Below are 72,089 nucleotides of genomic sequence, written 5' to 3'. Positions count from 1 at the left end.
GAACGACACGCTTCAGTTATATTTTCGTAAATTTGTCCTTCTCCTTAGATATTATTCTGTTATTCTCTGAACAGAGAGAATTATACCTACTATAATTATTTACATGACATGTATCTGAACTCATATTTCTTATACCATGTCCACTGATATTCTATCTTATGTAAACAACTTATTAAAAATTTGTCCATTTAAGTACCCATAACTTAATAAAAACCAACAACATAAATCAATACATTACTCTCCGACGTCACCAAACATGTAAACAGGCCCACACGTTGAATTAATTATGCATTTATCACATAAATCATTTACAAATGTTACATAACTAATATTTTCTCTGGCTGCAAAGAAAGTAGATCTACTACGGAATTTAATATACCTACTCACAATTGAATTATTTGATACGACCCACGCGCTATTGTTATTATGTAAAGTCACTATTATATTCATTCATAAGTTGAAGTAGTAAGTTTACTATACATAGATATGTAGGTACTTGGAAATGCAGCAAATGATTGATGGTACAGTCCGCGCTGATTTGGAGAGAAAATTCGAAATTTAACCGTCGACATCGTTGTGTCAATGACCTCCGAGTTGCCTATGTTGTAAAAATATTATTGGTTATTTTTATGACAGAGCGTAAAATAATTTATTATGATGAATGAGGGACATTTCTAACACTTTATAGGAAAACAAAATTATTAAATTGATATTGGTTTGTAACTTTGAAACTAGAAAACATTCTCGTATTTTAAAATCTCCATTCCTAGTTCTATTTGTATCTTCTCATCTAATATTTAATTCAACACCTTAAAATTTTAGTGGTGGCACATCCGTTCTCAGTCCCATCCAGCTTTCCTAGAAGCAATGTTCAGCCACTGTCTGGTACAACACAATAATATTCCGTGAATTCATCCAGGTGTCGCTTTGATTTATATGAATACCAGGTTGTAAAAGTAATCTTAAATATCACGGTCTCAACGTGACCTTTTATTTGTAAAAGAATTTACATTTACACTTTTATGTTCCTTTGTTACGTCCCCAACATATCTACAAATCAAGACGTTATGTTTACTGTACGTACGTATGTTTTTACTGAAAAAGGCGTACAGTTATTTGCAAGAAATCGGATTCCTTTAGCAAAATGAAGTATTTAAAGTTTGCTGTTAATCATTCTGAGCTGCAGATGTTAAACTTGGCTTCTTCCATTAATTACGTTTAAGGGGCACGCCAGACAAAGAAAATGTCAGGTGGTACACAACCTTTGTGTACACAGGTTTTTACTAAAAGAATTTTTATTGCTGTAAGACAAAGGCCCTTAAGCGCCACGACTGCCACAGAGAAGCTGCAGATTGCATTCGATTAGATGGAAATTTATTGAAAACACGAATTCATTAGTTGCACTAATTGCAGTCTCCGTTCCCATGAACTGCAAGATGACCCCGCAGTTCATGTAACTTAATATTCATTCATACAGGAAAGAGTTTGCTTATAATTTTTCTTAAACCAGAAAGAAAGTAGCATTCAAAGCAATATGTCAAAGGAGCTAAGCTAAAACCGTGGGTGTAACGTGGGAGGCAATCGGAGGTATGGGTATCAAGTAGCATCATTTAAATCATACGTAATCTTTTTATGATGTTCAAATATTTCTGTTTGCGTAACATAGTAATGGTCAGTGAGTCAGTTTATAGCACCATTACATTTTGCCCCAGTTACTCGTGCTTTGGTCACAGTACGTTTTGTTTCGGGGATTATCCGACGGCGCCTGTACTGTGGCCTGAATAGTATATTTGTTCCGTAAACACTGATTAGTTTTTGAAGGTGACTTTAGCTACAAGGTTTCATATCTCCTGCATTAGTCAGCGAACGATACTAAACAAGGGCCTCCCCAGTGTATGTTTGAGCAATTCTTGGCAACTATTGGTATATGACTATGCGAATGTTGTGATGAAGCATTTACTACATACCTAATTATAATGAATACATCATGACAATTTGTTTAGTCAGCTTGATGATTGCAGTTTTTACTTCTGGAAAAATGCAACATATGTTGAAACTCGTTGAATTTCCTACTGATAGCATATTTTCCTTTCTAAAATTGTATTGCTATTTATTTATTTGTCCAATTCAAATAAAACTCAGTTTACGAAAAACAACAGGAGGTCTGCAACAGCTGTAATAAAATGCAATGTTTCAAGTACCAATTAGGTAATAGTATTAGTTTTGCTATGGCGAAATTTTTGCGAAGTTTATTTAGAACGGGGTCGTCATGGTGTGCAAAGTGCTGCAAACTTCCGGAGGTAGGCACCATAAAATATTGGAAGGTGGCGAACAAGACTAAAATGAAACTAAACGTGAGTTTCCACTACACTATTGACAAAACCATTCAAAAATGATGTAAATTGGATGCTCGTGGTTTTAAATTATAATTTTTGTTTGTACCTTTAGTCTTGACGAATAGACTTACAGACAATCCTATTTTAAGGTTTTGAAAGTACCTATGTTGAAGTCTTTTAGTTCTTATAGTTTCCTAACAGCTCAGCCTTAGTAAGTATATGTATAAGTATGTTCCGAATTTCTATAAACTATTGAAGTTCAACCAAATCTGATTAACTAACATCGAAACTAATGCATTTGAGTTATCTGCACGGTTTGAGTCGTCTATCAAAATCATGAGTCAAGGATGACGCATCCATAAGGACTCCGAATTCCAGATGTGCACTACAATAATTAATCATAATTATTATGGTTTCATTATTATCGTGTCAGCCGCAAGGCACTCACTTCTGAAAGGTCTTCTCCAATGACTTCCAGATTGGAGGGTCGAAAACAACCTTTTTTTGCGGGGGTAAAGTCATCCAATGACTTCTCCCGCCTTGGGTGAGGCGAGAGGGAGTGTCAGACTCTTACTGACTAAAAACCACTCCGTTCCTTCTCCTGCTTTGAGCCGGAGCCCCGGTAACCTGTAACGTTGACCGCAACTCCGGATGTCGAAAACAACCTACATCCATAATTCGAGCCTTCACCATTTACAATAATCAAAGACTTAAAAAATATTTTTATTATATTTTCTATTTTATCTTCAGCAGCCAAAAGGGGCCAAAGGGGCGAGCCGGACTCTTGCCAGCTAAAACCATCGCGGTGATCTTCCACTGCCTGTGACCGTAACCCGGGTTACCCATGCGGAATCACCACACCCAGCAGGCTTCGACCTATAGCTATGTTTGCAGCAGGTCCCGCCACGTTAGCGGCCGTGGGAGGCTGCTTCCTTCCTCGAGCAGCGCGCGTGGAACACTACGCTAACGCCTATACAAAATGTATTCTACTCTACTGCATCATACGGCGTCTATTTTAACACTAATTACAAAACAAGAGTGTAGCAACTTCTGTATGAGTCGGTGTACCAGAATGTAATGTAATTGCAAGTAAGAACTGTAAATTGCGGATCTCCGGAATAGTGACGGGACATTTTTTAGTGATGTAACACTGACGCAGGCGCTACTATCTGACGCATTCGATTTTTTTTTTACTTATTAAACACAAGCAAATGAAGATCACATTCCGTGGAGTGAGTCAGTACTTTCTCTCAATTGGTATCGATGATTAATTGATGTTTTATTGTTGAGCTGTTTGTTATTTAACCCTTGAATTCTTATTAATTAGTTATTTGCGGCTGGTGTTATAAATTTGCGATCGTGTTCCAAGTTTATTGCATTTTAATATAAGGGGATGTCATATAAACTAGTTTTTTTTATATTTGTACTTTGTAGTAGAATATGTACCCGGTCAATTAGATAATAATTAGAATTTGTACAAAATGTTCTCTTTTATTTTTTTAAGACTAAAAATATTTGGACAATTATATTATTATCAATTAATTATACAACGTGCATAAGAAGATAAATAAATTACAAAAGTCCAAATAATCAATTCCACTTTTTTTGCGTAAAAACACGTTCAAAAGTTGGCAGTAACTTTAAGAAAATTGACGTGGTCATAAGTGCCCCTAAACGGTAAGTCCCCTCTTTGAAGCTTGAGAGACAGGACGGGAAAAGACATTGGATGACTTTCCTACCTCAAAGGAAAAATAGAAAAATAGGGGGCGCCCAAACAATTTATTATACACTACGCCACTGGTTTATCGACCTCTATAAAACTATTAACCTTATAAATAGTACTCATAAACCTCTGCCTCTGTCTATACACTCTAAGAATAACACGTATGATGTAAGTTACATTAGAAGTGCGAAAAAAAACGAACTTCCTTAAATGTTTGCCTACATTGATTGATAGATGTTTGCCGTTGACCGCTTTACTACTAATTGAAAAATAAGGATCAAGATTAGCTAAACTGTTAATGATATAACTTGCAAATTGACTGTTGACAGGTCTACACCTAGTGATGTATGATGCCAAAATGACCGATGACCCCCTACTGATACACCTAGATAAGATATATAAATACATACGATATTACCCATATGATATAACCAAGCTATTGCCACTAATAACCTAACTAATAACGAATTAAAACAGACTTACTTAAGAGTTATGCAAAAATTGTAGGTCAATCAATAAAGGAATGCAAAACAAAATAATGGTTGTTTAATGGTTTTTAATGTATACTGTGTTTATAGAAGACGTAAAATTTTTTTTTGAGAACGTTTCCTCTTCTTTTATACTATAACAATGAATTTCTGGTCGTTAGTCTCGCTAAAACTTGAAATTTCTTGAAGTCCAGAGAACCTTCCTGGACTTCAATTTAATTTATTGTTTTGCTCATCTTTTAAGCCTTTAAAAGATGAGAAACATATCGATACCAAGTTTGCCAGCTCAGCTTGTAGGGAATAAAAGCATCAAATTATTTATCAATAGAAACACAGAAATGCGTATTAAAGTAACAATTAGTAGAGAAGAACGTAAAAAATAAGCTAATCTTTTTAGGAATTGGTTACAACAGCAATCTGCACCTCCATAATAAAGAACTAAAATAAAAAGAGTATTAAAATAAGTAATTAAAGTAGAAATAGCTGCAGATAATCAGATACAAGTAAATGCTCATAAAGTACCGTACCCCACTATGCAGTAAGTAATTGATCGTGAGATAAGATCGATATCTTCCGATGATCGATAGTGCAGATCGGAAGAGACCTAGAAAGTGGGATAAATCGTGATTTTACTAATTATTCGAGTTACGTTAGCTATTGCGACAAACGTTTGTCTCCTTATTGCAAATACGAGAAGATTTATAGGTATTAATCAGGCTATAGCGGTTACCGTGTTTGTTTTATTACGTGATCGAATGGATAATATTGTGTTTATCTTAAGAAATTTGTTTCGTAATGACCTTTTAAGTGTTTTATATTATTAGCCAATGCTAATGTTTACCATGACAGTGGCGCAACTGTGGCGCTACACTGCATTCCAGTACTTAATTAATCCCATATTTGCAAGTCATATATCTCTGTAGTTTACTGTGCATGTTGAGTGCGGACTGGACGTAAAAAAATAGGTTTAACCATAAAAGGGTCGTTATAGTCATACCGAGAACTGACGGCAGAAACATCAGTAACTCAAAGGGACATGGGAATGAGTTGTAAATTTTCTAACATAAAATTTTTCAAGCAAGTCGTGGACTATAAAATTTGAAATAAGTCCAGCACTAAAACTCTCAGCTCACAAATTAGTCAAGTTGACATGCTTATGTACACTCACCACGGACTATTTCGCATTAATTTAATGGTGTAAGCCGTTGTTTAAAATATTGAACAAGCATCGCATCGTCGTAAATAGTTTTATGGACATGAATAAAATTCATTTGTTTTTATTTTACAGTTTTTACCCCGCAATGTTTCTTTTAGAGAATTATTTTATATAGCAGTGTTTAGTTGAAACGTTTCTAGCTTTTTTTTACGACTTTAAGCTATGTTGAAGATAGAATGACGTCCTTTTGTGTCTTTTGTCTTTTAAGCTCTCTATCCACACATTTTAGTGCTAAGAGTATAATTTGTTTTAGAAATTGAAAAAAAAAATCCATATATCTCTTTTCTACCCGGACAAAGTTATGGGCATACCTATACATATCTATAGGTATAATACAATAGATGCAAGACGTAAACATTATTTCTATTGTACGCAAGGTCCCAAAGCAAATTGATTTCGATGAACTTTCATACATAGACATGTGTACCTATCTAAATATTATCAAGCAAACTCAATCAGTAGCGGAAGCTTATAAAATCCTCTCATGACTTTTACTATTACGTGCATACAGCATTCAAATAACATATCTACGGAACTTATCAACATCAATATGATATTTCAAAAGATCATATTGTGTATTATGAAAAGCGCTAAGTCATACTAGTGTCGTATTTCCGCCAACCCTCCGATGCGATGGTGCGTATGATTCGCTCATTGTACACTATCAATGGAGACAGTTCCATAGAAATCATTTAGAAACGATCTGCACTTGAAGTACCTAATCACAAAGAAATGTTTAATATGAAATATTTCTTTAAATATTTTTAATACTTAACTACGACCAAGTTTCAGCTCTTTTTTTCTTAAAAATAGTCGATCTTAGAATAAAATAAATCACCAACTTAGTACTGACTATAACTCAGCGAATTTTTATATTTCTATTTTCATATAAAAAAATATTTTATTCATTGGTATTCTTATTGATTATATTATGGTCTTACCAATCCTAGGGTAGTTTCCTAACTAGTCAGTATCTCCTTTTAAAGATATGCTTTTTCAAAGAGAGCTTGACCAAACAGTCTTTAATAAAAATGGAGAGGTCACTTACGGAGATCACAGAAACAACATAGAGTGAACTGAAATTAGATAGGAACTATATGTATATGCAATGTCACGCCGTTTATACTCAAAGGGTACGCAGAGGTGCACATTACACTTTTCACTAATTGTTTTATAAGTCAAGTCAAGTGTAATAGGAGGTGAGCCTATTGTAGTACTTTGTCCGACAGTAATACTTTGTCCGACACAGAAATCGAACCCGAGACCCCTTGCCCGGCAGTCGCAATTGCGACCACTCGACCAACGAGGCAGAAGAGATAGGAACGACTATCAATATTATAAATACAAGTAAATTATTAAAGAAGAAGATCTACTAATTATTAATGCAATGTATTTGAGTACCGTGACTTCCTTAACGCGCACCAGTATTCATTACACGCCCCATTGAAGAGCTGATCTTTGGCTTTGATATATTATCCATTTAAGTGCTAAAAGGACGGACATTATTAAATTACATGGGCAGTAACTTAGATGATAGATACCTACATTGACTAACGTATGATTAACAGGCTTCATCGCATCTATCTATTCCCTGTATTCTTGTATAAAGTAAAGCCTCGTCTCCAGTAGGAACATTTGTCAAGCGACATGTGTGGGGACACAGAGACATCAGGCGATGTCGGGCGGACATCGCCGCAACATTGTTGACTTTTCCTTGTCGCATAGTCAACGATGTTGCGGCGATGTCGCCCGATGTCGCCCGGGACACATGTCGCTCAACAAATGTTCCTAGTGCGGACTAGGCCTTGATGTTCCTTGATGCAAAGTACAATGTTGAAACTGTTCCTTGTCGCATAGTCAACAATGTCGCGGCGATGTCGCCCGATGTTTCCGGGGACTCATATCGCTCAACAAATGTTCCTAGTAGGGACGAGGCTTTAGTGTTCCTTGATGCGAAGTACTTGATTCCAACTGGTATCAATCTTGTACACAAATAGAAGTAGTTTCTTGGCCCGTGCAAGACTAGTTCTTTACGAAGCGAGTCATTAAACAAATAAATATGTTCATCGATTACTCAGTATTTATATGCGTAACGTGCGAAGATTTGTTTATGGCTGTTTTCTAGTAATTCTAACGAAGTTGTACCATTCTGATGTTGCTTTCTTAGTATATTGATATTGGTTCCACTTATAGCATAAATTACTACAGATTTAAGAGATGTATTTGTTTTTTCTATTTCCAATTGTTTTGCATCACTGTTTACAGCTTCATTTAGGTCATTTTCTATTGATTGATTACGAGTGTTTACTTTATCAATAAATACGTAAATTTGGACCGTATATTGTCCGACATAACGCATCATTTACAAAATAAAACAAACTGTACTGTCTTCATTTGTACTATTCATTTTTTCCCGTAATCACACAAGTCTTGATGATATCGATGCCAAGTATCCACTTGTAAAGTCGGTCACTGTTTTATTTATTGTTGAATTTGTGGATTTCTTTTTCTAGGAATTAGGTATATTTGCATATTCTTACTTACTATTCACTGTCTTTCTTCATTTTTTTAAGTTAAAAACTTTCTTTCAAATTAAGAGCAGCAATACATTCTGAGATTCATATCTCAAGATGAGTTAAAGTAAATTCAAGTTTAAGTTTTTTTTTCTCATAAAACGTACGAAATCTCGTCCACATGCTATATTTAGCGATAGCAAACAGTTCTGTTAACCGACTGGCGGTGGCCGCGGCGGCGCCGGCGCCGGATTGACATTTACACAGGGACCTTGTGCGGAACAATTTGCGAACAATGAGAGACCTGTCATATGTTCCCGGAACCCGTCGCGAGGGGGTGACCTCAGCCACCGACCTCTACACTGGCAAACGTGCCGAGTTACACAAAAGATTCATGTAAGACGGAAAATATTGAGCAGACGATGCATAGAAGTTGGTCAACTGTCTTGTGTACGATTGTCATTGATTTTTATAAAGGTACTTAAGAAGAAGGCGTTGAAAGAAATAAAGAAAGATAATCAGTTCAAGTAATCACATTACGTGACAAAACAGTGAACACAAAAAGAGAAAAATAAACAACTAGAGTACAACACTAATAAACAACTACACCCAATTAGAAGTACATCTTTCTGTAATAGGATGACAATTTAGCTGAAATTTTGATGATGTTTGTTGACGGCTAAGACTACACCCTTGATAGACTTTAAGACAGATTTCATGATCAAGTGACATTATAATGTTGACGTGATTTCATTGTGAGGTCATACTTAGGCACACAAATGCAATTGTAAGTAATATATGCTGTTATGTAGGTGAGACAGTCTTCCTGATAGTTTGATGGTTGATCTAACATCAGAAGAAACGAATGGAGTTTCTTGCTCGTTCTTCTCCATTCGAAGCTACACTTTGGAACGAGCACCTAGCTTCACTGACGGAAAGACTGACAGACTATTATTTGTTTTTTTTTTTATTTGTTGACATTTCAAAAGTACCAAATTATTTATGGTTTAATTGGAATAAATGATTTGAATTTTGCATTTGAGTTTGACTTCAGTCCTTGGTTTTACATAGTAATAAGCCCAAGCTCAAAGAAGTAGGTAGTTGTAAACATAATCGATCCTTGATCCCATAGACCTTTATTTCTGTTGTAAAGTTTGTACCTTTTAGAAGCTATTGTTCGAAATGCGTAAAACTATAACATTGTGTACGTACAATCGCTTAAACAACTCGTCATACGATACATTCAATCACAAAAATAAACACTTCCTGAATGAAAAATCTTGGTTGAAACATAGACTTTAGTTCTCTATAAAGTATTTAGTACCATCATCACCATCTGAAGTCTTTTTCAACCAACTTGGTGTAGGCTTCCTTTATTTCTTTCCAATTATCATTTATACCAATAGGCGAAAATCCACAGAATATTTTTAAAAGGCCGGCAACGCACCTTTGACTCCTCTGGTGTTGCGGGTGTCCATGGGCGGCGCTGATCGCTTACCATCAGGTAACTCGTTTGCTAGTTTGCCACCTATTCCATAAAAAAATCCACATTCAGATTTAAATATCGTTTCACAGAAACGAATTTAGTCATCAACGTCTGTTTACTGTCTTCCTAATAAATGATTTTATGTACTCGTACTCGTTTTTGACTGGATATTGTCTAACAAATCTGAGTCATTTGGAACATTCAGGGATAACGTTTTCCAGATTCTGGATATAATCAACAATCCTATGTAATTTTCCCTCCCGCTCTCGGGCTATATCTTCCCCTTGCATCGTTACTCAGCTCTTCATAGCAATCTGCTTATATATAGGGAAGCTAAGACAATTCTAGAATAAGATTCATTTTAACTTGAATATAAATTACTAAGGAAATAAATTATTGAATTTGTAGGCAGCTCGAGTGAGTCCTCGATTAGCTAGAAACCAAACTTTATCCTCAAAAGTTACGAAACAGCGACCATGCAGGCAATGTCGCGATCTAAGATTAGTGTGAAACAAATTGCTTAACCCGAAGTTCCCACAAGTGCGTCAGTACCCGATTAGGTAACGATCAGCCGGATCTACAGGCTCATTAAAAGAAAAAAGATCATATCGCAGACAATAGAGCACTCGGCGACCGAAAGTGATAGTCTAATAGATATTATAGTGAAGCGATGACGATAGTGACCAGTAAACTGGCCAGTCATTACTCATTACGGAATACTCGCGGTTTTCCTAACAACTAATTGGTTTCTTTGTGTAGGCACTAACAATCTGTTGCCATTAATAAGATCAATACCAAGTCCTTCTACTCTACTGCACATATTTATAGCACTAATGATAGCTATTCTGCAGATATAACATGATATAATAAAGCATTCCTACTGCTTCAGGGCAGAGCAGGGTGTTTAAATTTCAATAAACAAACTGCAAGCAATACGATCCAAGCTTTCTCTTTGAGTAAATTATCAAAATTACAGTTTATTACTTAGGAAGGCGGGGTGATACAACAAATCCATTCGGATACACCTGAGCGGCAGTTAAACAACAGATCATTCGTCATTTACAGTGAAATTATAGGGAAACGTAGAACGGTGGCAGTTTATGTTGTTTTGAATAGCAAACGGAACGCGAACTTCAAAATTACCGCCATTTGTAATACATCAAGCTGCGCCGGCGGCTGCGCGTTGCTCCCTGGCTTGCGGTTGTTTGACAAATGAAGTCGTTGTTCTTCCTGCACGGCGCCACCACATCTTACGACCCGGAATGTCGCGTGTAGATACCTCACACTGTGGCACGTTCACACCTGACTCTGACCTGAGCAGAGAGTGGCGACACTGCAGACAAATAACTCAGCTCAATTGACTTGCGGTTCTCACTAACGACGTTGATTGACACTTTATTAAGAAACATTTTGATGTCAATAAGTATCATAGTCAGTACATTTGTAGCCTAGATATCAGAAGTGGGTAAGGCAATACCTAAGTATCCAATATCAGCATTGTCACTTTTGTTTAAGTAGGTCAATAGCTAACGGTTCTCGCTTTGATTAGTCATTATTTCCATATAGGGTTTTCTTTAACATTGGAGCGGTCGTATTATATAGGTACTGCTAAGCAGCGGAACAGTGGCGAGTGGCACCAGGCGGCAGCATTATACATAATTGGCGTCACTGACCTACGGTAAACATTGCGTCTCCATTCAAGGTCAACAGCCTTGACGGTTTATCGTTTCCAATAAGATGTCAGTATACGTAACATATTACAGTTTGAACAAGCTTTATGGCGTCTCATGTTTATATTAAAGTAAAGGAGAAAGAAGTTAGGTTGGAGACAATTTTAAAGCAAACTATAGTAGTCGTGATTGTTTTAATAAGCAAGCACCTATACTTCACTATTGCTGAAATAAATAAAGTCATGAATAAGAATAAATTCAAGACTAAAAACACCGATGTGAAATATTTAACACCAAACAATATGAAGTCATTACAAATTCCTTCACACAATCGAGGAGAAAATGCAAAAAAAGTAAGAACAAATATTTGTAACCTTGCCGGTACCTTGAACGGCAGACGAAAATGCAGACGAAATGAAACAAAGGGTGAGATAAGAACAGCTCAGGTCATTTAATACAGAAGGCCAGAGGCGAACTTACATTCTTTAGTATTTTTAGCTAAAGATTTAGGACCACGTAAATACAAACATAATAATATAATTGTTACATAATATAATATTATCTGTGCTGTTAGGCTGGCCATTTATAAAAGTGGAAACTATTTATGATTTTCTTTTGTTTTTATAAAATATATTCAGTGTGCTTCTGACTATTTGTTTAATTCACATGTTAAATTATTTCGGCTATATGTATTTAAAATATATAACCATAATGTACCTAAAGGGTGTGTGGCATGAAAGTATTAATTTATTCTATCTATATGTATATAGAATAAAAATACAGTGCTATACACTTTATAATGGTTTATAAACCAATGTTGTAGATGAACCTAAGTGAGCCATTTCAAATTTTTGATCATGTTAGGTCCTTGGATTGAAATAATATAAAGTTCCACGGAATTCGAAATAAATGATCTGCAATCCGTCCCAGTATAAAACAATATTTAAACACACGGTTAATGATGTACTGAACTGATTGTATGAATAGAGGTACTTACTGTGTATTTAAAAACTACTTATTTATAATGGAAGTCTAAATGTTTGTGTCCACTCCCACATATCTGGCTTCAACATGTCTTATAAAGCTTGTTGATTTTGTTTCTTTTTTTATTATTCTGTCTTGATAAAAGTTCTAAGCGCACAGAGCACGTGGGTTTCGTTGGATTATCTTAGGTTGGTTGCGGTTTGCTTATGTTTTTGTTCTATACTTTTTCTTTTTTTTATTCCCTTTTCTTCTTTATTGTAACTGCATGTATATTGATTTAGTACGTATTATGTTAAGTCTTAAATCTATATTGTGTGAAATGGCCTCAAAATCAAGATTTAATATTGTAACTTCTGCATTTTATTTTAAAATAAGCATGCAGCTAATGGTAGATATACTGAACTTAGTACCTATAAATAAATAAAAATCGTTTATTTTCAGACAAAACAGTCCATATTAATTTCGATGTCTCAACCTATATATGTATCTAACACTTGTATTAATTTAACACATTTGAGCAAACAAAAGAGTATTATAAAGATATTTTAATTTTCTCCTCGTACGAGAGTTAAGAAACCATATACACGGGCTGGAGCAGACTGTGAACCTTGAGGTAAAAACATTAAATTAACATGACATAAATATTACTTTAAAAAAACAAACATCTCAAAACCAAACTTAAATTGCTTCTTTTTGCGGTCAGATTTTCATAAACCGCAACGTCTAGATTTTAGGCAGGCACTAAACAAAATCTATCAACTATTTTCAAAAGTAAATTACGAATAGAAATGACAATGTTAGACCACAGTGCGGTCGCACCTGACGTTACTCGTTCGTAGATACACATTGTTTACGAGGTCGCTCCATTCGACCTAATTTGTTTTGTCTCGTTCAATATTATTAAATCACCATCGGAAATAGCAGACGATACGACCTATACCTGATTCTGACTAAGCTTACAGTCTACGAAACTGATCAATATCTGAACTGTAGTATCAAAGTATGAGCCTTATAATTTAAAATTCAATCTATATATTAAATTCTTGACCGTTATTTGAAGCTTACTATTTGAGATAGGCCCTACCTGATTTCCGGCTACATATGTCCTTCTCCTTCACTCTTATACGTCTGTCTCGCTCGCACTATCCCCACCAGGCAGGTCCGAGCTCGGTTCGAGGGTCGAGGACGTTTTCAAATCATTGGCGTCTTGTTTTCCGGCGAGTACTTCACCGTAAAAAGAAGTATCACCTACGCGTGAGTCAATAAAAAAAAAAAAAATTAACGGTGTTACCGTTCGTGTTTAAATTCGAATTTATATAACGTTTATATTATACTTTGTTCAAATTATTACGCAGGTATGTAACGTATTTTAGCGTTATTTTTCCTTGCTTCTCTTTATTTTAGAAACATTTACCTATTGTCCTTTCTCCTAGTCTCAGTATAAAGTGTCATAATTATACTGTGTCTTAGTTGTGAATCTTTTGTGTTTTACAGATACCTAAACTTTAAAAAAAAAAAAAAAAGTGTTTTACTTTTAGGATGAACGAATCAAATAACAATAGTGAATGTGCCAACGCAAGTGTTGAGGAGCCACGACATGACTGTGCACAGGATCGTGTATCCAAAGCGGTTCTGTCCAATTCACGGAAACGTACACGGTCAGTGAGTAGGAGTTCATCATCTAGTAGCAGCCCTTCTTCGTCAGATTCCACGGATTCCGCGAGCTCCTCCGACCGGAAGAAGAAACGTGGCCGTCACCACAAAAGAAGGGGGGGCAAACACAGTCGCAAATCACGGAAAGACAATCGGCAGATGCAAAAGTTATTCCGAGAGGTGAGTGCGTTACGAAATCAAATTACTTTATCATCATCAGTGCCATGTGGTAGTGCGGAGCCCGCTTCAGTGGTAGACAATGACGCGTTGATTGATGACAATGTGAGCGGAATCTTGTACAATGATAGTATTGACGCGTACGCAGGTGAGCCTACTCGGGTTCAACTGCCGTTCAATTTCGATATTGAAACAAAACTGAAAGAACCTGCGGTTCCCAAGGCACCCGATAATTTATTGAAAGCCCTTCAGGATGTACAATATTTTAATAAAAGTGAATGGAGTGAGGTCAGGTATTCTGAAGTACAAAAATCATATTGCCATACGCCTGGTTTTGTTGACCTGGAGGCTAACGAGGAAATTCGTGCATATGATCAGTTGCGCCATTTGGCCTACGCTGACAAAGCCTACGCCGCTCTCACTTTTTGTGCGCTGAAACAGAGGCAGGCCTTATCATCTACCTTGACAGAACTACTATCCTGGGCTCATGCAGAACAGGATTTAAATTTTAATAGCTTGCAGGATAAGATCACGGAGGTTTTCTCTAATGGTGATTTCCAAAAAGTGTCTTCAGATTTGTTGCAGCTTATCTGTGGACACAGGGCTGAAATTTTACAAATGCGCCGAGATGGAATAACTAATCACGTCCGTGATCCTTTAATAAAGGCAACGTTACGCAAGATCCCACCATCTGATCGCCATTTATTTGAGAATGAGTCGTTTACCGCTGCCCTTGAAAAAATGGGTGGAGTTAAGAAGGCATTCGTTCCTTTAACCAAACCTACAAGTGGCTCTGCTTCTCAAGCAGGACCGAATAAAGCTGCTCGCCACCCCCCGCAGGGGTCGGCTCTTTATCATGGACCCTCGCAGGGTACCAGCCATGGATGCTGCACCTTTGTGCCTCATCCACATTATCAATATCGCCAGTCCTCGCAGGACTGCTATCATGATCGTCCTCAGCGACAGAATAATCAGAGTGACCGTCGCACGGCACCTACAAGTAACAATAGAGGTTCCTTTCGCTCACGAGGTAGCCACCAAAACTACAAACAGCAGAATCAAGGCAAAGGAAACCGTAAACGCCCCGGAGTCTCCTCTGACTACAACTCTGGGAACAAAAACCGTAAGTACTGACTCGATACAATTCAGGGCGGGTCAACTGGCACTATTTTACGACCGATGGGAGGAAATGGGAGCTCCAAACTTTCTGTTGCGCATAATAACAGGGTACCGCATACCCTTTCTTCTAAAACCACCTCTAATGCTGCCAAATTTGAGGAAAGGACCTTACATCACAAAGGAGTCCAAATCGATGTCTGCACTCATCAGTCAGATGAAAGATCAGGGGGTATTAGAAGCAGTGCCGCGTTCCCCGAGCTTCCTGTCAACAATGTTTCTGGTGCCAAAGAGCGTTGGATCCGATCGCCCAATTTTCAACTTAAGAGCTTTAAACGACTATGTAATAACGGAACCCTTCAGCCTAATAAATGTATTTCGTGTACCAGACTTTCTCCAGCCAGGCGACTGGCTTTGCAAAGTAGACCTATCGCAGGCCTACTTCCATTTACCGATATATCCGGCACACAGAAGATTTTTGCGCCTCATTTATCAAGGGGAACTTTTAGAAATGACCTGCCTACCCTTCGGCCTCAGTACAGCACCAAAAGTGTTTGCTTCCCTAAGCAACTGGGTAGCTCAGACATTGCGAGAGCAGAATCTGCGCATAATTGTATATTTAGACGACTTCCTGGTAGCTCACCAGGACAAGGACACTCTGCAATCTCATGTTCACATACTTCTGAACCGTCTAGAATATCTAGGGTGGCAGGTAAACCTAAAGAAATCCGTTGTATCCCCGCAAAAGAGTCTTGTGTACCTGGGAATTCACTGGAATCCCTGGGACAACGAAAAATCTCTTCCGCAAGACAAGACCAAAGATCTTATCCACAAGGTCTCTGCAATGCTGAACTTGGGCAAGGCCTGTCTGCAAGAATTACAAAGCCTAGTGGGCCTTCTAAACTTTGCGAGTTTTGCTGTGCCACAGGGCAGACTACATCACCGCTCTCTGCTCAGCCTCCTAAATGCATCTCTAAAGATTCCAGTCAGGAAGGCGATCCGCTTACCAGACGATGTTCTAGAAGAGCTTCGGTGGTGGCTTCACAACTGTCACCAGGCATCTGCAATCCATCTCCCACCACCAACACATTTCGTGACCACAGACGCTTCCGATCTAGCCTGGGGAGCCCAGGTGGACGGTTACGCAGTGTCAGGTTTGTGGACTGCTCAAGAGCAGCATCTACATTGCAATATCAAAGAGATGTTGGCGATCTTAAAGGTGTTCGAAACCCACGGTCCTCTACTGTGCATGTCCACTGTTCTGTTCCAGTGCGACAATCGAACAGTTGTGGCCTACTTGCGGAACGAAGGCGGCACAAGATCGCCTCCTCTGATGGATGTAACGCGGAGAGTGTTCAGCCTACTAGTCCTTCATCAGATAAACCTGACAGTCAATTATATACCCGGCATTTACAATGGACATGCGGATCACCTGTCCAGACACAAACGAGTACCAGAATGGCATCTTCTACCTGCTTGCACGGCGAAGATATTTCACAAGTTTGGCACTCCGGTAATAGATCTATTTGCGTCCAGTCGGGCCAACGTGGTAGCCAACTACGTGTCGCTGGATTTGACAGACACCCAAGCGATATTCCACAATGCCTTTTCCCGGCAGTGGAACTATCACCTTGCGTGGGTGTTTCCACCACCATATATGATACCCAAGGTGCTGGCCCATCTCAACTCGGCGACCGGGCTGTACCTGTTAATCGTCCCCCGGTGGAGTCGAGTTTTCTGGCGGGCCGATCTCAAAGCCCGAGCAGTAGCATCTCCGTGGTCGATCATCAATCTCAAGGAGTATCTAATAGACACCACGACCGGCCTGCCACCCCCCAAGGTCCAAGAGATGGCGCTCGAGGTCTGGAAGTGTGGGGGTGGGCGGAAAGTCTAACGGGTTGGAATGAGGATCAAATACGATTACTCAGATCTTCGTGGCGTACTTCGACCCTAAAAACCTACAAGGTCGCATGGGATCGATGGGTATCTTGGTCAAAAAAGTATAATTTGGACCCCTTTCACCCTACAGGGCCCATGGTTGCTCGATATCTAGCAGACCTATATCTTATCAACAAGTTGTCTTATAACACTATTTTGCTTCACAAATCAGTGGTAGCTACTCTGTGCAATGCCGAAGATGCTGGACAAATTAGTTCACATACATTGGTGAAACACGTCTTAAAGTCAATAGCTTTAAAGAAACCGGTCACCCATAAGCCTCCAGTCTGGAATATAGATACCCTGACCTCCTTCTTAAGCTCAAACACTGTAGATGAAAATAACACTTTCGCTGCTTCTCGTCATACAGCAACACTCCTCCTCCTGTGCTCAGGCAGACGAGTTCATGACCTGACATTGCTGCTAGTGGACTCAGATCATTGTGTCGATGACGGCAGTAACATTATTTTAAAACCAATGTTTGGCTCTAAAACCGATAGTGACACTCATAGGCAATCCGGTTGGAGGTTACTACCTAATACTACTTGTAAAAATCTGGATCCAGTATTTTGGGTCAGAAAATTAATTGATCTCCTTAAAGACAGACGAGATTCAGTTAACTGTCCCAACTTATTTATCAATATCAGAGGAAAAGCAAAGGCGGCCTCTCGCACTGTGATTGCGGGATGGGTTAAAACCGTGCTAACAGAGGCTGGCATACCTGTTACACCGGGAAGTTTACGTTCAGCTGTATCCTCAAAAAATTGGTCTGATAACTTTCCTCTGGATGAGATTTTGTCCAGAGGAAATTGGAAGTCTAAAGATACCTTTACACGTTTCTACAGACGAGAGATAGTGCCAGCCTCTGCTAGCAATAGCATTACCAGAATGTTTAATCCAGCTGATTAAAGTCTATTATTATACCAATTATTTTCATTGATTATTGATTGATTATTTGTAACAGAGGAATGTTGTTAGTAAAGATTTGTTAGTGATTGTTTGTAAAGAAAATAAAGTATGATCCCATAATATAAAGTGTTATTTATTTCTTACACATACTAAAGCTGTTTTTTATGTAATATCACACTATCTTTCAAATGGCTTTTATTTCACATTGGCGTCCCCACCACCAGGCGATAACAAACACGTCTCAAATAGTAAGCTTCAAATAACGGTCAAGAATTTAATAACAGCGTTTTACCTAAAATAAAACGCTTATTAAATACTTACCTTATTTGAAGCTTACAAATAATTTCTGCCTGGTATTTTCGACTCAATGATTTGAGAACGTCCTCCACCCTCCAACCGAGCTCGGACCTGCCTGGTGGGGATAGTTTGAGCGAGACAGACGTATAAGAGTGAAGGAGAAGGACATATGTAGCCGGAAATCAGGTAGGGCCTATCTCAAATAGTAAGCTTCAAATAAGGTAAGTATTTAATAAGCGTTTTATTTTAGGTAAAACGCTGTTATTATGATAACTATTATTATTTACTACATGCATTGAATAGGGTAGATGACTAATTTTTATTTTAATGTCGATCGTGTAGATTATTTTAAAATTAAACACGTATTTTTTATTTTCTTATGGAGACAAATACTTTCGGAGATATTAAATTGATTTGAAATATCACGTGACATCACTTCTAGGTCCGATTTTTACGTAGAAATGACGCTTTTGCTTCCACTTCTAAATCTTAATTCGTTTTGTCTAAGTATTGTTATTTTATAATATGACTAAATTAAAAAAAATACGTGTCTAATATTTTTTCATTACCTAATTGACGGACTAAATAGATTTTAATGTTCATACTCCGTCATCATCCCAATTTGTACGCCTTCCTCTAATATCAGACTAACAAAATATCTGTGATAAAAAATAACGTTGCGCATACCTACAGCGTCTTTTGTATACTTACTACTAAGCCACGTTTATTACAATGTCAGTGACCGGTGCAAGGAAACCCCGGGTGAACAAGCCCGTGCTAGTAGTTATACTTACTTGTTGCAAGGAGACAACGGGCGACCCCGCACATGCGCACTTACCCTCATTGATTTTTCTCACTTTGACAGTTCCTACCTATGTTTTGAGCCATCGCTCGCGTACCAACAACAAAGTAAACAAAAAATGGCTTTAGATTTTTCTGCAACATATAAATTACTAGTTTTAGGCGATTCTAATGTTGGCAAAACGTGTATTGTGCACAGGTATTGTGATGAGAGATATTACGATATATACATATCTACTATAGGTGAGTAAATGTTTTTATTTTTAGTTTTACGAGCCTTTGTCAGACAGGTGATGCTGTATTTTAGTGGCTTTTTGTAACTTAACGAATCTGTGATTACTGATTATGTTTGATGTAAAGTGAGAACAATGGAACGTGTGACGTGAAATAGCCTTTAAATATTTATACAGGCTGGACTTCCTTCCAGACATTTTACAGTTAAAAGTTAGTGCTCGACCAACGTTAGTAAGCAATGTAGTTAAAGTCAAATACAGCTCGTTTCTTCGAAATGTATTTCGTATGTTTTTTGCTACGACTTACAACCAACCAGAATGCTAACATTTATGTAGTATCTTTGACATCTTACTAACAGCTTTTGTGTGCAGTGCATTGTACTTCTCTATAAGCTAAGAAATTCTATCTGTGTTCATGACAAAATAAAGACAGCATGTATAGTACCTAACTACGTAATTATCATTCAGCTGTCTAGTTCTATTCAATGTATTACCTATTTACAATTATTTATTTAAGTATGAACATCTTTCATTGCAATGACACCACAAATAAACAGTCTTATTCAAAATGAAAATCAATATGGCTCTGATATTACGCATTTAAAACCAAATCATCTGATTCTGTGAATATTATAACGTACCAAAATCAGTTTTATATGTTGAAATCATTCTTTGTTACGCTCTAGTGATTCTATGTAAGGATAAATTATTATTCATAATTAGCCTTTTATATTTGCAGTTCCGCTCTACTGCACTGCCTAACTGTTTTACGCAATCATTTGCTTATTTTGATATTTTACTAAATAATAGATTACCTACCACTTATACCAAAAAACACCCTACTAGGCCTACCTAGTAGGGTGATTACTTATACACACTTTATTACAAAAAAAAAACGTATAAAACCTACTATAGTATGTTACATATGCAACGTACAATAACAAAATAAACTAAGCAATTTTGCGACATTTACGATGTGGTTAAAATCCTATGATTTGACCACATGTGGGCGTAGGTATGCCACCATGAAATATAGCCATTGAATGCTGTAGATACCAGAACAAAGAATCTTTGAAAAGGTTCATCTTAAAGAGATTTCAAAACAATTGGTTACCTAGGTACTGCTGGTCATTTATACCAACTAGTGGTCGCCTAGTGGTCGAAATTCGACCATATACGATTCAATTTACGATACCACTTAACATACGTTCAAGGATATTTTTTATTTAACTCAAACTCAAACAAACTCTTTTATAAAACTCTTTTCATATGAGACGTGAGAATATCATCGCAATGTCTATAGATTTTGACGTTTTGTCAAATACGATCAGATACTATGCATGTGTGTGTAATGTTTTATTTATTGATTTAATGTACTTTATAAGCATTATTTTTGAAAAATATTAGCGTCCTGCACTTCTCCTACACATAAACTATAAGTGTACCAAATTTTATGCTCCTACGTCCGCGCAATTTTCGTAAAAAGCGGTCCAAAGTTTTTGCATCACGTATTAATATACAGGGTGTCCCTGAAATCGACGTCCAACGGGCACCAGATGATCGGCAAGGTTCCAACTGTTATCAGAAAAATATAAAAAAAAATCTAAGTCTTACAGTTTTTAAATTACAGTGACTTATGTGTTATCCACGAAAAAGTACACCCTGTGCCAGTCTTTTGACTCTTGTTGCTACAAATCTTTATTTTTTCGTCTGCAGTCTTCCTTACATTATCCTGAATAGTGCTCCAGTAATATGGAATCATAAATTCTTAGCCAACTGCTTTAGATTGGAAAACATTGTTAGTTTTAGAGGAACCAAATACTCTGAATAAAATTTTCACCATACTTTAAGTGACTGTACTGAATAAATTATGTATGGCGCTAGTAGTGGCAAATTTCACCAAAGTTGGCGCATTTAATAAGGATTCTAAAATGGTATAGCACTTTGCACATTATTTCTTAAATTCGACACAAAAAAAGATTTTTCAACGAAACTCCGTTTCGATGAATTTATTTGAACTTACTAAAATTTCTTCTAGTGTGCTCAAATCATACGTTATAACCTCGTATGCACTAGACAACACTTTGCACGCGATTTGATATCATCATGTTGAAAATCAGCGAGGATCTCTTGTCAAACAACATTGTCTCATGATTTCGCTTGCAGCATTCGTCGGCAATATTACTAGTTACTAGAGGAACTGATGTTGTGTATCATGTTTCACTAAATAATATTGAATGATTGCAATATGATGTTCATAGTGCATCAAACACATTATCAAATGTGTAGTAAAATCAAAAGGAATGGACGCGGCAGATTCATGTACACGCGTGCATGCATATCGACGCGGTAGTGGTATGGTGTACATGAGCCCTTACGCACAATTACTCGTCATATCCCCATCAAAAAAAAAAAAAAATGGTTGAATCCTCCGATTAATGCCTTGTTATCAAATGCGGGATGTAGCATCAAATATTCTTCAGTTTGTCGAGAAAGAGTTATTTGCACCGCTACAAGGAATTGCAGGTAAAGCTAAAAATAAATAAATAATCAACACGGCGCAAAAAGGCCAGTGCTCAGCTAAAATGCCGAAGCCCGGGTACGATGGCTCCAGATGCACAACACCAGTGCAATGACGAATGCAATGCAAAGCGAAATCACGGGTAAACAGACAATGTTGTTTGACAAGAGATCCTCGCTGATTTTCAACATGATGATAAAAAATAGCGTGCAAAGTGCTGTCTAGTGCATACGAGGTTGTAACGTATGATTTCAGTACACTAGAAGAATTTTTAGTAAGTTCAAACAAATTCATCGAAACGGAGTTTCGTTGAAAAATATTTTTTTGTGTCGAATTTAAGAAATAATGTGCAAAGTGCTATGCTATTTTATAATCCTTATTAGAAGCGCCAACTTTGGTGAAATTTGCCACTACTAGCGCCATACATAATTTATTCAGTACAGTCACGTAAAGTAAGGTGAAAAATTTATTCAGAATATTTAGTTCCTCTAAAACTAACAATGTTTTCCAATCTAAAGCAGTTAGCTAAGAATTTATGATTCCATATTACTGGAGCACTATTCAGGATAATGTAAGGAAGACTGCAGACGAAAAAATAAAGATTTGTAGCAACAAGAGTCAAAAGACTGGCACAGGGTGTACTTTTTCGTGGATAACACATAAGTCATTGTAATTTAAAAACTGTAGGACTTAGAATTTTTTTTATATTTTTCTGATAACATTTGGAACCTTGCCGATCATCTGGTGCCTGTTGGACGTCGACTTCAGGGACACCCTGTATAGATTAAACCAAAAATTCTTAGGTACTTTTAAAACGATTACTATCAAGTTAATTACGAAACCTAACTAAAGGTAGTAAGCGCTAACTGCCATACCTATGTTGTATTTCGTAGTCAAATCAAAATTACCACACAATAGCTTCAGTACCATTAACCACAATTACATAACAATTCCAGGCATAGACTTCAAACAGAAGATAATAAATTTAGACGGCGTGCCAATCAAACTCCAAATATGGGATACGGCCGGACAGGAGAGATTTCGAACACTGACCACTGCGTACTATCGCGGCGCTATGGGCATTATACTGATGTACGACATCACTAATCTCGAGTCATTCAATCATCTCTCTTATTGGCTGAGAAACATCCAAGAGGTAAGATAAAACTGTCGATATTTCTGAAATTAATAACTAGAAGATTATTTTTGTGTCAAGAAAAGCTATGGCTAGATTTATTTTTCAATGATACGAAATGAAGAATTCGAATTGATAGTTATAGTAAGATATACCTAATATTTAGGTAAGGAGATAACGGTCCATTGTCGGTACCTATACAAGGCATATCTGACAACCATAGGTTCCATTAAGGCGCTGTGCATAGTCAAAATAGGATTGATTCAACAGATTTTTTTGCCCAATGTTTACATGTTAGAGCAACAAAAAAAATATATGTTAATCTTGATCATTTTTATGAATGGACCACCTTCTTCAAAACACGATTTCTATAAATTTTCTCGAGAGAAAAAAATCATAAACTAACCATTTAAATTGAAATTCTAGCCATTGTAACTATATTATTTATGAACATATCTTAATAAAATTAATAACAGTGACGTAATTTAAAATAATAAAGGGAACTGCCTTATTTATTTGTCGATTGAAATGAGATATTTGTAAGGATTAATATAATTCATGATAAATAACTCAGAACGAATCGAACAAAACGTCGTCCGATCATGACATCTATTCGTTTCTCTTTCATTCCTACGCGGACCGGCAGTGACCGCTGAGGCGCGCTGCTTGGTGGACCTATGTCAGTTTGTGTCAATCGCCGCTCAGAAAATAATCATTCACTAACATATCTTTTTGCTGTTTGTAATATTTTATTTTGTAATTAGCTTTTTCTAAGTTGGGTTGTCAGTATATTTTTTTGTACGAAATCGATTTGAATTATAATTGTGTAAATACAATTATTTTTTTCATATTATACTATTACCGCGTAGCATGGTGCAGATGACACATTCAGTAACGTTCCGTACCATTCTTGAAAGGAGAAGGGGACTTTTGGGCCCAGCAGTTAACTAGTTGAAATGTATATTAAAAAAACCGTCACATTTTTTTAAGGGAAATCACAAAATATGGTACCTTGTTTCTATCTAGGAAGCGAGATAACTTAAATTAAGTTGTGTAATAATGTATGTAAAATAATGTATGTATAACGTACTCTGTGATTTAAACTTCTTAAAACACTTCTGTCAGTCACCGATTGACAGATGACACTTTCCCTATACTTATTATACTCTTTGGATGACACTCGTTCGTTGTGTTTCGTTCTGAGTGCGCACGTATTTTCCATGTTTTATTGTTTAACCCCACGACCTCGGCTTTATAAAGGACTTTTGACGGATCTTGAATCTATAAATTACCTGACTCTCTATTTTGGACAACTGCAACAAGCCAATCAATCGAATATTGACGACATAGATCGCTGTGTAAATTGTACGATTGCGACTGGTCGCTATAACTCTATTGGCAGAAGAGTCTAGGAAGATGAGGCGACTTTATCAGTTATTCGTCAGTGGCGTGCATCTCAGCCTGTATAATATGGTATCTCAGTTGGGAAAGATACCAAGAAAATATACGTACCCCGACCCCCTACACAATTTTTAGATGACATTCTCCTAATTATTGAAGATGAATAATACATATTTTATACTAATATTGGTGTTTTATTTATATATCCTCCTGTCCCTTTTTTAGTTTTTAAAAGATTAGCCTATTGCTTCTAAGGGCCTACGCACACCACGTTTTTTAAACGCGGCGTCAACGCGTGTGTAGCGATACAGACACGCGTGTGTAGCGATGCGGCAGCGATGCAAACGCGCGTGTTATCGATACACACGTGCTGGTGCCGCGCGTTTGTATCGATACAAACGACAACAGACTGCACTGTAGGAGAAAAACGCCGGCCGTTTATAAAACGTGGTGTGCATAGGCCCTAAGTGAAGAATATTGAATGTAAAAACTTGTCTTCGACTGTACTTGACTGTAGCGACTGTTCGGGGCGCTGGAGAGCCAAACGTGTCATATCTTCGACACGTCACACACGCTCCTTGCTTAAAACCATAATACAACCAAAACTATTCAAAAGTATTTCGTAAAAAACACAAAAAACTGCAATGTTGTAATATAACCTCACTTTTACTACATTAGGTACAAATAACTTGATTCCTGGATAGCCAAATTTCACCAAATTTTCAGTGAGGCCTTGTTATTATATCCTCTTACAAATAAGGCTAGTTTGATTCAGTTAACACCTGGGCCCAGAAATGTATGGAGAAGTCCCCTTCTCCTTTGCTGCGATTTAAAAATTATGCCTTAGCATTTTAGGTGTACCACATTCATATTATGTTAAATCATTCGTAAATATAGTAAATTAAATTAAAACCAACCAGAATGTTCTAGTCTGTGATGGATATGGATAGGAAGTCGATGATTTTTTGGAATAGAAAACAAATATTGTGCGTAGTTCAAATTTTATTTTTAAAAAACCCTTAATTATGTTGATGAAACAACGGAACATTATAAGATGGGTTAAAAAGTTGCTAAGAAAAATTATTTACTTTTTATTCGTCCAAACTCATATTATTATCTGAGTCAGGATCATCTGAATCTGTATCTGTATATTGACATTATATACACGCAGATACACTGCACAACTAAACAACACACTTTAATAACAAAATTAAAGAGAATTCAATGTATGCTGCGAGTATCGATAGCGATAAAAAAAGATCTTTCTAATGTCCATCCCTAATCATGTGGTACTGAGAGACGTCAACGTCATACAGGCAACTGTCACTAGCGCAAAAACTATAGTAGTAGTAAGTTTGTGTAAATTATTGTTCGATTTCGGTTTTAGTCATAAAAAAAAACTAATAAAAAAATAAAATAAAATAAAATAAAATAAAATAAAAATGTATACAACATAATATTGAAAAAATAAGAAAACAAAAACTAATACGAGTAATGAGATTCGATCTTAAGGATCACGGAACGCGAATCTAGACAGCAACGCACTGGGCCAATCGTCCATGAAACTATGGAAGCGAAATTACGCTCCTAAATAAAATGGAATACGCGTATCAATGACATTTGCACGGTGCACCCCTCAGTACACGAGACCCACTTCACCTGCTTCACCCCCTCAAATACATAAAAGTTGTCTATTCACCGCGCCTTAAACATCTCAAAATATATTGCCCTTTACGTAAAATAATATATGGTAAAGACTTAAAGATTAAAAATGTCGACGACGCATTTCACAAAGAATAAGTATATGTAGGTAATGAAAATGATGGCAGTTTGAAATCTTCTCGAAACAGTCACCATGTGTAATGTGGTAAAGTCCAAAAACAGAGTGTAGGAATATTAAATAGCCCTGATACAAGCTCAGCTCTGAACAGACAAGGACCTACCTAATATTACTGTAATCAAGGACTGTAACTAACTAATATCTAATACTTTGTTTACGTTTACAGTATGCATCCCCCGATGTCATCAAGGTGTTAGTTGGTAATAAGTGTGATGTGCACGAGAATCACAGAGCAGTTCCCAAGGAGAGAGGCCAAAAGGTAATTTTCAATATCAAGTAAGCTAAATACATGTCCGATAAACGAGCAGATGGATCACCTGATGGTAAGCAATCGCCGTCGCCCATAGACACCTGAAACACCAGAGGCGTTACAAGTGCATTGCCGGCCTTTAGGGGTTAGAAATTTAAGGGTTGATGGGGAATCGGGAATTAGGATATTCGGAAGAGGGAGGAAGGTAATTGGGCATCCGATAACCTCACTTACACAACGCAAGCGTTATAGCGAGGTCGTGGTATCACTCTGGTCGAGCCGGCCCATACGTGCCGAAGCATGGTTCTTCCATACATAAATACTTTCCGACACTTAAAAATCTATTCCCAATTTGATATACTGTTAACCTTGTAAACAATTAACGCTTTAACTACTTAATTCACAGTTATACACAGTAGTGTAGGGCTACAACAGCAAAATAGTCACGATTTTTATCAATAACGCTGCAATAATAATTAGTTGCTCCGATACCAGTTTATCCTCAATTTGAAATGCGTACGAAGGTTGATTGTTAATTTAATTGCTTAATTAAGACCTAATCCAAAGTTTTGTTAACGAAAATATCAATTGAGGCTTCAGTTGAATTCATTCAAAAAACGCAACGCGGGCAGAGGTGCACATTACGGCACGTAATGCAAAAAAGGGCATAGATGAATAAACAAACATAGTAGGAAATCCTACCGATTTTTTACCACTATTATGAATGAGTGGCTACCCTATCAATTAACCATAGGATGATAACGGGAACAGAAGGGCTTAAATAAACTTGTCAAACTTTCTTAAAAAAAAGCAAAGAATGTACAGAGTATTGTAATTTTCCACATAATACGAAAGTACTAACATAATCATCTACTAAACAGTTCACAATGACTTTGACTTTACAGATAGCAGATGACTTCGACATGCCGTTCTTCGAGGTATCGTGTAAAAGCAACATAAACATCGAAGAAGCATTTCTGACGCTAGCCAGGAAAATCAGAGAATACCGGGAGACCAAGGTATTGTTCTTTCAATATTTTCATCCAATTTGGACTCTCGACTAGTTTTTGAATGGCTTGTGAAATGAATAATCAACACAAATGTCAGTTACCACGGGTTTGAATTCAAAGGACACACTACTTAGTTGCATTTCATAACGTAGGCTATTCTCATATGGGGACATGGTGGCGGTATGCATGGGCTGAGCACAGCTGTGCCTAGTGATTTGATCGGCGATGATGACCTCTCGCGTCCCTCTCTGGTTCAGCCTATGGTGCTATATGTAAACGTCCGTAACAACAATCTGCTCTAAAATGAGAATAACAATCTAATTCATAATGCTCTATTACTGTTTATTAAATAATCATTTTTTTCTTTGCAGGCGGACGCTTTCGAGCTGAAGGAAAGAGACAACGTAATAAAGCCTTCTGAATCTGAGACAGACGTGTCAAAATGTAGCTGTTAGCCTAATGTACCTACTTGTAGCATCCCCGCGTTCACGTAGACCGCAATTGTTTGAACCATATGATGTGGGCTATATTTCCACCTGAGATACGGGTTTGTCTTATTTATTAGGTACTTATTTGAGGTTTTGATGGCAAGAATATAGCCGGTATGACTGTAGATACAATAGACCTCGCCCTCATGATTAGGACATAAGAAGAGATTTCTTTTTTAATCCTACTTAAATCAAAATAAAGTAAATAAAGAAACAAGTAGATCTTACTTGGAATTCCCAGAAGTCAGTTAGAATCCAAAGAATAACAGAAGAAACAGACTTATATCTCAGATGTAAATATTGGCGAGCGCCCAAACCGTGCGTCAGGACGATCAAAGAAAATTCGTTTTCTCATTGGCCAACGATTCCTAAGTTCGCTGACTAATCAGAAAACGGCTTCTCTAGTCTTGGATTGAAGCCCTCTTACCGCTAAAAATAACATTTAGATTTTAGTTCAATTTGTCTTCTTATAATAACGTTTTAAAAATGTAGTTCACCGGTAAGGGGGTAGGAGTGATCGCTTTATGCATTCTGTGTGCTATCTTAGCGGCCCAGTGCGCACTGTCGTTAATTTCAGGTACAGAATTTGAGGTTTGCCACAGGGGTGCGTCCTGGGTCCACGGCATATAAGACCCGCTCTAAAGCGCGATTTTAAGTGCACCCATAAATTAAATGAATTATTTACGAAAATTCTCATTTCATACGTTATTTTATTTGAAGTGCAACTTGAGATACTCTATAAGACAACAGAAGGTAAATAGATCCAGCTTTAAAGCTTATTAGTGAAATTTGGTACAATACTAGATAGATATAAATAGATGTAGATTTCATTACTTATTAAGCCTACTATACCTATACCTACATATTCATTAAAATGTTTGAATTTCATGTAGTTAATCAATATTGTCTGTCAATTTTAATAAGGAAAAGCTATCAACTTTCACTAATAAAGATGGTTAACCACATATCTCTAATACGACTCGGATGGTTTCTGGATTGAGTGGATGGTAGATATTTGCCAAATGAGTAGATACGTTTGTACCTACCCAATTGAACAACGATAAAAAGTTGGTTCTATTCACCTTCTTTACACCTTTACCTAGCGCTGTAGTTAGGTTTGAAAATAAAAACGTATTAAAAATGAAGCCTACGAACTATCAGACTTGCTCAGCAAATATTATAGAATCATGCACATTATTATATCTAACGAATTTAAAAAAAATATATAGGAAATCGTTTTGTATTAGATGCGTTTGTTAATAACTGCATTTTCATTCGGCGAAAGGCGTTACAACTAATGCGATTGTATTGGAGAAAATATTCTAAGCTTTAGATGTTAGTAAGTTATTAGTCAAAAAGTTGATACCGTTTAAGAAATAAAGTAATCATAGTATGTATTAAAATATCAGAGGTTTTCATAATCAACTCTTTATACCTAAGTATCATCGACATCTTACCCTACTAGGTACGGTGGAGGACAGACCCGCCTGATCATTTTAAAATTTTATTGCTTGAACCCAGCAAAAATAAAGCCATACCCCAAACAAATATCTCATCGAATGGAAAAGCGATAACGTCGCAGCCTAGTGGCGCAACACGTGTATCCCCTTTGTCAGTGGTGCGTTTGATGTTGTTCAGCTACCTGTATTGGTGGCGCCACCGCTGCGTTTCATTCCTCAATTCAAGGCAAGGCTAGAAAGCGGATATTGAAAAATACATGTTGATGCAGAGAATCATCAAAGGGCTGGTCCCGAGACTGCTGGACAGTATAAAAAGAAATGTCGCCGGAAATTTCATTCTTGTATACCTACCAACATATGAGAATAAAATTATGTCACTCAATTTTATTATTTTTGCAAGTTATAATTATTTCTAAATAATTAATTGTATCATTCAAATAACTTTGACATGACCGTTTTAATGTTGCATGAAAAAAAGTTTTGAACAACGAATTAATTAAATTATGAATATTGTCCACATTATTTATTATTGATTGTTATACCTAATAATAAGAACCCGTTTCAAAGTCTGATTCAATTACTGTTAGTCTAATTGAGGACTGTACGACAATTTGACAAATATGTATATAAAATATAAGTCAGTTCTTAAACTTAATCTGACTTTGTGAAACAGGCCCCAATTATTCCTATAATAACCAATAAAACTCGTAGAATAAAATGGCGTTCTCATTAGATCACTTCATGATAGATTAGTCATAATCTGAGTGCCCAGGGCGAGTTTATTTTACGCTAACGTAATCGATGTTAATGTCGTTCGACGCTCTGATTGGTTGCTCATATTTCACCAACCAATCAGTACCCTTAGTAAGAGTTTACTTTGCGTTTAAAGTAATCGAAACGAGAGCAACTCGGCCCTCTGATTGGTTGGTTTATTCGCTCTAATTGATTGCTTAAACGTAAATCAACCAACTAATCAGAAGCCTAAACATGGTAACGTTTCAATCACGTTAACGTAAAAATATCTCGCACTCAGTACAGTGTTGTATTATTAAGCTTACTCATTGTTTTGTTGTTTAATAATATATTGTTAGTTGCATCTCCAATAAAACGCACTAGCTGTAACATTACTACACTAGCACAACTAATCTAATATTAGATTTTAACAGTTCAATGTATAATAAAAGTTTTAATATAAAATCAATCGTTTATTTCATTTTTATTTCAGTATAATGGTCCTATATATACAGTATACAGTTGTTCTATAGGAAACTTACTGAACTAACAGATATTTTATAGGCAAAGGCCTAATTACGTTTGACATTATTATAATTCTAAAAAGTACAGATATGATATTCATTTTTATATTTAAAATGCTAAAGACTATAGAAAACAGTATCACGATAAATAATTTCATAAAACTAAATAAAAAGAACTACAAAACACTAACACAGAATCTGTTTTTCTCCATCATCTATTTATGCAAATCATTATGAAAATAAAAATAAACTTACTTTTTTCGTAAACTTAAAAATAAAAACTAAATATAAAATATTACATCACATCAAATGTCCTGAATACAAAACACTTTACAGCCTAAATAAATCTAATTTATATATTAATTTTATTAAAATAAATATAAAAATAACATTAAATACTGTTTAATGACTACAATTATTGTGGAAAGTACAGCAATTCTATTACACGACATTTATTTTGAAACATTGAAAACTATAAGATATTATTAAATATCTTGTGATCACTACTAAACACTGAAAACATCTGAATTTAATTATATGTAAGTATATTGTTTATATGTATACGGTACTAAGATTATTAGGTAATCCATTTCCATAGAAAACACATGTAAAAGAAAAACATTTAACAATACTACAATACACCTCTCTATCATACAAAAGTGGCCATACACACACATATACATTTTGTCATCCCAGTTTTTTCCTCATTTATACATAAACACAGTAAAATGTGCATTCATAAATACCGACGGTATAATTTCATTCAACTTATCCTTCATCACAGACCTAATTAATTCATCATCATGAGCAAACACCTTCTAACCAAAAAAGTAATGGAACCATTTTTTTTTTCTTTTCTTTTTTTATCGCAGTTCCAAATAAAATGATGAAGATAAAAAAATAAAATAAAATCAACATCATCAAAAATCTCATTTAAAGGTGCAATGCTGAAATACTGCAATTTTCTATAGAAACGGACTTCATGTGTGCAATCATTGTAAAATAAGCTTTATTGTAAAATAAATAGTGAATAAAAATCTTTGGTGAGTTACTTATCAGAGGTTGAACTTTGTTCTTTTCCGTGGCACATGGGGCCGCAGACTCTCCCTCCTTAATTCCGGTTGGTAGCTAACAGAAGCAGTGATAGACACGCTTGTCTCATCATCTTCAGACTTTATTCCGTTCTTCCTATATGGGACTGGATCAATGGGTACCGTAGTGTCTGGCTCGATTATATCAGGTTCCTGTTTAACAGGGGCCTGTGGCTCCGGTCGTACATTTACTTCAGGTCTTACATTTGCCTCACGCTCAACATTTTCCTCGGGTCTTACATTTCTCTCAGGCCTAACATTTCCCTCAGGTCGAACATTTCTTTCAGACCTAACATTTACCTCAGGTCTTACATTTCTCTCAGGCCTAACATTTCCCTCAGGTCGAGCATTTCTCTCAGGTCTTACATTTCCCTCAGGTCTTACATTTCTCTCAGGCCTAACATTTACCTCAGGCCTAACATTTCTCTCAGGCCTAACATTACCCTCAGGCCTTACATTTCTCTCAGGCCTAACATTTCCCTCAGGCCTTACATTTCTCTCAGGTCTAACATTACCCTCAGGTCTAACATTTACCTGAGGTCTTACATTTGGCACCGGCTCTTGTATTACTGCTTGGTTTTCATTTCGATTTTGCATTTGCCTCCTGGAAATTTAGAAATGTAATTTAATTTATATACCTATTTTTAAAACTATATTGTATGAATTGTCTGGACTATGTATGTATAGTCCAACTAGATTCATATGTGAAAATTAGTCTAGGGCAAAAGCTTAGATAGTTATCAAAGCCATTAAGAACTGTCCAATCTTATTTTCATTAATTAATATTGTCAATTCAATGGAAAATGATATTGTAATCCATGAGTGTGGAAGAACTATGCTTGACCGGCATTAAACCACGACTTCACAGAAAACCGGCGTGAAACAACCACAGCGTTGTGAACCGCCATGTGAGTAAGATTACCGGGGGGATTACCCTTCTCTAACTCCCGAATCTTCAAATCCCCAAAAGGCCGACAATGCTCTTGTTACATCTCTGATATTGCGGGTGTTCATGGGCGACGCCGATTTCTTACCATCAGATGACCCATTTAATTGGTTATGGATAATCCTATTAAAAAAAAAATTCAGATTACTTACCCAACAGTATTATCCAGATGTTTGACATTTTCAGTAATGGTTTTTGGAGACAGGCTAAAGTTTTCATCATAAACTTTATGCTTGAACATGTGCTCAGCATCATTGAATGGCACTGTCTGCAGGTACCCTGTAAAGAGATAAGTATGTGTTTAGTATGAAATAAATACAAAACAGACAGGAAAATTTAACCAGAACCAACAGCTATATTTAAAAAAAACAGCGATTGTAAAATTAAAATATTACATTAAGAAATTAGACACTACTATTTTGATTATTATGTTATCGGCTTACTCACGTTTTTGTTTGACGAGGAACTCGACTAGTTTCAAGCCATGCTACTATTTTGTCAAAATAGTTAAAAGACAAAATTATAAACCTCTCTTGAAAACTTAACTAAAAAACTATAGTAGACTAGTTTCTTGTTTTACTTACGGTCAACTACTCCGGAACTAGCCTTATACTCCTCTATCTCCATGTCCTTCTTTATCAGCAAGCGACGCAGCTCACTCTGGCTCTCACGTAAATCAGAAATAGACTTCAGCAATGGCCGAGTGACTTTTTGGTAAAACTGAAATGTGCAAAATAATTTGTTTCTATAAAATGAAACCTGATATTTGAAATTAAGTAATCTACAAAAAATTTTAGTGATAAAATTGAAATTAATCAGTTCAAAAACATACTTGACTATATGAGGTTGAAGTGAATAGTAGTAGCAAAATTTAACACCTAAAAATATAATACAGAAATAATGAAAATATACTTACTAGTTCCTGTGAACCCTTTGATAGTTTACATTTAAGGTAAAAAGGGAATCTAAATGACATAGTCAGTGAAATAAACAGAGTTAACCCATTATCTAATTTTAATATTTCAAACTTTGTCAAGTAATCAATATTGGACACCAGATGCATGCCTCTCCGAAGATATTCATTATCATCTGCCAATTCAAGGCCATCATTACTTGTCTGAAAACAAATATATTAATAGTTTAGCTAAAGCAAAAGGTAAAACATATCACAGTGATGATTATCACTGATTTGTGACAGAAAGTAGAGTATCTGCATTATAATATTAAATATTCTGATGAAAACATGAATTCAAAATGGCAGAATGAAGTACATGTTCATACATGACATTTAATGATTGATGGTGGCTATTGAACATTTATTAAGAGCATAGGCAATTGTTACTTAAGGACAAAACAATACAACCAATGAAATATCATCAAATGCAGACAATTTTCAATATTACAACCAATTACTATCGACCTCATACTTATATTAATAGTCTAGCGCTATAGGGGCGTCGGGCGGGCGACGGCGTCTATCGCTATAGGTACATTGAAAGGTCTAGACTTCATATAAGTACTAAATTATTCAAAACTGAAATACCATAATTTTAAGGTCTATAATCGAATCGGCTACAGAAATTTAAGCTCAGCAGTAGTTTATAAGACTAAAGGATTAAGAAAAATGTATAAAATTATATGAACATACCTTTATTTCATCTAGAAATTCAGTTTGGGAATACAAGATGGTCCATACGTTAATGTTGTCCGTGATGCATATTTCATATCCATGCTCAGTTGAAAAAAACAAAAAGTAATGGGTTTCTTTAATTCGTTTCCACATTATCACTACAAACACGACAATCAGATGATTTTTATATTCATACAACACAAACAATTTACGTATATTTTCCCGTGAGAAATGACGGAATGATAATGAAGATTATTGACAGATTTTTAGTGTTGCCAACCGAATAATAGAAAAAGTGTTGCCAATATTTAGATAAATTGTAAGATTAATGGTTTATCGATTTTCGTAGGCGAGTAGAGAAAATGAATGACTGTGCAGAATAGAAGGCTGCATTCAATTTAATTTTTTTGATGGTACAGTATAGAATAAAGGAATTGAGAGTGTAATAATCAATTAATGTTTCTTAAAATAGGTCAAGTTTATAATAATGATTGTATTTTAAAATAGATATTAATATGTATTTAAAAATTATAGTACCTAATTACAATTGAAATGGAGAACAGAAATGGAAAGGCTTGATCCTTATCATACCTAATAGATGGCACTACTATAATGACGGTTGCAAGAGAAAACCGTTGTTAAGGTTGGAATTAACACTTTTATAACACACGAATCGAATGATAAAAATAAGACGTGTTTAATAATGAAAGAAAGTATTTCCCTTTAATGTAATATACCTTGCGCCTAGTTACCTAGCTTGTCACCAATTTATTGTCGTGTTAACAGTAGGTGGGTCAATCTACAAAACGAGCGTATTCGCGCGATCGCTCTGGCGCTTTTCAGATATAAATATTTAATTGTAATTATGTATCTCATTGAAAATAATGATAGGTATTTAAATAGTAAGTATATTTTTGTTATTTGAACCAGGTATAAAATAACAGATATGTTAAATGTGAATGTGAACCACGAACTATATTTTTATAATTTATCTATAATCATGTTCGAGACACGTTTATAATAATATTATCTGTTGTAGTTTTGTTTTTTATTTTGGCTCTGTAGATAAAAGTTGAGCAATTTACTGAGAGTTTTAACATAGGTTGTCTAGATAGGGCGCTTGGGGCGTTTTGTCATACGGAGATTTTGATATCAAGCGATATATATTATCCCTCTATGATATGGATATCAAGTGTGATTGCCGAGCAAGGCTTCTTTTCGGAACGGAAAAAATGTTAAACACTGGATCATTTCGGTTCGGTTCGATCATTCCTATTGTGTCTGCTTTATGGAAATAGGAGAACCTCCTTATATTATAAACTGATAGATAATATGGTACGTAGGTATTCATACTAAAAAAACATGAGGTGGACATATTTACAGTAAACTAAACTGAATTAATGGTAGGGACATGCATATGCTAAGGTAGGTAGGTATGTGCAATCTTCCATTTGGCAAGAAAAATATTCTACGCTTCTAGATACGTAAATAAATTGTACCGTGCTTGTCGCGTAGGTATCACGTTCGTCGATTTTTAAATCGTGTAGTTTCAAACATGTGGCGATATTGGCAATGCGCTAAGAACCCTCGAAACGAAACATTCTCTGAAATACGTATTTTATGGCTTGTACGTGAATAAATAAACGTAAGAAAACTGGAAACATGTAATAATTGGTTTCTGGCGTTCATTTTTAACTAAGAACTTATTTAATCAGGTACTTTGCACAGCCAGTGGTTTTTAATAAGTGGTTTCGAATAAAAATTAATGGGATTATCAAACATTTTGAGCATCACAAAATAATCATGTGGGTGTAGGCCTAAGTAGGGCTAGTGACCCGGTTGTGGCCATCGACCCCTTTGTGGCCATTTGGGCCTTCAAATATTTATAACTAAAGCATGGACAAATAAATTACTCTGTGATGTACAGTATTTAAAATATTGAATATTAGAGACACTGATACCGTTGGCAGCTTTGATGTGTCAAACTTCACTTCGATGCAACAAGTCATTCTTTTTAGTTGAGGGTGAAATTGTTAAGATCTTAACAAAAAGGCTAAGGCGAGCGGGTGAGGATTTGGTTTTTATTTTTTAAATCTTTGCTTATTGTTTGGATGTTTATGTTAATACTACATGAAGAATATATTGTCTAAGTGGAACTAAAGTTATTTTGTCGCCATATGTTCTGAAGTGAGATTATTAGAAGGTGGCCACTAATGGAGACAAAATTATGAATTTCTCCATCTTTGGCCACATGGCTGGCCAAAACTTTTGTACATAGACGCCCCACTTCTAGTCATTTATCGTAATTTATTTATTATTTTTCCTTGGCTTTACATATCAACAAATACATATTTTTAATTTTCAGAGATGCAATAAATTGCCTTCACACAAAGGGAAGGTCAGTTTACTTTGCAAGTTTTACCAACATCATATAAATGTTAAATGTTTATTTGTAAGTTAAATTCAAGTGTAGTAATAATATTTCATATTTTCCAAACTAAATGAAAACCATTGTTTCTAAAATGTCAAATTTAATTAATAAATTTTGATTACTTTTATTGTATTTTTTGATGGCCAGAACTGGCACACGACAGTGGCCAGAAATGGCACGAATCTGGCCAAAAATGGCACAAACTCCCTTTTTTTTTCTTTTTTATACAGTTATTTTTCTATTGGACGTTCTTTAAAAAAAGGGTTTTCTTAGGCAAGGTTAATACATGTTAAATGACTTTTTACAAGAAATATGTTCGTGATAACAAAAACTATAAGTTAAGAAAGCCTCAAAGTCGACAAAATTCTTAAAGTGGCCACAACCGGGTCACTTACGATACCTCTTCTTTCATATTAGTTCTTTTAGGTAGGTATTATTATTTTCACTGCCACAAGATTCGAATTTTGTATGCCGCTGGAGTGATACCACGGCCCCGCAGAAAACTGACGTGAAACAACGCTTGTGTTTGTTTTCGTTGTGTAGGTAAGTAAGGTTACCGGGGGCCCAATTACCCCCTCTTCTCAATCTTTCCAATCCCCGATTCCCCAACAATTTTTAAATTCATAACCCCCTAAAGGCCGGCAACGCACATGTATGTGTGGGAGAGCCATGCTTCGGCACGAATGGGCCGGCTCGACCGGAGTGATACCACGGCCTCACAGAAAACCGACGTGAAACAACGCTTGCGTTGTGTTTCGTTGTGTGAGTGAGGTTACCGGAGGCCCAATTCCCCCTTCCCAATCTTCCCCATCCCCGATTCCCGAACATAAATTCCTAACTCCCAAAAAGCCGGCAACGCACTTGTAACGCCTTTGGTGTTTCAAGTGTCCATGGGCGGCGGCGATTGCTTACCATCAGGTAATACGTCTGCTCGATTGCCGGCTTGTTCCATAAAAAAAAAAAAAATGTAGGGCTTTTGGTGTTTCGGGTGTCTTCATGGGCGATTACTTACCATCAGGTGATCCGTCTGCTCGTTTACCGGTTTACATGATCATAAAATGGGTACATTTTCTAGTCTCTATTTCCAACTAATTTGATTGCTCGTATTCCATCATGAAACTATTTACACAAAATTAACTACCAATAATATCTACTTACACAAACACGTTCGGATAACATTTACAGTATGATTATCCGATATCGGCTCGTTTCGAAACACTGGATTGGTACTAATATATCACGTGCAGACACAACTGGCAACCAGGACCATAGAAGGGTATACAGGGTGGAATAAATGATGTCATTTATCAACTCCTATGTCGTATCGCAGGCAGGAATGACACCGACGTATGTGTTGTTCGCATACCTACAGTAACATACGGCATGTTTGAAAAAAATGTAGAGGAATTTGTAACAGGTGTTGTTAGCAACATTTATTCATGACAATGCAATGAATGTGTTCCACTAAATAAATCTGCATATAGCATATATCTACGGTATTTTACAACTGGTTAAATTGAATACTTTTATTGTTATGGGAAAAAACTATTCATTTTTATTAGTTTTGTATAAAATACTCGGATTGAGTATCCTAATGCTTTTGCGTCTAATGACATACTTAGGCAGATTTTCAAATTCAGATACGTCTGATTAACGAAAGTTTGACTTTTGGACCATTTTCTTGTATAGAAAAGTCGACATCATTTCGTATTAAATGAAGTTCTCCTCATTGTAGGTACTTACTTAGCTAGTTTAAGTTTAAGAGCATTAACATTTCCTATATGCACAAAGCAAGATAAACTTTAACGACTTCGACGTCTTATTCATTCATAGAAGCTAGGTATTGCATTAGAGAATTATTCCATCTTCGTGCATATCGGGACGCGTATGCTAAGCAGTATTATAGCAGAAGTTCGTCGAGACACGACAAACGGTTCCGCAACTTATAATTAACTCATACTCCTCCGTCGAATCCTCTGCAAAGCTGTGAAAATACACGCTGTATGTACGTCGCGTTGCTTCGCCAAACTACATGCTGAAATAAACAACATTAAGATGTCTGTATCTAAAAACAAATTGTAGAACTAGAAAGATAATCTTCCAAAGCTATTTATTTGTATTTGTAAATCAAATCAGAATGAATTTAAATATCTTAAAGATCTGGAATAATAATAATGAAAGGGAGTGTTTAAGTTAATTTCGGTAATCCTCGCAATAGCTTAACGAAGTTTTTTATTGCTTTCCTCGCTGCTATATAAATTCGTTAAATAGCGACTGTTAAATTTAAGATCGCGGTGCGGTTCGTGGTGTTTGTGGGAGGTCATAAAGAGGTCGAACAATGTGTACGATTTAATGGTTGGATCGTTTATTTATCTGGCCCCGTGTAATGTGCCATTGAAAAACGCTTAGGTGTTAAAGGGAATTACAGGGGCACATCGTATTGTTCTCCCTTTAAATTGATGTCGGGTACAATTTGAACACTCCGGACTACCTGATAACGTTGTAATTGCTTTAATGTATGAAGATAGTGTGTAAATGGTTTCACTTGACCTGAAAATTGTAGGTGGAATAAATATTTTATTATTTGCTTGAATACATATTCTGAGAATTGTAGGTGGAATATATATTTTATTATTACTTTATGTGACATTTTGTGATGTTTTTAAAATCTGGCGACATATTGACAAATACATTTAATAACAGAAGCAGCAAAAAAAAAAAATTATATTCGTTTACAAACTGTTAAAAATTAAAATAAAGAGAGAGGGAACGAATATTTTGTAGGAAACAAAATACATTTATAAAAAAAATATATAAATTAATTTACTCAAATTCATTGTAAAATAAATTGTGTAATTTTGTATCATTTAAAATAAGAACGATTCTTGGAACTCAGTTTTCGTATTCGCGAGAAAACGTACACATGCATTTAAAATTAATTATTTTTGTATAAGAAACAATTTTAAATGTAAGTAACAATATTTTAATCAGGTATGTAGTTAAAATAGTATGTTGTTAATTAATTTATCTCCAACCATAAACGCAGGGATCGCTACGCATATGCTACGTGGCTACGCCGCTACGCGCCAATATTGCTACGGCGTAGCTAATAACATTAAATGCGATTTTACGCTCATTAAAATTGCTGCTAGTATATTTATCCTGATGATATGTTTATTTATTGGCATGTTTGAATGTTTCACTTATTCTTTTAGGGAAAGAGAGTTATAATTTTAATAAACTGAAAGTGACTGCATTTGGCGCCGTGCCTGGGCCGGCTGGCTCGTGTGTGTCGCGGCAAGTTCGATTCTCGCACAGAGCAATTTTTTGTGTGATCCACAAATTGTTGTTTTAGTTCTAGGTGTCGTGTATATGTAAAATTTGTATGTTCGTAAACGCATCTGGTACAGGAGAAAATTCTAATGTGAGCATTGCATTTTTTTTAAAGAAAGTCTTTTCTTTATTGCCTCTTCATATTAGTGGTAAACTATAGAGTATACGGTAACGGTATAAGAGTCAAAATCTCATACTCAAATTCTAACCAGAAAGGGTCAGAACAATATCACAGAACATTTAGGTCTCTGCTTGGCCGAATTTAATTGGGTCTTGGCCCAACTTCGTGATGTATAGCCATTACCGACTATCTGGAGCAGACTTAGTTCAATGGATGGATGGACATGGTTAATGTTTTGGATGTACGGCAGGTTAAGGTATGTTATGGCTTCTAGTTACCTTTGTTACGTTTTATTTGGATTTTTACTAGTAACACTTTTTTTTTGTTGGTCGTATGTTAGTTGGTGTTGGTATTACCTGTTCGCGATAAGTTGAGACCTAAATTTTATACATAATTGATTAATATTACTAATAATGTCAGTAATAAATATACATAAACAACTGAATATTACATGCATATCGACTAACTACCTAGTATTTTTTTTCCTAGTGGTAGTTTTAGATTTTTTACCAACTATGCCTATGACTTACTAGAATGTAGGTACGATATGATTAAATAACAAACTAGTAAGACTAACACATAACACCCGAATAGTATGAACCACAGAAAAGAGAAGAAGAAATTCTCAGTTCTGTGATATGAACCATAACTCCTTAGAATTTGATAGCATAACATAAATATGAAGTTTGTAACTTGTCTTTCCATTTATCAGTATGACACACAGAAAGCGTCGCCGTCGTACTGTGGACAATACTGCGTTGCTGAACACCGTTGCACTGACACTATCGCTGTCACTTCCCCTTCCTGCATGCTTCTACGAGTAACTAAATAAAAGAAAGACAACACAATAATAACTTGACACAAACAATAATAAAGAGTTTATTAGTTGTCTTTTTAACAAACTTTTAAAAAATGAGAGTGTGGTTCTTAATTTGACGTGTATGTATGTATGTTTGTCCGCTATTATCTAGTGATTGGATCAAACGATTTTGATGCATTTGTCAGAAAAGTGTTTGTTCTATTTAAGAGCAAATTTCAATATTATTGACGACTTAAAAAAATTGAGGTTGAAGTTTTTTTTACGTTTCTTGTTCGAATTTGGTTTTTAAAGTTCGAAGTGTGATTTCGGCTTAATAAGTAAAAGTTAATACATTATTAGTTTTCGAATGTAGTATGTATTGAATTTTGTATCCTATAATGGGGATGACGTTTTTCTCAAAGGAAAAAAGGCCTACTTATAAAACAAAGGTAAAAAAAATATACACTAATTAAAAGTACTTTATAATTATTATATTTAAGATGCTCCTCTGATTCTCACTCCCGTTGATCCAGTGTCGTGTTTGTATCTGTAGAGGTCTCTTTATTTCGTGGGTGTTTTTTAATTTTATTTTCTAATAAAATGTAGCCCCGAGACTAGAATTTTCTCCTGTGTCGTGGGTGCCTTTACAAACATACAAGTTCACATTCAAATGACACCCAGACTCGAAACAATTTGTGCGTCAATAAAAGATTCTATTTAGTGTCCATTTTACTTACCTACCAGTGTGTTGTTACATAACTTGTTATGTTCCTAAATTAAATGATACATTTTGATGAAAACATCGAACCTGTCTAGATAAATTCTGTTTTTGATTGGTACTCAAAACTCGTAGAACAATTGTTATTAATTATTGAGGCTCAAAGGTCAAATGTCCAAATGCTACGGCCGGCATAAAATCTGTCATAGCCAACATGAAACTGAAATAATAAGACAAATGAAACGTTGTGTCGTAGAGCTGACGTTACTCGTACCCTAATAAAATATCAGTTATGAAATAATACTGAGTGTAAGATCTCCTCTTGAGAGGTACGGTGTCCTGTGAAAGCTGCTAGTAAAAAATATTTATTGGCAATAAATGTGGTCGCTGTATCGTTACGGCGATCTGGTGGGCTTGCGGCAGTAAATTTAATTTGGTCATTGATCGACCACGCCGATATACCTACCGTACGAACGTACCTACCTACTCATGCGGTGCTCAAAGTAATTGACATCAGGAAACCCGTTAAATTTCATCGTCCTTTACACATTTCCAAGCAATTTCTCTCTGAAAAGGAACGTAGTATAAATCTGTACCTGGTTATAAAAACAACACCTATAAACGCTAGAAAATAACCAATCATAGAGTCGCTACTCCAGTCGTTCTATTTGTGTGTACATTTGATTTCCTCAGGGAACTCTTAGGAATATATTATTTTTTGAAGAGCAAGAAATCGTAAGTCAAATAAGTTTGTGAACCACTGGATTTGAGCGTATTTCCCGCGGGTGACTTGATTACTGTAGCGAATGTACTGTAATGTGTTTGTATCGAGTCGATACTGCTCGCATGTCACCTGCAAGTACATTTTTATGTACAGATATAGTATATATATTATTATAAGTAATTTTACTTTATAAAATCAGTTTTTTAATAATTACATACATAATACAAAATGTTCTTGATTCCTAAAACCGTTGAAAGTGAATCTTCGTTAAACCATTCTGCGTCAAACAATTTTTGCCCTTTAAATGTTCCCAGTTATTTACGAAAGTCATGCATCTTGTTACCGAATTATTCTAGCACATTGCGAAAAGAGCCATTAAACTAATATAATGTCGAGGCCCACTTCAGAACTCCTTATTCGCACTTCACATGTTTATTTTACCCTCAATAAATTACCACACTGCCTTCAATGTGACACTTTTATTGTGACCTTAAAGTTAGGAAAAAGTTTGCTAGTGTACTCGAAAAGTGTCATTTATGAATTTACGACACTATTATTTTTCCCACCCTAGTTAAGTGGGGGCAGAAAATAGAATAGTTCGCTTTGACATATGCCGTTAATACGACCGTTTTATTCTGGAAAAAGTTTTGATTGCTTTCTCAAAGCAGTTTCGTCATTGATGGCGTATGGTAAAAAGTGCGAAGTAAAATATTTGGAAGTAGGAAGTTGTAATAAAACTGCAATATAAGGGAACAGCGGCGATGATAGTGTGCCAAGTTTATGCAACGTGGCGCAGGCATTCTGGGTGATTAATGTCCGGGCTCAGTACGGCCGAGCTGCAGAGGAGTTACGTACAGCCCAATGCTAATGATCACGATTTGGAAAACTTTAAAAAACACCTTAATAACGTTATCTTTATAACTGATGTGTACACTATATGTGTCTGTGGTTTAAAACATTGCTTTCATGGTCAGAAGCTTCGTTGAAATAATTGAAGCGTTTATAAAAAAAAGAATAGCCATAACTTTCCTAACAGTCAACATCCAATAAAAAGGCCTATACCAACTTTGGGATAATAGTTTTACGTACTTACTTACCTATTATAATGAAACAAAATATTTCCAGCACCCAAAAGGTGAGTAGTCCTAGGCTAAAAGGTAGCAAAATTGCGAATCTTGCCATAAACTTGTAACAAATTCTATCATCCCTCGACCTTACTGGCGTTGTTTGGCTCGTTTTATGTATTTTAACCGTCGTAAATGAGATGTAAATCCGAGGTAGCATCAACCTGTATAAACTTCTGTTATTAGGAGATTAACCCTCTCCAATTAGGTATTACAACCTAGTTTATTAACCTTTCTAATAATTTCCGTAACTGTTATTTAAATTTGAAATCACGTTTTATTTCTAGCCATTTGATTAAAAGTAATGTTGTAAAATAAAATGTTACGATATAATTTGGTTCTTCGACAAATGTAATGACCGATTACCGTTGGGGTAAACGTGTTATAGAGTGGAGAATGCGTCTAGGCAAGCGTAGTGTAGGGCGCCTTCCAGCTAGGTGCAGTAATGATATACGCAAGGTGGTTGGTAGTGGTTGGATGCGTAGAGCTGAAGATCGAGCTCAGTGGCGTGCTATTGGAGAGGCCTATGTCCAACAGTGGACGAGAACAGGCTCACGATGATGATGATGATATAATTTGGGTATTATACTATTATATTATTATACTTATGTTCCGATCAGATGCATAGGAGATGGTGTAGGTACAATAATTTACATTTGCATTATTTTTGTAATAATGTGTACATTTAAACTTTCTACTGTTTAAATTTAAAGTACAGAATATTGTATTCTCATTTTCACATGAGTTAAACTCAAAGAAAAACGTGGAAATATTTTTCAATTAGCTTTAAATTTATATCCGATACGAAACTTGAATCCGAAATATCTACATGTGTATACCTCAAAATAATCGCATATTACTAATATAATTAACGTATGTTTTTATCTATCTAAAAAATACTGTTAATTTAGCAAACCTGCTGATTCTGTGACAAAATTTCTAATCTATGTTAGGGGCTACATAAGTCGTCCCCCGAAAGCGGCTGGGTGTTAATACGATCTAAATGAACCGTAAAACTTTAAGGCTGGTGGCTAGTAATTTAAGCTCGCTAGACATCGCACCGCCACGCTACCGGTAGGTAAATTTTCAACACAATTTTCGACATGACACATTTTAAATTAGTTTCTTTCCAGTACATACTAACATAGTATTTATAATCTCTGTTATATCGAATTTACAAAGGAAATTGTTATTTTAGAAAAGTAATGTTGGATTCTGTACACACGTATGTGTGTGCACGTATATACACAACGTCATAATATAGGACACATTTTTTTATTTTCCTGCTGAAATATAATACTTTCGTCACTTACAGAAGATATGTCGATTTTCTTTTTAAAAAAATACATTATCTAACTGACGGACTAATTTGATTTTTAATTTTCATACCCTGTTATCATCATCTTACATACCTCTTTCGCTTCATCAACAAGCATCAGTCTTTTCATGCACGCTCATCAGATTGTTTATGCTATAATACATATATAAAATACATCATATGTACATATATTTCAGGGCTAAGTTTCCCGAATACTTAACAGTCTGACCTTCTAAAGTTATCCAAAATTAGATCAATTACCTTTTCAAGATCAAGTAACTGATATTGATCCAATTAGGAAACCCTTAAAATTGAGCCTTTGGGGAAATTGTGTACCTTTGGCTTTACCTGGTTAATCCTTGTCGGTCAGTCTAAAATTTGCTATAATATATAGATCCTTATATTGTTTTGTAAACTGTTAACAATCAAATCGTTTTTTATAGTTCGATTTGTTTTTTCTTACTACGAGTATGTATATTCTTAGCCGAGATTTTAGGGATCACGGTAATAATCTTCTTACATATAAAAATGAATTGCTTCTTTCTAAAACGGGAACGATTTGGCTAATTTTCTGGAAATCCAGTAAAGGTTTAAAAAGTGTTTAAAAAAAATGTTTGAGGCGGTACAAAGTTTGCCGGGTCAGGTAGTATTTATTATATTTCTATCTTTACGGGACGTATTTCTATTATTACTAGTGATATGTACCTCTGACTCAATATAAAAAAAGTTCAAATTATTTGACAGGCTCTGTATAAACACAACCTTATCCGTACTTTAGGCAAGAGTTAGTAAAACACATTAAGTTTGATAGTTAGGGTGGCGATGCATAGCCTGTATTGTTCCACCACGAAGGTCGAACACTAAAGTTGAGAACATAACTTCAATCCAATATTGAATCTGTTAAATAACAATTTTGAACTGGCAATACAATTTTATGAAAGGAAACTACATGCCAATTAGAGAAACTGATTGATTTAATCAATTTGGTATTACCTATAATTGTTAGTTGCTGTAGTACTGAGTTTTGGCTCGCTACTCAGCTCCTTGTGATCGTAAAGTAATGTTTTAAAGCCTTATTTAATTAGCCTTTCTCGATAAATGGACTATCCAACACAAAAATAATGATACAATTAGAACTAGTAGTTCCGGAGATTATGGTTCAAACAAACAAACTCTTCAGCTTTCCATACTATAAGTATAAGAGTTTTAAGAGTCAAAGTTAATGATCTCAAGCAATACTTTATTCGATTCAATATTCGGTTTGTCATTATTATTTGTTACCATACTTTACCATGTATCTACAGAATAGAAGTTAAATATACGTAAATATAATATCTCCGTAAGATAAAATTGTGATCATGATAACGTTTTAATTTTATACAAATCCCATTAAGCTATCAAACTAATGAATCCAAACGCAATAACAACCAAGTTTCACTAAAAGAGCGCCCGTAAATAGGATACCTAAACATATTATCCTGCCTTTTGAAACACATTACTAAGTCGAGCCCGAACAGTTATTCACAAGCAGCAATATTTTATTTCCCGAGAGTAACTAAGTTGCGGCAAAGATTTGCAGATTCCTTCAAGAATTATAAGAACGAAGGAAATCAACGTTAGCTTTGTTTACGGGGCTATATCTCACGGGTCTCGGTGACAGTAATAGTGAAATGTCTCGACCAATGGTTGTATTGTAACATGTATTACCCGATTTTGTTAAAAGAAGTTAGTGAAGTTTATGATAATTCGTGTAGTATCCTACATGAATTCTAGGCAAATATTTTGAGGTGGGCAAGTTCATGCATGCCAATCCACATTCTCCTCGTGCGAGAAGAGGCTTTTAATCAGCAGTGGTCACTTATAGACTGTTGATGTGATGTTCATGCATTGTGTATTTTCTAATTATTTTATACAGTAAATAACCGATATTTATTTTTTGTAACAACAAAGTAAGAGATTAGGTTCCACTGTGGCACACAATGTAGATAGCAACTATCTATTTTTGTTTAGTACCATTAAACAAATTGCTACTTTGTTTGAAAATGGCTTTAAAAGAAATACAGTGCAACATTTGTCAATTATTTTAAAGCACTTAAAAATAATTTGAATATACGGATAAACATGATTTCATTATTTTAATATTACAAATACACATCTGATATGTTCCGTTCCAATAGAAGGAATTAACCCGGCATCGGCGTCCCAATTTACGTAGCTTATTCCACTAGTAGGTGTTGATACAGGAATTCCGTCAATGAATTTACGTAGGTATGTTTGAGATCTTAAATTAAAGGAAATCTTATTACGAAATTCCGACATGTGTCGCAAGCTAAAAGCCGGGGCGAGGATCCATGTGGGCCTAATGAACGTGCTGGAAATTTATAACACTCTTAACCTTTTAGTTACTTTACAAGTAAATTGAACCTCAAACACGCTCGCGGTAATGGACGATAACTTCTCACACTTGATGCATAAGGAAGAAGTGTATCAAAAAAGCAAAAAAAAGCAACCAGTGTTAGGTATCTTCGTTTGATAAGCGATTTTACGTTCATAATACTATGGTATAAACTTGTGTGCAATGTAATCGACAGCTACATAGAAATGACAAAGGTAATGCACGCTATTATTATCACGTTATATTGTCATTCTTGTCCAAAGTACCCTTACCCGACGAGCATGCATGAAAAGACTGATGACTGTTGATGACGAAAGAAGTACTTAAGATTCGTAGCCATTGGCGTTCCATATTCTCTGCATATCCCAATGGGAGACAGGCGTGAAGTTATGGATATATGTCCAAAGTCACTTTCCTTATTATTTGTGGTCGGGACGGGTTGAATTTAAGGAATTTAAAAAGTTCCTTCGTCACATCCAAGAACAATGTTTGATCTGCAGAATAATTGTTAGAAATGAAAGACGTTTTTATGTACAAGATTTTATTTTGACACCGACTCCTTTGTTAGCCGAGTGGTTGGTCGCAAATGCGATTGCCGGGCAACGGATCTCGCAGTTGTACTACGGAGTCTGGAAATATGCCTAGTATTTGGCAATAGACTCGTCCCCTATTACACGGGACTTATAACATAAATTGTGAAAAGTGGATGTACATTTTACAGTGGCATTACATCTCATAATGTGCACTTCTGTCTACCCCTTCAGGGATAAAAGGCGTGACGATATATTTCATTTAGAATAACTACAAAAAGACTAAAGTCATTTAAAAATATGTATAATTAGACGCTAATCTTTTATATATGCATGTTCCTGATAAAATATTATTTATTTTTTATCACTTCGTGATTTATTGTTTTGAATTGCAATCAAACAATAATCAAGATTACATTTACTTAAATATAACGAAAAAAAAATCGACAATATCATTAGAAAAAGACGGATCATAATCCATACAATAATAATTATTACCCCACGTCCTATAAAAATGTGACATATTCCATACAACTTTATTTATTTATATCTTCATATAGAAGAAAATTGGTTTAAAATTGTGCCATCTTTTTTATACCATTATATCTATTTTTTGGGATTCATAAACTGTCATAAAGTAATATTACTTTGTTACAAGACGTGGGGCAATTTTGATCCATCTTCTATCAGTATCAGTTGCAAAGTAAATTGTTCTTTAACTTATAATCTTCACGGTTATAAATTGAACAATAGCGAATAGCACTAGCATAGCCATTCCTGGTTGGATGGTAGAAGAAGCTCCTGTGACTTCTCTGATCCATGGGACATAGTCGGCGACTCGAACGTACACCTCAGGTACACCATTACCGTGGCAATTGTTTGATACTGACAGGACACCATGTAATGTTCCATTACATATCAAACCGTTACCGATGTCACCCTGCGAACACAAAAAAATATAAGTTTTTATTTAATGATGTAAGCTGATAAACGAATAGACGAATCCCCTGATGGTAAGCAATCGCCACCGCCCATGGACTCCCGAAATACCAGAGGCGTTACAAGTGCATTACCGACCTTTTAGGGGTTAGGAATTTAGAGATTGTTGGGGAATGTTCAGTTATAGTACAATTACAACTTATTTGATTAAAGGTTCTTTCTTTTGATACCAAATCATGCACATAAGATTTGGTACTGAAGAAAGTATTTACCACAAAGAAAATGAAGCACAGAGAATTCCATGACACAATTAAATCAGTTTTATTCGACATGGGTCAACAAGCTATACTAGTCCACTTTTAATTGCATACTGCTTCGAAATGAATGCACTGGCTCAACCAAAGTGAGACCACGGCCTCACAGAAAACCGGAATGATACAACGTTGTCTTTTTTCGTTGTCTTTCACCGAGTGCGTTGTCTCTCCCCATCCAATCACCGAATCTACATTTCTCAAATTCCTAACCCTCAAAAGGTCGGCAACGCAGTTGTGTGTCGTTGCTTTCCATACTCCTACCATAAATAGAATTTACAGAAAAGGTTTACACAAGAATAATGAATTACAAAAACAAAGAACTGATTTATTCGGGAGTAACTAATACCTACGAGGAATTTTGGAATATAGCGCTGATCCCGTCGCCTGATGAAGATTTTGTGGAATTGGTCTTTTATCTATCATGAATGGTCATGATATTATAATAGTATTATAACAAGAATGTGGGTGTGTCATAGAGTTATGTTATATACATAGGTACATAATACTTCTCTGAATATTTACCATACAAAACGGTTATTTTTAGTTAACAGAAACTGATAGAGAGCAGAATTCTGAGACTCCACATCTGATGAAGTGGAGAATAGAAAAGCCTGCCAAAAATTTTAAGTCCAGAATAGAAAAGTTCATCGAAGAGTTTCTTTTATCGGTCAGTAATAACACATTTTATGAACCGTTTGATGGGAAACGATAGCATAACCTAAGTATGTTTGAGACATCTGTAATTGTGTCCAGGATATGGCAATAGGCTCACCCCATATTACATGGGACTTAAAAAAACACAAATGGTGAAAAGTGGGTGTACATTGTATAGTGGCATTACGTGCCGAAATGTGCACCTCTGCCCACCCCTTCGGGGATAAAAGGCGTGACGTTATGTATGTATGTATCAACTTACTGTACATCCAGCTGACACAATGTCCCAAGACGCTGCACATAACATACTGGGCAGTATATTCATCCAAGAATTTAGATTGTACCGGATGGTGCAAATTTGCTGGTCATATATGTAGTTCGAAACGTATCGTTGAACAGAGCTTTCCTGAAAAATATATAATTGAAAAAGTTATTTAAATATATTGTTGAAATCAATACTATCATTCATTTGTTTATTTCTAATCTATATCGGTTCAATATTTAAAAATAAGACATGTTGCCGATACTGATAAAATAATAATTAATTTAGCATGTCTCACGAAAGTTATAATAAAACATGTTAATTGCTAAAATTATGATTATGAAAAGTTTATAATATTGCTTATATATATAAAATTTAATTGCAATTGTTAGTCTCGCTAAAACTCGAGAACGGCTGGACAGATTTGGCAAATTTTGGTCTTAAATTGTTTGTGGAAGTCCCGGGAAGGTTTAAAAGGTAGGAAGGGAGGAGTTTGAGGCAGTACGCAGTTTGCCGGGTCAGCTAGTTGCTTATAAAATTATAAAAGGAGGTCTTAAAACTCACAGTGAAGTTAATGTGATCGGCTCCCCATCCAGCGGCGTAGCATTGTGTCATGGTAGGAAGCTGGGAGCCTGCACTTGGCAAAGCCACCGGAATTATATCGTTTCCAAACGGAGCGTTAAGCTGAAAGACAATAACAATGCTACAAATTAGTATAAAACAATATAAAGTCACTGCATTTACAATATTTATTAAATTCAATACTCTTCCTATCGGACTATCTATGAAGAAGTACTTAAAAAAACTCAGAGGGCAGTCAGTTTCTTCTGTCTCGTTGGTCGAGTGGTCGCAAGTGCGACTGCCGAACAAGGGGTCTCGGGTTCGATTCCCGGGTCGGGCAAAGTATCACTGGTAACACGGAGTCTGGAATTGTGCTCAGTATATTGCCAAAAAGCACACCTCAATGTGAGCATATATTGTATAGCGGCATAACGTGCCGTAATGTGCACCTCTGCCTACCCCCTGGGAGATAAAAGGCATGACTTTTTTTTTCAGTCTATTTTAAAGTCCAGACAGATATCAAAATTATGTTCGAGAAATGTACAAGTTCGTTCTTCAGTGGTCTTTCGACGATAGAACCACAGTCTTACCTGCTTAGCCTATATTTCTTTTGGAAAATATTTACTACAAAATAAATATTATAATATTACATTTAAACTTATACTTACGCCAATAATAGCAAGATTATTGACATATGCTGGGGGTCCAATGTAGTCACGGTGCAGAGTGATGTTGACTGGGATTCGAATCCGATCTACATTGTGTTCCAGAAGATTTACCCCTCCCGCATATACTCTATACTGATTCATAATAATGGGAAGAGAGTCCCTAGAAACAAAAAAGAAATATAAATATATATACTAGCGGACCGACAGACGTTGTCCTGTCTACACGTATTTAATTTGAAAATTTTAAACTTTTTTTAATAAGCTAAAACATTCTGGACCGTTTTGATGAAAATTATTATTTCAATGTTATGACAATATCTCACGTCATTAATATTTGACACTGCGATGGTAGCGCCGTCTGTCGGATCCAATGTAAAACATTCCAAAATCAACAACTACTAATAAATTAAAAATTAATTAAAAAAATTGTCCAGCGGACAAAATTGTGAATCTAAACCGTTCTCAGATCCCCTTGAACACACACAAAAAATTTCATCAAAATCGGTCCAGTCGTTTAATAGAAGTTCAATGACATACACACTCACAAAAGAATTATATATATAAAGATACAAGTAGAATTTTCTATGTGTGTGTATCTATGAGATTTCTTAACATTTGTATCTATTTTTTGGTTTCTGAAACAAAACGTGTTTTAACACGTGATTTCTTTTTAAATTTATCGCTGAAAGTAAGTATTATAAATTAATCATGTTTAAGACTTTATATTTAATCGGATAATTATTATTTATCAATCAATCCGGTAAGCGAGCAGACGTATCACCTGATGGTAAGCAATCGCAGCCGTCCATGGACACTTGAAACACCGGGGCCGTTAGAAGTGCGTTGCCGGCTTTTTGGGGGTTAGGAATTTAAAGGTTTGCTCGAGAATCGGGGATAGGGAAGATTGGGAAGGGGGGTAATTGGGCTTCCGGTAACCTCACTCACACAACGAAACACAACGCAAGCGTTGTTTCACGTCGGTTTTCTATGAGGCCGTGGTATCACTTCGGTCAAGCCGGCCCATTCGTGCCGAAGTATGGCTCTCCCACACGTAAATTGTTGTTTTTAGTCAGTGAGACTCTGACACTTTCTCTTGCCTCACTCAAAGCTAGCAGTGTATGGATATACCCTCCCCCTCAAAAAGAGCATACAACAGAGAGACTTCGTGACGATTGGGACACAAAAGTTTCGGACACTGTGTCCCAAACGACAACTTACAATTTTAATATTTTTTTAGTGACGTTTGGGACACCATCAAAATATTTCATTTATTTGGTATAATCTGGTGAAAAAGTTTTAAATTATAAAACGTATCTAGCAAAAAGCGTTTCTGGCTTATTCGTGATCGGTAAAGGCGAGGCACGATGTACAAATCCATACAAACATGTAATAATACGGTCAAAAATATTTAATTTAGTAATATAATATTATTTCAATAGATTCACCCGTGCAAAGCCAGATCAGTCTGTTAGTGTATTACAAAAACAAGATTTAGTTCTAAAGTACCTACTATAACATATAAAATATTAAAAAAAATCTATAATTCTTTATTCTATCAATTAGAACTAGACAAAAACATTAGTTCGGATGCATTTAAAGAATAAGAGAGCGACATCGACAGGCTGAAACTTTGCAACGAAGAGGATCATAGATCTCCTTTCTCTTTTACGCTTATAGAGTCCTCTCGCTCTGACTTGTTTACTAAGACGCACGGAGACAGACTCAGAAACAAACATTTTTGCATTCATTCTATGTCAAGGTCAGTGCAAGTACGTACGTGATGTGATGCGTGGTTAAGTGAAAAGTCAATTTCGACTATGTGGCAGTTTATATTGTGCTTTATGTATTTTGGAGGTAAGATTAATAACATTAAGTACATACTGGGATTATAGGAACAAATACGAGTAGTATTATTATAAAATAAGTACCTACCAAATACCTAAATAATAAATGTTTTCGGTTCTTAAAATTCCAGTAATTAAGATATCTTCCATTAATTTTGCAATATGGAATTTGAATTTATTTGAAAAGTACTAACACAAATCTTGGTTGCAATAATATCATAGTCGAAATTGACTTTTCACTTAACCACGCATCACATCACGTACGTACTTGCACTGACCTTGACATAGAATGAATGCAAAAATGTTTGTTTCTGAGTCTGTCTCCGTGCGTCTTAGTAAACAAGTCAGAGCGAGAGGACTCTATAAGCGTAAAAGAGAAAGGAGATCTATGATCCTCTTCGTTGCAAAGTTTCAGCCTGTCGATGTCGCTCTCTTATTCTTTAAATGTATCAGAACTAATGTTTTTGTCTAGTTCTAATTGATAGAATAAAGAATTATAGATTTTTTTTCAATATTTTATATGTTATAGTAGGTACTTTAGAACTAAATCTTGTTTTTGTAATACACTAACAGACTGATCTGGCTTTGCACGGGTGAATCTATTGAAATAATATTATATTACTAAATTAAATATTTTTGACCGTATTATTACATGTTTGTATGGATTTGTACATCGTGCCTCGCCTTTACCGATCACGAATAAGCCAGAAACGCTTTTTGCTAGATACGTTTTATAATTTAAAACTTTTTCACCAGATTATACCAAATAAATGAAATATTTTGATGGTGTCCCAAACGTCACTAAAAAAATATTAAAATTGTAAGTTGTCGTTTGGGACACAGTGTCCGAAACTTTTGTGTCCCAATCGTCACGAAGTCAACAGAGAGAACTGAATAAATAAGATACTTACGGCTCTTGTGTCTGCATTATGCAAGTACCAGTTGTCAACACATATAAGCGCGTCACTAATGTACCTCCACACACATGGCCTTGGATTAACCTAGATGGTTCTGCCTGCATTGTATGTTGAATTGACACCTGAAAAGAATATCATCGCCATTTAAGCCTATTGCTGTATACCGTATAACTGGTGAGATACCTACACAATACTTAAGGAGAGAATTCGGTACTCGATTCTCGTTAACTTGATATAAAAAATAGGTGCTTAATTTTTTTTATAGAAATGTCTCTAAAAATAAGTAAAATTTGGATATTATAATCCCTAAGCTTGCCGCAATGTTTACAGTGTACAGTGTAGGTTACCTATGTATTCTGCGTTAATAGCACACTGCGCGACCCGTGCGTCCGCGCGGTGTCCAAGTATTCCGCAGTTAAATACTGGTCTCTCGGTGTACTGTGTACGAAGTTTACTGAGAAGTTATTTAATATTTCGTTTATGATATATGTTCGCATACTATCACGACCTTAAATATTGAAGGTGTCACCCTCATAGGGTACAATTTTAGGCTTTGTTCTACTACTGAAAAGTTCACGAAAACCCCATAAAAAGGCCCCAATAATACATTGCCCAACAATGAAATAATAAAAAATCATGCATTTTAGTGGAGAAACGCTTTAGTAGTTTTGAGACACCGAGGGACTTTTCATCATGAAACGTGGCGACGTCGACCGACAGAGCTGATCTTTTCAGCCCTAGATAATTTTATTACTAAGATGTGTGAGAGATGATGAGAAACATTTCATTTTATCTGTTTAATCTAGTCATCTTAATGACTCATAGTTCTTTATATCACAACCTTGCTTTCAATGAAGATTTATCATCAAAAGATTTTCAGATAAGATATAAATCTTACTTAAAAAAATACTTTGCCCATTGCTGATTCATTTAAACTAAGCCTAGAAATGACTAGCCGTGGCTAGTAAATTACCAATATGTGATATGTACACTTTTAGCCGGTACCCTCCTCAGTAATGGTCTTTAATCCCCTCATTCAGCCCTGTATGATTTTTTTTGGCGTTCCATTGTCTCTGCCTGCCCCCATGGGAGACAGGCGTGGGGTTATGTATGTATGAATGTACATTTGGATTTTTTTACATACTAGTTTATTGGAAATATACCCAGTAAAAAGGTAAACTCAATTAATTTAATGAGTAATTTTTAATGTTTATGGATCTGTTTGTTGATAACGATGGTAATAATTCCGAGACTTTATAAAAAGGAGTGTAGGTTTTTTATATTGTGAACAATAAAAGATTAGTAGTTAGATTAATTAATTATGATAAGAAATATGTGAACAAAGTAAATCAAAAATGAAAATGTTTTATTTTAGAACATAAACATGAAGAGCAGTAATGATTACGGGTGCTTTTTCCACCAGGAACGTGCTATGTTACGTTGCTGTGGATGCGTTTAGCTCCCACCAATCATATTCATTGGTACACATAGCTTAGCACTGGTGGAAATGGACTCAGCTAAGTTATCTTTTTTAAATAGAAAGAGGTGTCCTATGGATGGCTTCTCTACTATCGATACAGCGCTTACTCGACTTGCACAGTACATAGCTTAGTATCAATGGAAACGGTCACATACACAGCTTATCTATTACATCTTCGTAGCATATTGACATAGAACATATCTGGAGTGCGCGTGTGTACATTTATCCGTTTTTCCTTGTAATTTCAATCCTTTACTTTATTTTATTAAAAGTTGTATCTTAGTACTAGTAAATTCTACTTATTAAATAAATCTAATATTTGGATTGGAAACAATATAAATAGTACAGGTTTTGGCTAGGTAGGTATTTACTCAATGTGCTGTGCTGAGTAAGACCCATATTATATAGGTGGATTTTCTGTTGCCTCTTCGTGGACAAATATTGTTAAGCATTTGTCATTTGTAGGCCGTCTATTGTTTGAGAAGTATGCGTGCATTCAACGTAGTATAAATGATGCAACGTAGGCAGTTACCCTAATATATGCGATAATAACGTTAATTGTATAATGTATTAGGTGCGAGAATAGCCTGTACTTACTGCAGAAGGGAATTGATTTGGTTGTGCTATATTTCCTCCGGTGACACGTTCTACGCTCGCTGTGGCGGCACCTAAAAATTATAATAAAAGTTTCTTTAAGGAGTGTTTATTTATAAAATAGCGACCCGCCCCAGCTTCGTATGGGTGCAATATTGATATATTACGCATGGATTATACATATAAAACTTCCTCTTGAATCTATCTATTTATTAAAAACCGCATAAAAATTCGTTAGTTTTAAAGATTTAAGTATACAAAGGGAAATAGGGACAGAAAGAGCGTTTTATATTATGTTGTGACAAACAGTATTGTACATACTTTGTATGTTTAGGTAATAGCGATGGTCATAATTGAAATAAGAACATTGAACATAGAGTCCATTAAATATAAGAGAAACTGTTTTTTTTTCTAATATCTTAAAGTATAAATAAATCAACATACCGCATAGCGCCAGCACGAAAATGCAAAATATCTTCATTGTAGTCAAAATAAAATAGAATAACACAAATCTTAGATCACTCTGCTGTCATCCCAACAATTAGATTACAACTGCCGCTGCCAATGAATCATAAAATATGTTTATCAAAATATATTTGCTATCTTATCTCACGTCCCAAACATGGTACTATCGAAGATTATCGATTCTCATTGTACTTGCTTTTTGTTTACCTTCGCTTAGGAATTTAAAATCAAATTCAGAAATATCGATAACCTATCTTTAGCGAACGCGGTGAAAAAATCAAAGAAAAAACTAATTTATACATAAATAAAACTTATACACATCATCATATATAAAACTTATATTATGTGAAAACTAACTTATGTATAAGCTAGTATAAGTTCTTATTCTTTTGTATACTTTCTTAATATAATAGTTTTTATTAATATATTTTTATCGTAGCTATTATTATTATTTAGTTTCCTTTTTTTCTTTGAATAGGTTATTCTAGTTTAAACACACACACACACACACACACACCACATTACGGCACGTAATACCGTTATATAATGTACACCTACTTTTCACCATTTTGTCTTATAAGTCCCATGTAATAGGGGGTGAGTCTATTGCCATCTCCTGGACACAATTCCAGACTCCGTGCTACTACCGAGAAATTTTCGAAAAACCGAAAAACGCCCAGTAATACTTTGCCCGACCCGGGAATCGAACCCGAGACCCCTTGTCCGGCAGTCGCACTTGCGACCACTCGACCAACGAGGCAGTCATAGTCAAGTCTAGTTTAAATCATAGTTTAATTATGTATTATTAAACTTTTTAAGATAAAAGTTCACATCAACATCATATTTTAGTGGCCACTGATGACCAATGCGTGAGTATTAATCGCCACACTTGCTCAATGCGGGTTGGCGATTTCAAACTTCTAATAAGAAATTATAAGTTCAGGTTTCCTCACGATGTTTTCCTTTACCGTTAGTCAGTGGTGTCTAAACCACCTTAGAAAGTACATACAACTCGGAAAAAGTCATATTAGTACTTGCCGTTATTAGGTTTCGAACCTGGACTCTCATGCGCGAAAAGTGTGCGTCTTAAGCCTCCGGGCTTCTACGATATTTTTTAATTAAAGTTCATAGTACATATTTACACTATACACGTGACGACCCATATTGGATTCCTGAGTCATTCATTATCTATAGCTACATCCAAAGCTTATCTATAAGAAATCTTCTTGTGACTGAATTTGTGTGTATGTTTGTTACTCAATCAAGTCAAAACGACTAAAGGGATCGGTACGCAATTCGGAGAGGGGTAGATTATGGTCTGGAATAACAAATAAGCTAATACGTTTTTATCCCACGGGACCGCGGGCGAAGCCGCTGGGCGAAGAAACTAGTTAAAATATGAAAATATGAATAGAATATGAATTATTTATATTGATGAAGACTTCCACTTAGATGGGATGTGATTGTCACTGCCTGATGATGAAGTAGTGGGATATTTGAGGGAACTCCTCAACGGTTAACAGTAGCAATGTGGTGTTTGGGCTTGAATTATTTGTATTGATGAGAACTTTGCACTTAGATGACGTATGATTGTCATTAGTGGTCTGATGATAAAGTAGTACGATAATTAAGGAAATTCCTCAATGGTTAACAGCAGCTATCTAGTGTTTGGACTTGAATTAATTGTATTGATTAAGATTTTACACTTAGATGGGATTGTGATTGTCATTGGTCTGATGAATGAAGTAGTGGGATAGTTTGAGGGAACTCCACAACGGTTAACAGTAGCTATGTGGTGTTTAGACTTGAATTAATTGTATTGATGAGAGCTTTGCACCTAGATGGGGTATTATTGTCATTAGGGGTCTGACGATGAAGCAGTATGAAATACTGACTTGAAAATTATGAAATACACATAGACAATGACTTTTTAAAACATTGCCCCAAACTGGGATTTTCTCCTATATTGTGGGTGCGTTTACAAACATACAAGTTCATACATAACTACAATATATTATGTTGCTCACACAAAGAGTTGCTCCATGAGGTAGTGATCGAACCCGCTTCACGTTACGTGGCAGCTGGTTGCCCATCTAAAGAAATAATAATAAACCTAGAACCACCTCCACTAGCACTCAACAGCTCCATCCACCCAAAGGTTGCCTGGAAGAGATCGCTATAAGCGATATGGCCGTCTTTGTGCACTTTCATCCTATAAGATGTTAACTTATGCTTACCGGTGTTTAAAGGCTGTACAATAATTGGTTATTGATGGGAACTTAAAACCCAATATGTCAAATAGCAAAAAATAACTATTATAAGTCATATGTACAGTTAGGTTACCCACCCACTGATAGGTAAGAAGTCGGTAAAAAACTTCCGTGTACGTAGTCATAAGCAAAAGCGAGTTGTAATATAGAATTACAGGTATATTTGACACATTTTTTGATAAAAATACTTCATTATAATTCTATATATCTATAATAGATAAGATTATACCAATCCATATATAAGTATACAATAATTGCAGGAACAAAAGTAGTGTACAGTTACTTATTGTAGTGAAAGAATCTAAGGTGTTATTGTCAAAATGTATAAATTATTATTATTGAGTGTGATTGCTTTTTGTGGTGAGTACTTATCTATTATACTGCCTCGTTAGTTGAGGGGTCGCCAGTGCAACTGCCGGACAAGGGGTCTCGGGTTCGATTTCCGGGTCGGGCAAAGGCTTACTGGGCTTTTTCAGTTTTTCTAAAATTTCTCAGTAGTAGCATGGAGTCTGGAATTGTGCCTAGTATATGACAATAGGCCCACCCCATATTACATGGGACTTATAACACAAATAGTGAGAAGTGGGTGAACATTGTATTGTGCCATTAGGTACCGCAATGTGCACTTCTGTCTACCCCTTCAGGGATAAAAGGCGCGACGTTGCAGTAGCAACTTACCTATTATAATACTACTACTGCCCCGATTTAACCAGGCACTATACAGATCCTCAAATTCTTGGTAAATGTGTCGAGTTTTTCTGTCATTATAAGACCGTGCCCTGACTATAACGAATTGATAAAAAAATATGATTCATTTCGATAGATTAGTGAGTATGACACTCCTTTTCACCTCACCCAGAACGGGATGAGTCATTCGATGATTATTTCCCCTAAAAATGAATACCACCCTAAAGAAGGCTGCATATGGCTTTAATCTGGTCTATTAGGACGTTATTAGAGGATTAGGTATCATCACCCTTAATGATAGAGCAATATAAATATTGAAAATGTATTACCATTTTGCAGTTACTCAATCTATTTAGGTACATATATATAATATTTATATTTTTAAATACAAATAAAGTTTTTTTTTTTTTACTTTTTATTGTAAAATTATTAACAAATATTTTAGAGCTTTTTGATATAAATATTTAGTACAACAATCATTATATTATATTATTTTTATTTCCCCAGGCGTTAACAGTTACATACTTGAAGGAGCTGAGCGGATCGTACAAGGACAAGTAAATAACGGCATACAATATGTGGTAAATATCCTTTAACACGCTTTAATTTAGTCAAATTGTCACGTACTATGTGATATAATCTAACCACCGTACTCAGAGTCATTTAATGGTTCGTTTTTGATTCGTTACTAAGGAATAGTTTAAGTAATCATTAAAAGTCTGAATTCTACATTATTCTTACTTACAAGAGTAAAATCGTCAAACTTGGTAAAAAGAATTGTAGATTTTTTTTTATGGAATAAGCCGGTAAACGATTAGACGGATCACCTGATGGTAAGCAATAGCCACCGCCCATGGACACTTTAAACACCAGAGGCGTTACAAGTGCATTGCTGGCCTTTTGGGAGTTAGGAATTTAAGGGTTGCTGGAGAATCGGGGATTAGGAAGGGGTAATTGGTTCTCCGGTAACCTCACCCACACAACGAAAGACAACGCAAGCGTTATTTCACGTCGGTTTTCTGTGAGGCCGTGGTATTACTCTGGTCGAGCCGGCCCATTCATGACGAAGCATGGCTCTCCCACATTTAAAATGAATTACATAGATGTCATCAAAATATTTTAGTGGAACTGTTCTGATAATAGAATTAAAAGGATGAAACTGTGGGCATCTTGGACTAGCTACTATTAAACATAATAGAGTTCATAGTGGTTATTATATAATTTCTCTGCTCATTATAACGATGATATTTTAGTTTAAGTTTTTTTAAGCTGTGAAGTATTTGCCTTTACATTTTTACAGGAAAAGTTGAGTCATTTAATGCAATTTGATAATTTATTTTAACTATTATCTTATCTTTTTATCAAACATGAACTTCGATAATAAGCCGATGTTTTATTATGGGATTATAAGATTTAAGACTGACTAATCGGGTGTTGTTTCTTCATGAATGGCCCTGGTCACTTACCATCAGGTGATCTATCCGATCCCTGGCTTTTTATTTCATAAAAATAAGAATTGGCTGTACCGTTTTTAAGAATCAACTAATTAAATAATATCCTTTTTTGATGAGGGAGGGAAACCTTCAACATCTTTTTGGGAAGAAAGACTAGGGAAATGTCTCCTAATGTAAAAAAATCATTCCTTTTTTTTAGATATCTTTACAAGATAAAACTCAATTACAAAGCTACACAAGAGGTCACAGATGTGGAGGTGTGTTGATTACTCAACAGCATGCATTGACAACTGCAGCATGCACTATAAACACTAATAATGGGTTGGTATTTTTATACAAATCATAAATACAAATCATTTAGATTTACTTCTGGTATAGATATTATAAGTTTTTCAGGAAATTATTTGTAGACAACATAATTATAGTTTAAATATAATTTGAGTCATGTATTTTTAAACAAACACTTTTGTATCAGATTATTCCATTTAATGATTTGTCTGATAATGATTATGAAAGATGATAACAAATAATAAATGTAACGCGATGTCCTGCGTGAGCGATCTAGAAGCGAACGCGAAGCGAACTGTGCGGTGACACACGAATTCTAAGCGATGCGGTGAGATGTGGCGTGATGCTGCGGCTATGCCCTACCCGCGTGTGAATCGTTTCGTTTTATTTCTGTTTCCGACATTATAAAGAAAACATGTCGGTACCGCGTCCAGTTCGCGAAAATATCAAGTCAATTGATCGCGTTCGCGCCACGCCGCACCGCATTGTCTTCGCGTCTAGATCGCTCAAGCAGAACATAGAATAAATATGAGATATAATATCTTATAAAAAAAAAACATAAGACGAAAAAGAATTGAAAACTTAACGAAGTAATACGATTTTATATGACTGTTACAGGGTACCGATCAACCAGGCCAACTTTAGAGTTTTCGCTGGGACAATTCTTACAATGGATAATGTAAACAACGTTCGCGATATAGCGAGTATTACTATCCACCCATATTACACCAGACATATACCGTTTGTCAACGATATTGCTGTTATTACTGTAAGAAATAATTTTATAATCCTTATTTATACAGTATGGAGATCACTCATATGACTTAAATGAAACTGCATGTATTGCTAGTCCACAGAAGCATAATATAACTAAATATTTCAACGAATACCGTAAATTAGAAAACAATTCAAATAATTAAATTAAACACGTGTTAAATTATTTATGAACAGCTACAAGTTCCTTGAAGAAGAGCTGTAATGATGTCTAGGAATGTTACAGACATGTGGTACGGTTGTTGCAATGCCGTATTTGTAAAGAGTGTTCAAATTAGCTCAAAGAGAAAAATGCTTTTTGGCTTACCTACATAGTTAGGCAAGATGATAACAAATAATGTGGTTTAGATTAAGTCATAAGAGGTTTCCTCATACAGTGTTTTATACTTGAACCTATTGTGTAACTACATATGAATGTGTTATTTCAGCTACAAGCTCCTTTTCCAGCCACTATAAGCCCCTTGCCAATGCCAATTGTGGATGTTGCACTTTCTGGGTGTGAGACTTCTGGTTTTGGAGCTCATAATACGACAGCTACTGTAAGTTTTCTATATTTCATATCCTTATTCATTGATCATGCAATGCTATGTTCTATTACTAATATAAAAAGGTTTTATTTAGCTTAATTATTGGTTCGTTTGTTTGGGTCAAAAGTAATTGGAATTTTATCCCCTTCCTGACGACACATGGAACTGATATTTGATAATTATTTAATATTTAATTAATTTTTTATACAACTATGTACTGCCATTATGGATATCAAATGAAATGGCTTGATTGGTACAATAGAACTCATTAAAACCGTTTGACATAAAACATATTTTTCTTTTGTATATATGTTGTCTAAACAAGGTTTTTTTTTCTATTTCAGGCCAGTGTGCAATTGATGACTTTGTCGGGAGTAAGTTTGATAGGATTTCAGCAGTGTAACATTATGTTACAAACTATGGGCGGAGCTCCAATTATACAAGTTTTGCCGTCCATGGTTTGCGGAGTTGCTAATGGAGTAGGATGTACGGTAAGATTTGTTTTTTTTATCAATATAAAATAAGTCGCATTTTCCTTCCTGACGCTATAACTCCAGAACGCACGAACCGATTTCCACGGTTTTGCATTCGTTCGGCAAGGTCAAGGTCTCGGGCTGCCTGAGGTTTATAGTAAGAAAACTCAGGAAAAAATTCAAAAGAAAAGCAGGAAAATGGAAAATCATTGGTGGCGAAAAAGAGTTCGCCGGGTTTTCTAGTAGCTTTTATTAATTTTGTGATCCCAAAAATGTAACTAGACCATCTTATTAATTTTCCTTCCCTATTTATTTGTCAGATCAGGTAGTTAGTCTTCCGATCTTGTATTGACACCACATTGATATTTACCGTGGGTTTAAACTATGGGATTGTAACTCACAGTGTAAGCTTTGGTTAGTCTTTCCCGCTATTTTAATGATAGAAATATACGTTAATAAGTATACCTACATACAAAAATACCAATGTATAATGTATCTTATAATAATTTATATCATAACTGTATACATTATTTTTATTTACAGGGTGATCTGGGAAACCCATTGGTGTGTAACAACAATCAGGTTCTCACAGGTCTACTAACTCGAAGCAACAACTGTACTACTTTAGGTGTGCCCGAAGTTTACACTAGAATTCACGAATACGTACCGTGGGTGAACCAAGTGATCGCCCCTCCTAATACGACCACACCGGCACCCCCAACCAGTACAGCAATGCCCCCGGTAACCGTCACGACTCCTGCTCCTGGGGCAGCATTCACCTCAAGACTTGGAACTGCTGTAGCTCTCATTGTTCTAGTCATCCAATGCTTCAGTCTTCTAAGTTAGAGTAAAAGTACTCGTAATATTTATTGTTTAATTGTATAATGTTTACTATAAATAAATACTAATCATTAAAACTTTGTTATCTAGTATTATTTCGTGTATTTCTTGTTTTACACCTTTCCCATTTTCATCTTAGAACCCTTTTAGCATAAGTAAAATGAACATCTCAATAGGAATTGTTAAACTGTGATAAGTAACTGACAGAGTATGCTATGTCTGGCCTAGTCAACACAGCAAGATACATTAAACATCCTATTAACCTTTGATAAGGAATATTATCTTTACACTCACTAGATTTTTCAACATTTAGTTTACATTCAATAGGTGTTTCTGCTGTGTGACAATCTGTCATGTTAAACTTTTGCATCAACTGCTCAATATAATGTTCCTGATCAAGAGTTACTACACAATTTTTTCTATCAACATTAACTCTCATTCCTAGATACTGTTTGACAACACCAAGATTTTTAATTTTAAATTTAGCACTTAAGGTGTCAATAAGTTTATTAGTTTCTGACTTTACATTTGAAAAAATAAGGAAATCGTCAACATAAAGACCAACTATCACCTTTTTACCATTTTGACAATCTTTTAAAAATGCACAAGGCTCAACTTCACTCTTCACATAACCTAAATTACATAAAGTTTCATTTACTCTATCATACCAAGCTAGAGAAGCCTGTTTTAGGCCATATATAGCTCTTTTTAATCTAAGAACCTTGTTACAATCAACATTAGGAAAACATTCAGGTAATTGCATAAATATAGTTTCCTTTAAATGACCATTAAGAAATGCAGTAGTTACATCAAGATGAGTAATGTCCATATCAAGCTGTACACTCAATGCAAATAAATAACGTAAAGTTGAATGTCTTATAACAGGAGAGAATGTCTCGTCATAGTCCACACCAGGTCTTTGCGTAAATCCCTTTGCGACTAACCGTGCACGATATCTCACTTGTTTATCACAATATTTCTTTTTAAGAACCCACTTGCACTTCACTACTGTACCCGCACTAGGAGCATCTACCAACTCCCACGCATCATTTTCACTAAAACAGTCCAGTTCTTCCCTAATAGCACTCAACCACTGCTCTTTTTCTGGCCCTGCCAATGCTTCCTGTAGAGTCAGATCACCAGAATCCTCCAACTCTACCACAGTAGATTCAGCACACATATTTGAATATCCATACCGGTCTGGTTTCTTCCGTAACCTGACAGGTTTTTGCTCATTTACATGTTCAGATTCACCTGATTCAGTAGATTCAGAACCTTCATACTCACTTGGCAAATAAGTTACATCAGACTTGTCAACAGAACTCTCAATCATAGTATCTTCTGAATCACATGAAGATATATCCCCCACTGAACCTAGGCTCTCTTCAGTGCTTTCTTTGTGTTCTGCAACAGGCATAGACACTTCTTCCATTACAATGACATCTCTACGTGCTGACCTTTTTAGTGATAGGACAATAAACTCTATATCCTTTTATGTCTTCTGGATAGCCCACAAGTATCTGCTCCTCTGACTTCTTGTCCCATTTTTGGCGCTTTTCCCTTGCCACATGTACCATGACACGGCTGCCAAAAATACGCAGATGGCTTATATCTGGCTTACATCCTGTCCAGATTTCATAAGATGTTTTATTGTTCAATACTGGAAGTGCAGTACGGTTATGCAGGTAGACAGCTGTATTTGATGCTTCAGCCCAAAATTCTTTACCTAGCTTGGCATCAAATAATAGACACTTAGCCTTCTCAACTATAGTGCGATTGAAACGTTCTGACAGGCCATTTTGCTCCGGTGTGTAAGGATTAGACTTCTGGTGCAAAATACCATTTTTCTTCAAAAAATCATCAAAACTTCTGTTGCAAAATTCCTTCCCATTATCAGTGCGTAGTACTTTGATTTTTCTGTCCAACTGGTTCTCTACTTTCGCCTTATAATTCTGGAAGTGTTGAAAAGCTTCACTTTTTTGTTTCATGAAATATATGTATGTCATCCGACTATAATCATCAATGAACAAAATGAAATACCTGTTTCCACCAATCGATTCATTTTCCATTGGACCACATACATCACTGTGAACTATACCCAATAATTCACCACTTCTTGAACCAGCATGTCCAAAAGGAAGGCGTGACTGCTTGCCTTCACAGCAGACAATACATGAAGATTGGGAAATGTCACTTTTCTTCTCAAGTTCCATGCCACTCACTGCATCAGGCATTTTATTTAAATACATGCTGTTTACATGGCCTAATCTCCGATGCCATGTATCTACAGATATAAAAGTTGCAGCCTGTGAGTTCTCAGGCCTTCGCAACTTGTAAACACCATTTGTCAATGACGCCATGGCGACCACTGCTCATTTCTGTTGTAAATATTGCATCCACTGGTAGTAAACACCACTCGGTTACCTTTTCTAACCAACTGGCTGACAGATAATAAGTTTGTGGTTAACTTCGGCACACACAACACTCCTTCGACAATCACGTCGTATTCACTGTCGTCAGTAACCGTCGCAATTTGCACGTCACCTGAGCACTTCACGCTGAGCTTTTCTTCATTCGCCACAACAATCTCTTTGATAACATGTTCAGTCGAGACATTTTTCATCCATTTTTCGTTTGAGGTTAGGTGGGCGCTCGCTCCCGAATCAACATACCAATCATTTCTCGAAAAACTACCATTAAGAAAAACGGCATTGAATGCGTTTGTTTGTTTACGCACATTTGATTTGGTATTAGATGAATCCTTCTCAACAGTACATTGATTGCGATAATGGCCGGTTTGTTTACATTTATAACACCGCGGTACCTTCTTCGACTTTGACGTTTGCGAATGTCCATTGTCTTTGGTTCCGCCACTTCCGCCTTGACCGGAAGTGCTGCCAACCTTGTATTTTTTAAAACTTGCGAATGCCCCGCTAGCGTCGCCATCATTGTTTTCATCCAAATCCATTAACTTTGTCTTAATGGCGTCGGTGGTAATTGCGATCCCCGAATGCTCGATCGCCATTATCATTGGCGCATATTTATCTGTTAAGCCGGCTAACAATAGGCATCCGATCCACTCATCACTTATTGCGAATCCGGTTCCGCTTAACTTTTGCCCGGTTTCCACAAGTTGTGTCACATAACTTGTCATGGAACTGCTATTTTCGAGACGAATTGAGATAAGATTTCTCAATAAACTGATGCGTCTAGTAAAACCCGAATCATCGAATAAAGCTCTCAGCTTATTCCACAGCTCCAACGACGTTTTGACTTCCTTTATGTGCACGTACAAGCTTGAGTCGATTGTGAGAATCAATTTAGCTTTAGTCCTTGCATCATCAGCGGCTTCTGTAATCTTCCCGGGAACAGGTTTTATGCAATGCTCCATGTTCTCCAAGACCAGAAAATTCTCCGCGGCAAAGCACCATTCAGTGTAATTTTCCCGCCCTTTTAGCTTGGGCACATTCACCAAGTAATTTGTCGACATATTTTGTTTATCACTTGCTACCTACGCTAAAAAATGAGCTAAACTGGAAATTACGACTGTCCCTAGCTAAATTATTGCCAAGCTGGGCCCATAACCTATTATTTATAATTAAAACAAAAGAGTAAGTAAGTAAAACACGCAGCTTATATTTTCTCACACACAACGGTATACATTAGAACAGAGAGAGCATAGATAAAAAAAATATCATAAACCTGGACAAATGTTATTTTAGCCATAACTTATTATTCAGTGTTGCCACCAGATGGCGCTAGTACTTGAATTAAATATATTATTTCGATATCAATAAATAACAGTATTGACACCACATTGATATTTACCGTGGGTTTAAACTATGGGATTGTAACTCACAGTGTAAGCTTTGGTTAGTCTTTCCCGCTATTTTAATGATAGAAATATACGTTAATAAGTATACCTACATACAAAAATACCAATGTATAATGTATCTTATAATAATTTATATCATAACTGTATACATTATTTTTATTTACAGGGTGATCTGGGAAACCCATTGGTGTGTAACAACAATCAGGTTCTCACAGGTCTACTAACGCGAAGCAACAACTGTACTACTTTAGGCGGTGTACCCGAAGTTTACACTAGAATTCACGAATACGTACCGTGGGTGAACCAAGTGATCGCCCCTCCTAATACGACCACACCGGCACCCACAACCAGTACAGCAATGCCCCCGGTAACCGTCACGACTCCTGCTCCTGGGGCAGCATTCACCTCACGACTCGGAACTGCTGTAGCTCTCATTGTTCTAGTCATACAATGCTTCAGTCTTCTGAGTTAAAGTTTAAGTACTCGTAATATTTATTGTTTAATTGTATAATGTTTACTATAAATACTAACCATTAAAACTTTGATATATAGTGTTATTTTGTGTATTTCTTGTTTTACACCTTTACCATTTTATGACTTAAGTATAACTTTTAGAAATGATTATTTTTATTTAAAGCCTTGTTTTAAATATCATCATCAAGTAACTCCTTCCACCCTGCGTGAGGTATAATAGATATACACATATAGGTACCGCAATTAGATCTAATAAAAACAAAATGGAAGTAGCATTGGAACGTGAAACATCTTATTGCATTTTTTGTTACACATTTGTATGCTGATATCATACCCGTAATAAAAATAAATGGGATCTCGGCTGATCTAAATATTAGGATACAAATTCAAGAGAACCAAATACATCTTTTCAAGCACATAAAATATTCTTGCTGGGATGAAACGAATGTATTGTTAGGATGTTCAGAAATCACTTTGTACACTGTTTGTATTACTCTTACATAGACTGAAGAGAAACAAAAGAAATAAAATAAATTACCCATTATAAAAAAAAACTAACTGACTATAACAAACTAAAAAAATAGTAATTTCTTTTCACAATGACACTTACACTGGCTGCCGTGCAACGTATTCGATTCCCGCACGGAACAACTCTTTGTGTGATCCACAAATTGTTGTTCCGGGTCATGTGTATGTGAAGTTGTATGTTTGTAAACGCACCCACGACTTAGGCGAAAATCCTAAAGAAAAAATCATATTTACGCAGGTCAAAAACTAATCGAAGGCGGTATTTGAAGCAAGTCCAGTTCACAAGTACATAATGTACCTTCCTAAGCAAGAGCCCATCTTTGTTTGCGACAACTATTTTGTTCTGCGGTTCGAACTTAAACTTTTATCTCAAAACAATGGTGGAATGTTTGTGAACTTCCCGAGACAGAGCCCCGGAGTTGAGTAACGAAAGTATTTCGGTATTTTGTGTTATAATATGCAGCATACTACAAAGGTCGTATGAAGTTCCAGAGGTTTATTAAACATAATATCTTGCTTAGTTTTTGTCTTCTGTCGTGTAACATATTAATGCTTACTTATATATAAAAATCTGTTCGTTAGTCTCCCTAAAACTAGAGAACTGATGGATCGATTTGGCAAATATTGGTTTTTAATTATTTGTGCAGGTCCAGGAAAGTTTAAAAAAAAAGTGAGAGAAAAATGTTGGAGGCATTACGAATTTTGCCAGAACAGCTAGTTAATTTATAAAACGGTTTTATTTAGAAAGCATTGTTTTGTTTCTGTCTTTAGTAATTGGAATTTTACTCCTTTCTCGACGACAGATCGATATAATTGATACACTCTCTGATGAACGTACAATATAATATTTTTTTTAATATCTCCTTTATATATATCTAACGAAAGGGCTTTACCAATCAGTAGAATCATTAAAACCCGACATAGCGTAGCGTTCTAGTTTGATTTTATTTAGATAAACTAAAAAAGTCGGAGATTTAAAACGAGATTTTCTTTGAACTCCATTAAAGTTTTATTCAGTCTTTTCAAAGAGATTCCTCAGTAGATGGATGCATAGATTTCATTGATCAATGTCTTTAAAGAACGTCACATTGAGATTGATTCAAGAAGAATTTATGAGGATAATAAGTCTGATGAAGTCTTCATTAAATTTCTATTTATTTACTAGCTTGTAACAGTGGCGTCCACTGCGTTCCCGTGATAAAAATTAGCCCTTTATGTTATTCCATCCATCCCTGTGCCAAGTTTTTTCTGAATCCGTCGTACCTATAGTAAAATCTCCGATAAAAAGTAACAAACTTAAATCTATCCGTATTACCTTACAAACTTTCGCATTTTTAATATTAGTAGGATTCTGAGTTCAGTTTATATTATGTCTAAATTAAAAATGCGATTGGTTGGCGTGATGGCTGGGCAATTGGCTTCCGTGCAACGTCTCGTATGGAGCAACTCTTTGTTTCGTCCACAAATTGTTGTTTCTGATCTGGGTGTCATGTGCATGTGAAATTATATGTTTGTAAAGGCATCAGATATAGGAGAAAATTCCAGAGTGGGGCAACGTTTTTTTTTTTAAATAAAAATACTTGCAGTAATCACACTTTAAGGTTTATAGCAAAACTGTTTGATGCGAGGGAGATACTACTGGCAATGCTGGACATCACAAGAAGCCATCTTTAATTATTACAATACATAGGTGCCAAGACTAAATTAACCAGTAAACAAAATAAAAATGATCTCAGCTGTTTCCAAACCAAACATTACCGTTCTTAATTGATTGTAGTATTCGTAGTAAGAATAAATCAAGCTTCAGGACTGTCCTATTGTTTCCATCGGTGCGCCTTCCGGTGATCTATCAAAGAACTTACTAATTACAGGCGTGCGTGCAAGACTTGATTGATTATGAACCTTAAGAACATTGGGGGTTAGCGTCAAGATTGTGTTTATTCGTTTAATTTGCTTCAATGAATGGACTGTCCTAGCGGTATAGCGGTTGTGAGAGGTAAAGAACTCAATACTCAATTCTTCATTGCCATATATATTCTATTCTTTATTTTGATACAAGTTTTTGGATTTAAAAAAGGAACGAGTAAATGTGATTTTAAATACGCAATACAAACAGTATTCCAAATTGTATATTATTGATTTGGCATTTATTTTCTCCTATGTCATGGGTGCGTTAATAAACATACAAGTTCACAGACACATGACACCCAGAGCCGAAACAGCAATTTGTGGACCACACAAAGAGTTGTTCCGTGCAGAAATCGAACCCACTAACGACGTTGCCCATCCAACGCATCAACCATGCAGCCAGGTATAGTGTTACTACAAGAATTTTTCTGAAATATCCGTATAATTCCGAATCAATAACCCTCTTCACCAGTGTTCATACGAACGTTACTCTTTAATATGATATTTGGGCCTTACAACATTTGGACAAATGAAATTTTATATATTTTTCATAGCCATCATTCGAGTAATAACACAGGTAACTTTACCCGTAACATTATATTTTACGTTTTAACCGCTAATAAAGGTGAACGTTTCTTTTTTAGGGTATTTTCGACTTATAAACCCTTTTTCATCAAGATACAATAATTTTATAACTCGTTTCTTTTAAAACTTACTTTGTTGAAAGTTGGTTTATGTGGATTCTTTAACAGAAGTTACCGGTCAATTTTCACACCTTTGACAAAGGTTATGTGTGCTATGGATGGCTTTCCTATTATCGATACATTGCATACTCGAGCAGCGTATCTTCGTCGCACAGCTACGTAGGTACATAGCTTAGTATCAGGAATTGGTCACATAGTTTCACAGCCTAGCTATTACATCTTCGTAGCATAGCTACATAACAGTAGTTCGCACAATGAAGCTTAAAACGGAGCATTTCGCCGATTGTCTTTTTGTATGATGATGGAAAAAACTAGGGGGAATCATGTTGTAATTTTCCCCTTACCGAAATGTATTCAGTAAAAAACTGAAAGGCTTGCAACTTTACGCCTGTGTTCGAGGCTTGAACTTAATGTACCGGTACCTACTAAAATTAAACGTAATCTCTTTTACTCACTTCAGCCTCAATCTACTCGGAAAAATAAAGTGAAGATAGTTAGTATTAAGTTTAAGGTTGATCGCAAACAATTTTCCCTAACGATGATGACGTAATAAAGTGGGTATGTTTCG

At 35.7% G+C, this 72,089-nt stretch overlaps 4 protein-coding genes across 13 annotated transcripts; 2 read left to right on the top strand and 2 right to left on the bottom strand.

The window, feature by feature from the left end:
* The first annotated feature begins 19,270 nt into the window (after positions 1–19,270).
* Positions 19,271–30,846, top strand: LOC118268187 (ras-related protein Rab-8A). Its single transcript, XM_035582540.2, has 5 exons — positions 19,271–19,550; positions 23,018–23,217; positions 26,604–26,696; positions 27,593–27,706; positions 28,069–30,846. Exons 1-5 carry the CDS (start codon positions 19,427–19,429, stop codon positions 28,150–28,152), a joined length of 615 nt encoding a protein of 204 aa, XP_035438433.1. The 5' UTR covers positions 19,271–19,426; the 3' UTR covers positions 28,153–30,846.
* On the bottom strand, positions 30,838–34,832 carry LOC118268183 (translation initiation factor IF-2). Of its 8 annotated transcripts, XM_050706251.1 has the most exons (7): positions 34,587–34,831; positions 33,855–34,055; positions 33,523–33,658; positions 33,091–33,217; positions 32,462–32,596; positions 32,401–32,425; positions 30,838–32,220 (listed from the first exon to the last, which is right to left on the bottom strand). In XM_050706251.1, exons 1-7 carry the CDS (start codon positions 34,719–34,721, stop codon positions 31,957–31,959), a joined length of 1,023 nt encoding a protein of 340 aa, XP_050562208.1. In that variant the 5' UTR covers positions 34,722–34,831; the 3' UTR covers positions 30,838–31,956. The 8 variants fall into 8 exon arrangements, with proteins under 8 accessions (XP_050562208.1, XP_050562203.1, XP_050562204.1 ...); XM_050706246.1 differs by having other exon boundaries at positions 30,838–32,245; positions 32,282–32,596; positions 34,587–34,832; XM_050706247.1 differs by having other exon boundaries at positions 30,838–32,238; positions 32,293–32,596; positions 34,587–34,832.
* A 13,517-nt stretch (positions 34,833–48,349) lies between these two features.
* On the bottom strand, positions 48,350–56,904 carry LOC118268185 (chymotrypsin-like elastase family member 2A). The gene is made up of 7 exons (XM_035582539.2): positions 56,739–56,904; positions 56,298–56,368; positions 54,215–54,342; positions 51,460–51,619; positions 50,795–50,914; positions 50,231–50,374; positions 48,350–49,001 (listed from the first exon to the last, which is right to left on the bottom strand). Exons 1-7 carry the CDS (start codon positions 56,773–56,775, stop codon positions 48,777–48,779), a joined length of 885 nt encoding a protein of 294 aa, XP_035438432.2. The 5' UTR covers positions 56,776–56,904; the 3' UTR covers positions 48,350–48,776.
* A 2,326-nt stretch (positions 56,905–59,230) lies between these two features.
* Positions 59,231–68,464, top strand: LOC118268184 (chymotrypsinogen B-like). 3 transcript variants are annotated; one of them, XM_050706252.1, is made up of 8 exons: positions 59,231–59,389; positions 60,224–60,297; positions 61,370–61,491; positions 62,077–62,227; positions 62,661–62,771; positions 63,104–63,250; positions 63,776–63,860; positions 68,159–68,464. In XM_050706252.1, the coding sequence occupies exons 1-8, from the start codon at positions 59,350–59,352 to the stop codon at positions 68,377–68,379; spliced, it is 951 nt and encodes a 316-aa protein (XP_050562209.1). In that variant the 5' UTR covers positions 59,231–59,349; the 3' UTR covers positions 68,380–68,464. The 3 variants fall into 3 exon arrangements, with proteins under 3 accessions (XP_050562209.1, XP_050562210.1, XP_050562211.1); XM_050706253.1 differs by lacking the exon at positions 63,776–63,860 and having other exon boundaries at positions 68,074–68,464; XM_050706254.1 differs by lacking the exon at positions 68,159–68,464 and having other exon boundaries at positions 63,776–64,154.
* The last annotated feature ends 3,625 nt before the right edge of the window (positions 68,465–72,089 follow it).

The sequence above is a fragment of the Spodoptera frugiperda genome, chromosome 29 (assembly GCF_023101765.2).
Source record: "Spodoptera frugiperda isolate SF20-4 chromosome 29, AGI-APGP_CSIRO_Sfru_2.0, whole genome shotgun sequence".
NCBI lineage: Eukaryota > Metazoa > Arthropoda > Insecta > Lepidoptera > Noctuidae > Spodoptera > Spodoptera frugiperda.
Note: the sequence above shows the minus strand (reverse complement) of the source record. Positions and strands in the feature narration are given on the sequence as shown.

Coding starts and splice junctions, on each gene's coding strand:
- LOC118268187 (XM_035582540.2), top strand. CDS start 19,427: ATGGCTTTAGATTTTTCTGCAACATATAAATTACTAGTTTTAGGCGAT. Junction 19,551..23,017: donor TATATACATATCTACTATAG/GTGAGTAAATGT, acceptor TAACAATTCCAG/GCATAGACTTCAAACAGAAG. Junction 27,707..28,068: donor GAGAATACCGGGAGACCAAG/GTATTGTTCTTT, acceptor TTTTCTTTGCAG/GCGGACGCTTTCGAGCTGAA.
- LOC118268183 (XM_035582536.2), bottom strand. CDS start 34,721: ATGTGGAAACGAATTAAAGAAACCCATTACTTTTTGTTTTTTTCAACT. Junction 34,056..34,586: donor AATTTCTAGATGAAATAAAG/GTATGTTCATAT, acceptor ATTTGTTTTCAG/ACAAGTAATGATGGCCTTGA. Junction 33,659..33,854: donor CAAAGGGTTCACAGGAACTA/GTAAGTATATTT, acceptor TGCACATTTCAG/TTTTACCAAAAAGTCACTCG.
- LOC118268185 (XM_035582539.2), bottom strand. CDS start 56,775: ATGAAGATATTTTGCATTTTCGTGCTGGCGCTATGCG. Junction 51,620..54,214: donor ATAATGCAGACACAAGAGCC/GTAAGTATCTTA, acceptor TTTTGTTTCTAG/GGACTCTCTTCCCATTATTA. Junction 50,375..50,794: donor CCGATCACATTAACTTCACT/GTGAGTTTTAAG, acceptor TATATTTTTCAG/GAAAGCTCTGTTCAACGATA.
- LOC118268184 (XM_050706253.1), top strand. CDS start 59,350: ATGTATAAATTATTATTATTGAGTGTGATTGCTTTTTGTG. Junction 59,390..60,223: donor GAGTGTGATTGCTTTTTGTG/GTGAGTACTTAT, acceptor TTATTTCCCCAG/GCGTTAACAGTTACATACTT. Junction 60,298..61,369: donor ATAACGGCATACAATATGTG/GTAAATATCCTT, acceptor CCTTTTTTTTAG/ATATCTTTACAAGATAAAAC.